At 38.1% G+C, this 72,089-nt stretch overlaps 2 protein-coding genes across 8 annotated transcripts; one reads left to right on the top strand and one right to left on the bottom strand.

The window, feature by feature from the left end:
* The first annotated feature begins 16,546 nt into the window (after nucleotides 1–16,546).
* Zbtb14 (zinc finger and BTB domain containing 14) lies at nucleotides 16,547–51,436 on the top strand. 7 transcript variants are annotated; one of them, XR_011704728.1, is made up of 7 exons: nucleotides 16,547–16,871; nucleotides 19,238–19,321; nucleotides 20,903–22,767; nucleotides 24,384–24,430; nucleotides 45,237–45,341; nucleotides 49,553–49,640; nucleotides 50,319–51,436. XR_011704728.1 is itself a non-coding variant. In XM_071602447.1 (3 exons), exons 2-3 carry the CDS (start codon nucleotides 19,319–19,321, stop codon nucleotides 22,244–22,246), a joined length of 1,347 nt encoding a protein of 448 aa, XP_071458548.1. In that variant the 5' UTR covers nucleotides 16,547–16,871; nucleotides 19,238–19,318; the 3' UTR covers nucleotides 22,247–27,059. The 7 variants fall into 7 exon arrangements, 3 of the variants coding, with proteins under 3 accessions (XP_071458548.1, XP_027798746.1, XP_027798745.1); XR_011704727.1 differs by lacking the exon at nucleotides 24,384–24,430; XR_011704730.1 differs by lacking the exon at nucleotides 45,237–45,341.
* Nucleotides 51,437–54,112: 2,676 nt separating this feature from the next.
* On the bottom strand, nucleotides 54,113–58,160 carry LOC114098695 (protein LDOC1-like). Its single transcript, XM_027942921.2, has one exon. It carries the CDS (start codon nucleotides 57,856–57,858, stop codon nucleotides 57,460–57,462), a length of 399 nt encoding a protein of 132 aa, XP_027798722.1. The 5' UTR covers nucleotides 57,859–58,160; the 3' UTR covers nucleotides 54,113–57,459.
* Nucleotides 58,161–72,089: the final 13,929 nt, after the last annotated feature.

Below are 72,089 nucleotides of genomic sequence, written 5' to 3'. Positions count from 1 at the left end.
GATATGGAGACAGACATTATGTCTAGAGAATTGTATTGAATCCATCTTAGTCTTGTTTTCCTCCTTATTATTTCTTTGGTCAGTGATGCAGTGCAATAAATACAAAATAAGTGACCTAAAAGCAGTCAGAGAATGGAATATGATCATATCAAAGGAATGGAATTTACATGTTGGATTATTTTACTGGCTTACATGCTAATGCATATAGCAGCTCATCATTAAAATCCTCATGGCAACTCAATGGAGTGAGTTCTAATTTATCTACTTGTCTGCTTGAGAGAGATTTTGAACATGCCTGAGGTCACACAGCTGGCAACAGAATTGTGGTTCAAACTTAGGTTAATAAAATTTCAAAGCTCGTGCTATTTTCATTGTCTGAAAGAAAAAGCAACATTAGACAGAAGGGCATCTTTATCAAATAGAATTGGTTAAAGAAGTGGAAGAAATCTAAGGTATTACAGGCACCAAATAAAAGATCTCTAAAATGGAAAATGCAGAAGACAACTAGGCCATGCATAAAAGGAAATGTAGTTGCAAAAAAAGAGAGCAGAAAGGAAGAGAGAGAGGGAGTAACCCAATTGCAGCCAGCTACTGCCTGAAGAGAGAGCCAGCTCACCTGTCTTCGTTCCATCCCCTAGGTCATGTTTTTTTTTTTTTTTTTTAAAGAAACAAATAAAAGGTCATTGGTATTTGTCTATTCCAGCAATGAAGTCCTTTGGTGAATTGTCAAATACATTATCTCTGTTTTCTAATCTTCTTTGTCTTTGTTTTGTTGGAGTACCCATGTTATAGAAGTGGGGCAATGATCAGAGTCAGAAGATTCCAGCATTAGCAGGGTCTCCTTTTATCTGTGTCATCCCGATGAGTCATTTAACCTTCTGAACAAGGTTATTTTTTTCCATTTCTTAAATACCCACTCTCCTAACCTGATAGTGTTTTGTCCCTATAGGAATCCCATGAAATGCACGTGTGAATGTTAATTATATAGATAAATAAATATCATGATGACTATTTCACAGACAAGCTACTGAGCATAATAAAAATTTGTTCTTCCAAGACTAGAAGTGTCTTAGGAAGATTTGGGGATCCAGAAAGCATTACAGATAATTTTGATTTGAGTTCAATCAGGCTGCTGTGGTGACTATAATGATTTTGGAAATACTTGATTAATGTCTGCTCTAGTCAGTGAGGAAATAAATCACTCCATGAGTCTCAATTGAATTTAACACCTCCACAATAAAAATGAGGAATTTCACAGGAAGCAATGATTTATTTGTGGCTAGAGTTATAGCGGTTCTGACCAAGTACCCAAGTTGACAGCGGAAAAAATATAAGCATCCAACAGTGGACTGTTCCAAGTGAAAACAACCAGGATATTAAAAAAAACAAAACAAAAAAAAAACAACAAAAAAAAAACATTTGGCAAGCAATTTGTGTGGGAGAAAATAATAGAAAAGGCAAAATGAACAAATGACAACTTTGCCATCAATGGGTGCCCTGTGGAGTCCCCAAAGCTAAGAGAATTTCCTGCTGTGATTTCAGATTCATCACCTTCGTGCTCCCCCACTTTGTGACTGCATGCAAATAAAGAGTAGTTGGCTTAATGTGACCAGATCAGGGAATTTATGAGTTGGGAATGAATAAATAAAAATGCTGAGTGGGAGACTAAATAATTGCTTCTATTTACTGTCTCTCTTCTCTTTACTTATATCAGAGTCATAAATAATGAAACCCAAACAGTATGCATGCATGCATATTACCTGAATGTGAAGTTCAAAATATAATCAGCATCCCACATGAAGATTTTTTTAAAAAACATTATGCATTCTTTTTTTTTAATATTTATTTATTTATTTTTTAGTTTTCAGCAGACACAACATCCTTGTTTGTATGTGGTGCTGAGGATCGAACCCGGGCCGCACGCAGGCCAGGCGAGCGCGCTACCGCTTGAGCCACATCCCAGCCCCTATGCATTCTTAATACTTTTATTTTTCTTTATTTTTGGTGCTGCTGAGGATCGAACCTAGTGCCTCATACATGCTAGGCAAGCACACTGCCACTGAGATACAGCCCCAGCCCTCACTTTCATAATCTTCATGCAATCATAGAAGATGCCTTGTCTTTCCTTTGCTCTTGTCAGCAGATCAAAATAGAAGAATCATTTCTGGTATAAATGTCAGGTATTAAAATATTTTCAACTTCTGGAGATTACTAGAATATCACAAACTATACGTGAATTTTTTTAAATGGTTATGCTGAGGGACACTTGAAAATGTTTGTCTTTGGGGAATAGAGGGTTGTTTGGGACCAAGAGGGAATATATTTTGCCATTAATTTATACCATTGTGCAATTTGCTTCCATTCAAATACAGGTAGAAAAAAAAAAGTCCTTCCCTTTGGGGAAAAAATGTGAAACTTTAGTAAATACAATTTCTTAAAAGTAGGAATGTTAAAACTTGTCCTTCTGTTGAAGATAAGTGACTGTTATAAACTATTATGTTTTATATTATCCACTACAAATATACCTATTACTTTCAAAGTCATAATATTTTCTCTCTTCTAAAACATTACTAGGACCCTATGTAATATTTAGTTTTGTACTTACTAATCTATTAGAGACTACTTTCCATTAAACTATCATTTGTTATATCATTTTTTGAAACACATAATCCCTTGCTCTTGTATTGTGGAGGGGAAATTTTACTGCCACCACTCCCAATACCCCACTTCACACCGTGAATACATAGAGATCTACTTAAGTGCAGGGATTGCATGTGTCTTGGTGGCTATCTCCCCAATCCCTTATGCATAGCAGGTGCTCACTATGCATTTGTAGTGTAAATGGCTGGACTGTAGCAGGAGCCTCTTTGCAATGTGCTGTGAAGGTCAAAGTGAAAGAATGGATGGAAGGAGGGGTTCTGTGTGTGAACCAACCGCCATAAAAGACCAATATTATTTCAGTTCCCCTTGGGAGAATCTCCTTCTCCATGACAACAGCAGAGCCTGAAAGAGGGTGACCAGGAGAGGAGGTTTGCTGCTGGATTTCAACAATTGTGTTGTTGCATGCCCTGTGTCAGCAGGACAGTGGCTCCCATCCAAGGAGGGCCAAAACGTGGGAGATTCAAAAACAGGGTGGTACCAATGTAAATGCAGAGCTGTGACAGACAAAAGAAATAGACCACTGTCAGCCAGAGGACCCTATGCTCTGTGGATTCTGACCTCATGGGGTGAGCATCAGGCACAGGGACTCCAAACAGCTGCAGGAGCCAGGTGGGCATATGACTCAGGCATCTCTACACCAGTTCCAGCCAGGAGCACCTCTGGATCCACCTGAACATCAGGAGTCTCATCTGCTCCCACCTGCTAGAGACATCAGAGACTGTTTTTCCTGGGACACTTCCTCCTGCCCTGTTCTTCTCTGTCCTTTCTTCCATGCTTTTGGGATGGCAGAGATGCTACTTGCTTTTGTATAATAAAATTGATGTTCAAAGATTTTTAAAAGTTGATTATCTCAGGAATTTTGTTATAGTAACAGCTGACTAACATACTAGGTGTTTAACATCTGACAAATAGTTTAATTTCTTTGTGTTTCACTTTCATCACTTTTAATTGAGGATACCTACACCTCATTGGGTATTGTGAAGATAAATGAGTTCATACACATGAAATGCTTAAGCAGCACTAATCCTAATCCATGTTGAGTATCATATAAGCATTTATTATCTGCTTTATTATTACTCTAAATAATCCAGCAAGCAGGCAGGAAGAACTACAGATTCCAAGTTTATTTCCATGTGCTACCACTAACTCTGAGTGCTAGTTTTGACTCCAGGTTTCTGTCTTTGCATCTGCAAAATAAGTGCATAGGCCACATGGAAGAGCTTCATGGTTTCATATACTGTAGCAATTAAGCTGGCCCTCCAATTCTTCCCTTCAAAATACAAATGTATGCCACTGTCACAATGATCAAATTATATAACGAATGTATAAGCCCCATACATGCAAAACAAGTGTCATGTTGGTTTTTGTCATCGCTGTAGGGTGTATTCAGTACTATATTAATGATGAAAGCATTTTAATATTAATTCCAAATCTGATAAGCCCCAACTACATTGCAAATATAAAATTAAGTGGGCATCAAAGAAAATAAGACAACTACAGAATTTTTTAATAAGATGGTTTGTCTGATGACCCAGGGTTTCTTCTTTTACCTCTCTTCTCACTACTCACCTTTGCTCCCTCTCAAACTTTTCTTCCTGTTCTCACTCAAGGAATCATGTGTTTCCAGAACTAGAAGCATCTTTATCATTCTTGATTTCCTTATAATTGAATACACTCCCACCCTTTCTGAAAATTAGATTTTTCATTTGTTTCCTTTTGTTCTAGTAATATTATTGACTTACTAAAGAGGGTAGATTTGGCTGAGCCATGGGAATATTTAATAGAGTGGTAATAAAATCTGTAAATGCTGGAGCTCTATGAAGAGTATATGACTGGTGGGGAACATGAGGTTAATGTGTGGCAGTTGATATATCGATTGGGTGGGCTTTCCTTACCTGTTTATCATTTGAGTGTAATTATAGGTCAAAATTTCAAAATAGAGGAATATTTACATAAAAAATTACAGTGGTCCTAGAAAATATATCATAGCATTTGAGAAGTCAAAAGGACCTTAAAACTAATCGAGGCAAAATTTGATTTAAACCATAATGAGATTATGTGACAAGAATATGCTTTGCCTCTGTGCTATTCTTTTCCAAATCCCATAACCCCAGTCTAATCATAAGAAGAACATCAGACAAGGCCAGATTTGGACAAAATTCTTGCAGGATGCTTGGTTGGCTTTTCTTGAGACTGTTGAAGGCATAAAAACCAAACAAGACTGAGAAGCTGTCATAGAATAAAGCAAGTGGGGAGATGAGACAAAGAAAGGCAGTGTAGTTCCCTGGGTTGAATCCTGGAGCACAAAAAGGATATTAATGGAAAAACCTGTGAAATCAAAGAAAGATAGATCCAAGTACTCACTGGATATTTTGGTCCCCACTGGAATCCTCTGGGCCCAGGACTGTGGGTCCTTCTGCCTTCCTTCCCTTTCCAAACTTTTGCACCTCCCTTCTTTCCCAAAGCACCTAGTTATGACTCTCGGATCAGCTAAGGATGCAGTCTGCCAGCCCCTTACCATCACTGCCACTCCACTCATCCTTGAGTACTCGCTCTTAAGTCATGCTACAGACTGCCCAGGCATTTATGAAATCACTGTTAAATTAATGTGTGTTGTGCATTTGATGTTCAACAAACATAAAGATAACAGCTCATTAAAAATTAGAAGAAAAAGCTGGGTGCTCATGTGTAATCCCAACAGGCTGAGTCAGGATGATTGCCACTTCGAAGCCAGCCTCAGCAATTTAGTGAGACCCTAAGGCAACTTAGTGGGACTCTGCCTCGAAATAAAAAATAAAAAGGGCTGAGAATATGGCTCAGTGGGTAAGCGCTCTGGGTTCAATCCCTGGTACCACAAAAGAGAAAAAGAAAAAAGACAAAAACCTCTCACATTGTCAACTGTCCTTTACAGATAGAAGCAGAGTGAAGGTGGAAGAAGTAGGTGTCTTTTTGGTACCCTAAATATCACCTTCTCCACAAATCCTTTTAAACAACTCCTCTTAAAATCTTTCATCCATATTTTTAGCCTTCCTCCCCTGCTTTATTCTCCTCCCTAGCTCTTATTAACAGGTTACAATATATATTTCAATTATTTATTTGTTTGTTGTTTGGTCCCAATCAGGAGTGTTTGTGGGTTTCGTCCACTGTGGTTATCAAAATGCCTAGTATGCTGGAACAAGTTAGATGTGGCCAGCTCTCTGTATCCACAGATTCCACATCAACCCAGTATGGATCAAAAATTTGTCAGTACAGATTGCATCTGTACTGACTGAACATATACAAAATTTTTCTTGTCATTATTTCCTGAACAATGCAATATAACAACTATCTTCATAGCATTTATATAGTACTAGGTAATATAAGTCATTGAGAGATTATTTAAAGCCTATGGGAAAATGTGTGTAGGTTATATGCAAATATCATGCCATTTTATTTAAGGGACCTGAGCAAATATGTGAGGATTCCTGGAAGCCATCTCCCTGTGGATACCAAGGGATACCTATACTCATAACTATGTATTGAATTAATTAGCCCTAGAGGTAGGAGTATCCTTTTTCTGATCATACAAATAAGTGAACTGAATCTTGACTGATGAAATAACTTCCAAGGAACATTGGCTGGTTGGTGGTGGCAGTAGGATTCATATTCCGTACCCAGAGACTAGGCAAATGGGCACTCATTATCCTACTCTGCTTTTCTTTTATGCCTTAAGTGGAATATTTGTCTCCTACCTGATTTTTTGAGTTAAATAAGAAACAAAAGAATATTATATTGACGGGCTCTTTTACTAGCCATTTGAGCAGATATTAAAGTGTTATTTAGATCATAAGAACCTGAAATCTGTTTTAACAATTCAACCTGAACATTGTAGAGGTACAGTAGGTTCTAAAGGCATGCTCAGTGTGCTCAAGGAATGACCAAGACAAAGTATTGCTGGGGGAATGGGGGTGGTATAGAGAGGTAAGATGTTCTCTGCAAAAGTCTATGAGAACAGATGTCAGTTGGAGAATTTTTTTTCGAGTTTTCACTGAATTACTTGTTATGCTGAGATTGAAGTCTCTATGGTTGAGAAAACAATATAGCTATTTGATTGCCCCAAAGAGGAAGCTATAATTTTAGCTCATCAGAACTAAGTATAAATGCATTGCAGGTTTTTTAAAAATAGTTTTAACAATATTTGACAGTATGATGGTAATTTTGATAAAATAAAGTATTAAATTCTGAACCAAACCGATGAGTTGATTCTACATGTAAAAGGTACAGTTAACAGTTTACTAAACAACAGAAATAACACAACACAAAATTTGCACATTATAGGCTTAGAAGATCAATGTGACGTAATCATTTTGGAGCTCAGAAAAATAAACTTGGTAGATAGCTCTATCTAGCATTTATAATAAGAAATGTAATTTGAATTCCAGTTTCAAAGTAAGAAACTGTCCTGAATTTGGACACTGCCCCAGAATAGGAGACGGGTAATTGACAGGCATCAGCTCACCTGATGGATGAAGAGCAACTCCATGTATTGAAAGTGTTCACATTAAAGAGAAGGAGAGAGAGAAAGAGATCAGAGCAGACTAATTTCAGCTTCAATAACCTGCCGACTCAAAGAGAATAAAATATTTTGAATATTAGTATAAAACACATGTCTCACTCTAGTGGATGAAATATTCTTTGTTCGAGGACAAAAGTCAAATCTCCAGAAAAGAAGACAACTCTCAAGTGTACCTCAGAGCTGCTTTGGTGTAAATCAAGTAGCTGAGCTTTGCCACTGGCAAACAGTAGAGAAAAGAAAGGCAACCAAAGTTATTCTGAAATTTTAAGAATACAGGATTATAGAAGATGTCGATATTTCTTGGTAATGTGGAAAGCTATATCCAGGAAGAGAGGGAGTCTCTTCCTTTATGCACTAAACTTCAAATGATGCAAAATGCTTCTATAGAGCATTTATTTCCAGAAAACAGATCACAGAATTTGAAAGAGGACCCATATTAGTGTTAAACTATATAAAAGCAGGCTTACAAGTGACAAAAGGACAGATCCACATAGCAAAATGCAGTGAGTGTGATTTAATGTTATTTTATTTCCAATTTATTTCATACCAGAGGGGAAGTTATACATTATAATGGAGATTATTGAAACAACTGGTGAAATTTGAATATGAACAGTAGTCTATCAATGTTAAAATACTTGATTTGGATCACTACACTGTGGTTATATAAGAGAATGTACCTTTTGTTTTGTTTTGTTTTGTTTTAGGAAATACTACTAAGATATTTAGGAAAAAATAGCATCATATCTGTAACTTACTCTTAGAGACTGGTTCAAAAAAATGTAAATGCATGTGTGTGAAGAGGGTAGGAGGAAAAGAGTAAATGATTAAGCAAATGGAGGGAAGCTGTTAGCAACTGGTAAATCTGGATAAAGGTAAAATGAATGTAAAATTATTTTTACAATATTCTTGCAAATGGTAAGTTAGAATTATGTAAAAACAAGAAGTTACCAAAAAAAACTAAAAATATTCTAATATAATTGGAAATAAAATAATATTAAATGAGACTTGATTTAATAACATTTATTTAAATATTTAAATACGAAATATTTTAATATGTTATTAAATATTAAATTGAATAGTATTATATAAAAACATGTAATAGAGAAACCCAAGAAATATAGAGAACTGAATTTTACACAAAAACACATCGGAAAGGGGAAAACAGTCCTTAGGAGGAAATTTTTAGCTTTAAAAATAAACACATTAGAAAACAAGAAAGTGTATCAAAAACCAGTATTGGGTTGAGCATTTCTGCCACTTGGTTCTAGATACAGGTATAGTCATGAACTGAATGAACGTGGCTGGAGTTCCAGGAAAGCAGAAAGAAACAGGGAAGTCAGAAAGAGGAAGGAGTCCAGGAAAAGTGACCTGATGAATTTGTTTTTGAACTGCTAGACTGACCTTTGAGCTGTATGTGTGGGTCTGATGTAAATCAACAAATAAAGCACTTTGAGAACTGAACTAACATATCAGGTCCTAGATGGGCCAATACATGGAACACATGCAAGATTGATTCAGATAGCTCTCCAAATACACCAAACCATAGCACACAGAAAATGTGTTTCAACTGGTGGCTACACCCCCACCTGGTTGTCTACTAAAGTAAAATGTCAATGCTTTCCATGGAATTTAAACAAGGCTCAGTCTTATAATATTGTTACTGAAAGCTCAGTCTAATCCCCATGCCAATCTAAGAATGAGATACAATTTTGAGAAAAAGGAAAAAAAAAAGTTTTAATGCTTTGCTAGCAAAGGAGAAACATGGGGGACTGCTGTCCCAGAGGCTATGATTCTACATATTAGGGTTAAAAGAGTTTTTTAGAAAAAGGTGATTCAAAGGCTGAATTCCACACGTTTCTCTGTCACTCAATTGTTAATTTAGGAGTTCCTCCTCATTTCTGAGATCTTCTGGTGTCATCTCCAAGTCAGAATTACTTCTTCCTGTGGTGGGTGTGTGCTCAAGGACAGATAACTCTGCCTAAGATGGAGAATAAAGGTAATCCTGTTTCCCCTGAGGTTGGGGAAAGGATGAGATTAGGGAGGAGCAGGGAGGGAGGAAGAGAAAGAAACAAGTCCATTTAAAAAATAAGTCAAGTGGCAGAGCACAAGGGTTCTATTCAAAGAATAAAGTGGACCACCATTACAATATTAAAAATGTCCAAGATGTGATCCAAAATTATTCATCATACAAAGACCAAGGAAATATCAACTCCCATGTTGTAACAGGGGTTCACTTGATGTTTTGACTATATCCCTTGTGGCTTTGAAACTTACATGCTTTTTCTTTTCCCCAATCTTCCCTAAAATTCTACCCCCCCCAAAAAAATTCTACACCCCTCCCCCGAATCTCTCCTCCATAATCTCATTTTCTCTGAATCACTTCTATAAAAGCCCCCTATTCCTGCGGATGGGCAGAACCACAGCTTTTGGGACAGGAGCCCCCTGTGTTTCTTCTTTGCTAGCAAAGCAATAAACCTTCTTTTTCCTTTTTCTCAAAACTATATCCTCATTATTGGATTGGCATCAGGGACAAGGACAGAGCTTTCGGCAACAATATGACAAAACAGCAGATGGCAACACCAAGATGATAAAGTTGGAATGAAGAAACAAAGACTTGGAAGAAGCTATTCTTAAAAAGTCTCCAAGAAATAATAATGGATCACTTAGACAAATCAAACATAGAAATTCTCAGCAAAGTAAGTAAATAAATAAATATGGAAATTTTAGAACTAAAAATACAACTGAAACCAACAAAACTTATTGGATAGGTAAGTGGCAGAATGGAGATAACAAAAGGACGAGTCAATAAATTGTAGATGGATCAGTAGAAATTATTAAATCTGAATAATCGAGAGAAAAAAGATTTAAAAGTTTTACGATCCTACAAGAGGTTTTTTTTTTTTTAATTTTTTTAGATATTGATGTACCTTTATCTTATTCATTTATTTATATGTGGTGCTTGTTATGTTCGAATTCGGGACCCCCAAAAGACCACCAGAGACCAAGATCCATGCAAACAGCAAAGAGGTGTTTATTGCGAGCTAGCTTGGTCCTCCACAGGCACACAACAACTGGTGACGCTGAGAGGCCCCCAGCCCAGGGTTTGCAGCAGTTTTATACATTCTTTGGAGAAGGCAGGGACTTCACATACATCATAGCATCTCTTAGCAAATCATCACATACCACGGGAAAATCAAATAACAATTCTAAAACATGATTAGCACATTCACTGGCGGGAACAAGTTGGGTAGGGGTGATTGGTTACTACAAGAGGGGGATTTATTTGAACTGATTGGCTTAAGCCAAGAGGGGTGTACGTGCTGAACTACATGGTTTCCCAACACGTTATCAACCACCATAAACTACTGGGAGGGTCATCTGGCATCCCAGGTATTTCCCTGTCTCATGCTGATTGGTGGCTGCTAGGGGGTTACTATGGGTCTCCACCTAGCCTGACTGAGTCAGGGACACCTAGAGCAGCAGATCTCTCCTGTTATTTGTAGATAAACCACTTAGTAGGTTGGGAATGTGCCTAGGAGTGCTCTATGGGTCTTTCCAAGGACAAAGGTGATGTCCCTTCCTTGGACAGGCTTTGCTCTGAGGTAGAGGCTGGTTTTTCAGTGCTGAGGATCGAACCCAGTGCCTCACACATGCTAGGCAAGTGCTCTACCACTGAGCCACGACTCCAGCCCCATTTTTTTTTTTATCCCCCTGTTCATGCCTTTAGAAACTCAGAAGAGAAGAGTGATATTGAAAACAATGTGAAGAAACAAAGGCTGGAAACTTCCCAAATCTAGAGAAAGATTCTAGAAGCTCAGTTCACTCCAAACAGTATAAACTCAATGAAACCCATAGTCAGAACAGCATAATCAAAATGCTAAAAACTAAAGACAAAGAAAAATCTCAAAAACATCCAGAGAAAATTATCTTCATGGAACTTTTTGTTGTGGTTGTTGTTATTTTGAAATAATATTAGATTTATAGAAGAGTGGTCAAATATTGTAATTAGAGAAGATTTACAGAATGTTCAGTTTCCTCTGATGTTAACTCAAAAAGACCAAGAGAATTCTCTGGATGACCAGGTTACAGAGAAAAAAAGGGGCAGTCATATCTGGACCCCTGCATAGATCGGATGCCCCACCAGTTGAGCACCCCTGGAGAGGATCCTCCATGTGGCCAACTCAATTCTGATGTAGTAATTCCTCCAGAAGTACCTGTTGACAGATGTTCGTCTTCTTGTGATTCAAGCTTCCCACTAAATGGCCCAGGCTTTCCCTTCAGAGGTCAAATCTTATTGAGGAGTCCTAGAGGACAGTTCCTGAGAAGGAGACATCCTATTCTCCTCTTCTGAAAGTGAGAACAAATCCCCCTAGGAATTCACTCTATTAAGGTGGCTTGGTACACCCAAAATTGCCAACAAGAAAAGTTTATACCAAGTGCTGGATTCAATCTTCTGTCCACACAACCAGAAAAAGAGGTGAACCACCTTCTAAATAGACATCACTTTCCAATGAAGATACTTCTGAAGTCAGAACAACAGCAAGATGTCTTTTTACCTTTCTGATACAGTGACTTTGATATTTTTCCTCTTTTATTGCTACTAAGAGAATGTTTCATGGCTCAAATGGAAATTTGATGAAATTATTTCTTAGGATAATGTTTTATAACCATAGATTATTTAAATGTGAATCATATAAATTGTTTCCATTTCATTCAATTTGCAGGAATTACAATTACTATAGTATTTTTGTTTTTAATACCAATAACACAATTCAAAAACATCACAATAACATTTTGATCTTTTTTCTAAAACAGGCTTGAATTTTTTTTCTCTTTTGAATATTAGTAAGTGGATATACGATGGCTCTAATGGAAATGTCATGGGATTATAATTCCTTAGGATAATATTTTATAGATGTATATTCCATACAAATTAATCTACTAGTAACCTCTTTCCTTTTTATTTGATTCCCAGATAGTATATAGCATTTTTATTGTTATTTAATAAGTCTCTTCTAATGATCCAGAAAAAGCTAAGGTAATTTAGATTTTTCTCTCTTTTCATTTCCACTGTGATAATCATGCAATTGTGAAAAAAGAAGTTTTGTCAATATTATACTTCTTAATATAGCATTTTATGTGAATTTCATTAGTAAACTGTTAGTTTTCTACTTTTAGGTAGTAAAGGATGGAGTTTAAAATGTTCCCCCATAACATGAACTGTGGAAGTTCTATGTAAATGGTCTCATTATTGAAGATATTTGAAACTCCAAATCTTTTTTTTTTAGAATTTCCAATTTCAGTGTATTAGACAACAGTGTTTAAAGGTGGGGAAACTGCAAGTCTTATCTGTGTGCCAAATGTTGAGTTTAGTCTGGTTAGGAAACTAATATATTTGCCCAAGTAAATTTTAGTTTAAAACAGAGATCCTTTGATGGTTTTTCTTGTGCTTAATAAAAAAACTCAGCCGGTTCCCTGTGAGGCCCTCTGCTGGGCCCTGCTGTTCTTATGGGCCCTTCTCATGTCCACTGTGTTCCAGTCACTTTGTCCTCTGAAGAGTCACGCACACCTATTTCCTTCCTTTGATCCTGTTCCCAGATCTGCCTGAAATGAATCCCTCCCTGCTTTGGCCTTCTCTCTCCCTCGCCCTACAGGTCTTAAATGTGTTTTGGAGTTTTCCCTGATTTCTCAATCAAAACTAGTTCTTCCTCTTCCTTTTTCATCATATGCAATGTTTTTAAAAGCACTTATCACGATGTACAATTGTATAATCATTATGTGATCCTTTGTTGAAATGAGCACATCTTTGTCTCTGTGTGGATCTATTTTTGTTCATTTGCCATACCCAGGGATTTCAGAGCAGTAGGGGATGGGTGCTTATGACATTGGGTGGGACATATTTCCTTCTGCAGGTGTACTGGGTTTTGCTCAATAACAATGCACAAAACATGACCTCCCAGTGACTCAAAAAACAAACCTTTATTTCTCGCTCATGGATCTGTGGATGAACTGTTGTCTGCCCCAATTTGGGGTGGGCTTAGGTAGGCTTTCAGGCTGGCTTCCTTCTCTCAGATCCGTTTGCCTTCAAGGGCCCAGGCTGAAGAGGAAGTGGTGACCTGTGTGTGTTCCTCTGGAGGCAGACCACACAGCCCAGGAGTGGAATACAGGCTGCTTCTCAAAGCCTCTACTCAGAACTGGCCCACTCTCATTTACCAGTGCTTCACCGTCAAAACAATCAGGAGGGTCCAGGGTAGGTGTGAAGGAGAAATCAACTCCATTCCTCTGTGAGAACCCCAAATGACCTGTCATTTCCAAGAATTTTTTTTTGGTGGCGGGGGGGGGGGGGGGGAGTTACTGGGGATTGAACTCAGGGTCACTCTGCCACTGAGCCACATCCCCTGCCCTATTTTGTATTTTATTTAGAGACAGGATCTCACTGAGTTGCTTAGCGCCTCACTTTTGCTGAGGCTGGCTTTGAACTTGCGATCCTCCTGCCTTAGCCTCCCGAGCCCCCAAGAATCTTTAGGGGGCTGCTTTGTACACACTCCAGGCCCTAGCACCTCACACTTCACACCACAGGCCCAGGCTTCACAATCCTCAGAAACAGGTTCCACTCAGGAGGCCATGGACATCCCTAGTGAGGGTCAACATGCTCTGAGTGTCCCCCAGCAGTTACTGGATCCTAACTATCACCTAGGATGACAGTCTATAGGAGAGGAAAAATGCTTATTTGAGGAAGGCTCTGATCCTGATTAACTCCCCTAAATTGGCACTTGTCAGCTGATGTTTCCTATGAACCTCATGAGTGTTGGGAGATACATGATTAAGTGTGGGAACACAGATGAGAGTCTGGGTCAGGCCCTTCTCTTTTGTTTTCCCACCTCTTGCTCCTCCTTCCTATGGAGTTGTATCTTTAATTTAGATTCATCCCCATGAACTTCATGACCAAGCAAGAAAAAGCCAGGCAGAGCCTGGGTGACACAAACATAAATGTAAGGAATAACTGATAAAAAATCAACATGTCAAGAGTGTGTCATTCTACCTTGACATTTTTCAGAATTATTCTAATTTCATCAGATTAATCATACGTGAGAAGACTTAACCTAGCCATAGGCAAAAAGATTGTCTTCACACAGTAAGCAGATAATAAACAAAAGCAGAATGAATAAAAATGTCCATGCGTGATATAAGGGGGGGCAGAAGTAATGAACATTTCTGAGAGCTAGCCATGTTCACAGACAGTAACTGCAATGTCAGGCTTGATTGCTTGATGACATAACCCTATACCATAACACACTGTTGTTATTCTCCCATAAATAGAAACAGAATTGAAGTGTACATGCTATGCAAACAAGAATCAAGCAAGTATTCACAGGGGATCAAGTATGATGAGATGAACTCTGGAGACAGATGTTCTGGGTCTGGGCCTGCCCCTCCCACTGGAATCAACCATCTGTGGATGCAGGTCCTTTTAACACTTTTGAGCTAATATTTGTGTTAGCACTTACCTGGGTATTATTACACTCAATCCTTGTAACTGCCTTATTACGTGCCTTTTTTTTCTTTTTAACATCTCCATTTCAGAGAATAAGAAATTGAGGTTTTAAAAAGTTAAACAGCTTAACCACTACTGGAATTGGATGTGCCTAACTCTAGAACCCCTCTATTCTATCATGTCTCCATCAACAGATTCACTAAACCCCATGCTCACATGCTATTGTGAGCACTGGAAAAGATGTGTATAAAAGCACCTTGGGAAATGTTAAACCAATGCGGTTGACATTACAAAATCAACCAAGGGCATACAGAATTTCCTTTAGAAAATATGGGCAACTTCAGGAAGCCCTCCGTGAAATACATGAGGATCTTCTCTCAGCATGGAAGCCAGGGAGAGAGCGGTCTGGCATTGGGAACTTTGGGTGGCTCTCCCACAATAGATTGCCCAATGCATGTGATCTTTCCCTCCGCTCTGCTAGGAAGGTTCCTCACAGTAGCTCTGGAGATAGGCATAACCCATTAGGAACTGAACAGCCCACCTTTAACCTTTTTTGGAAAAGACCATTCTATAAAATCTCTTTGACGTTTCCTTATATAAATAAAGCAGGCATGGCTCCATTTTGTCTAGAAGCTGATCTCTGATCAGCTTGCCCGTCCTGGCCTCTGCTTCTGAAACTACTTTCTGTGTTCTGTCGTTTTTCGCCATTTTATTTCTCTTAGCTTTTATTTCTCAGCCAGCCCGTACCACGGAGAAGAACCCCATTTCTATCTCCAGCCAGGGACATGGGCCGGAGGCAATCATAATATCATTTCTTTTTTACTTATGTACCCTGTTAACAAGCATTACCTTAATTTGCATACAAGCTCAAGAGGAAGGTACGCTCTAATTTCATATATTAAATTATGCATGTTTCTGCAATACGTTGTTAAATCGTGATAAAAGACCAACTCAAAGGCCATCTGCAGTGCTCCAATCCAACTTCCCGTTCTTAATGTGGACAGAAAACCTGGGAGCTGAATGGACTTCCCAGGTACTCAGGCCAGGCACAGGCCCAACCAGTAGTGGAGCTTTAACTTCTCCAGAACAGATTTAAGGACAGTGCCCTGAGCTGACCCCCAACTCTAATGGAGCTTCAAATGAAATCTAGTCCAGGGCCACGACTTCCTGGAAGGCTACCGCCTCCAGCCAGCATGACTTTTCTTTGAGAATACCCTGCTAAATGAGCGGGCTTGGCTTGATTCAGAAGTAATCCCTTTCTCTTGGGTGATTGGGTTCACCCCTTACACTTCAAATCAAAGATGGCACTTTTTTCATTCATTCTGCAAACAACCACTTATAAAAGATGCGGTAGCGACGCCAATCGAGTTCCTTTGCCCGCAAGCGCTCATCCACACACCGGCCAAAATGAATCAAGAGCAAAGTTGTCCAGGGATCCCACCCAGGAGCCTCGGCAAGCCCTGAAGCCAAAACGCTTGACCCGCGCGCGCACAGCGGCAGCAAAGGCCCACGCACATGCACACGCACGGGAGCGCTGGCTCCCGCGTCCCCGGCGAAGACGCAGGGCGCGGGCGGGAGCCCAGGAGTCTTAGCAGAAGGCGGGAGCTCCAGGCAGGGCGGGTGCTCGCGGGCTGCGCTCGTGCATACGCTTCTCAACAGCGAAGCCCCGCCCCTTCCCCGCCCACCCCTTCTCCCGCGCGCGGGCTCCGCGCGCTCCAAGTCGCGCGCGTGCGCGCGCGTGCGCAGGCCAGGGGCCTCCGGGGGCGGCCCCGTAGACACCACCGAAAGCGTCGGCAAGGTCCCGGATTAACCCTTTCTCTGCTCGCCCACTTGGAGGCCTCCTTGGGTTCCGTGCCTGCGCAAGCCGGCGGCGCGCCTTCCCCCCAGCCCGCACCGCGCATGCACGGGAAGGGGGGGGCGGTGGGGGTGTTCACGGCTGGCTAGACATTCTGTGCTCGTGCAAGGAGGAGGGCTGCTACCATCAGGGACGTGCACGACTTCCCCCACCCCGCCCCCTCCCCAAACTCCAAAAAAAAAAAAAAAAATCCAAAACACTGCCACCCACCGTGCCCCCGCGCCCCGCGTCCGTTCCGTCCCGGCCTGCGCGCTAAAGAACGCGGGGAGCCCACGGCGAGTGTCTGTGGCTGTGCCAGGCTGCAGGTAAGCGCGGGCCGGGGTGCGGAAGGGGCCGGGGCTATCCGCGAGGCGGGCGCGGGGACGCGGGGGCAGCGGGCGGCTGGCGCAGCGGGTCGGCCTTGAAGAAGCGCGTTCCCGCCGAGCTCTAGGGCACCAGCCAGCTCCAGGATGTGCGGCGCCGCTGGCGGCGCGGCGCGGTGCGAGCGGGGACGGGCGTGGGCCGGGGCTGGGCGTGGGGATGGGGCGCTCGGGGGCCGCGCAGGCCGGTGAGCGGGCTCGGGGAGCGGCCAGGCGGTGGCGGCCCCGCGCGCGCGCTCGGCGGCCGAGTTCATGGCCGCCCCCGCTCGCACCGCCGCAGTGCACCGCTGTGGGGGTGGGGATGGCCCGAGCCTGGCGCCAAGTGCAGCCCGCCCGGCGCCGCCCCTCGGAGCCGCGGGCCTCACCGCGCCGCCCCCAGCCGCCTGCGGAGGAGGGGGCTGGGACCCCCGCGCACGCACTCCCGGGTGCGCCCGCGGAGCTCGGGAAGCCGGCCGCGCGCCGCCCCCGCCCCCGGCCACGGGAGGGCGCGGGAGGGCCCGGCGCGAGCCGGCCGGGGAGTGCGCGGGGCGCGAGCTCCGGGCTCGCGGGCGGAGCGGGGCGCGGCGCGGAGCTGCGGAGCCGGCCGCACGCCCGCTCCCGAGCTGGTCGCGCCGCCGGGCCGCCGCGGCCCCTTCTTCCCGCGCTCAGAGCTCAGGCCGACAGCCTGCGCCCCTAGTCTGATTATGAAAGGGAAAGTGACGCTTTCACCAGGCAGCTCCGAGGCCGGGAGCTTTTGTTTGGGAAGGAATGCAAAAGGCTTTATTCACTCCCCCACGTCCCAGGCCTAAAGAGATGAGAGTGAGGGCTGGACACGCTTTGAAAGCGCCTCGGATCTTGCTCTTTATTCCCTGCTTCCTCCCCTTTCTGAAATCGTGCGGCAGCCATTGTCGCAGCTGCTCGGGGGTAGGGGTGGCGGCTGCGGCTGCTTATGTAAGTTTGGCTTTGCGGGAAGCCCCACTCCCTGCTCCATACGGGCGACTCTGGGTGCTCGCGATTTGGGGAGCATTTGCAAAGGGGCAGCTTTATTGTGGAGGTGTAGTTGGGGGCTACATCTTTTCTTGCACTTACCCACATAAATACTGGCAATGGCTGTCTTCCGGTTTGACTCATCTGAACTTAGCAATTGGAACATCTCTATAGAAAAAAAATGAGCCAGTGAACACATGGTCTCTCCTTTCAGGTCCTCAAGAGATCTTGAGGAGGGGGACAGCCAAATACACACTAGCCACAAAAGGAAAACATATGCGCACACACAGGACACACATGGACACTGTATGACCCGTGCACTTTTATTTTCTAAGCCCCAAGAGTTACATCACTAGGAATTGACAGGGTAGGAAACTTCTCCCTGGACTGCCCTCTCTCTGGGGGTGACTGTAGTCCCTGGGGACCCTAAAGAACAGGGAGCAAAATGGTCAAGTAAGAAGCATCCTTAGAAATAATTTTGCCCAGCCTTCACACTGCAGATGAGAAACACCTCCCCTAGTATTCTAGTTGGCTTAGTGTTTTCTATAGAGGGAACTTTGGTCTTCAGGTTAGAGGTTTGCATCAGTTTTTTTTTTTTTTTTTTTTTGTGGGACTGTATTACAGCTCAGTCCTGTGCTCCTACTATACCAGTTTATTTGGTCATGGTTTAGTAGAGGAAGAGTTTTGGTTTTTAAGATATTGGAGTGCAGGAAAGAGTTCTTCGGATAAGAGTTAAAAAGCTAAATTTCTTTGAGACTGTGGAGATAGAGATAAAATACTAGGATTTCACAAGTTCAATCTTAAAGACAAGTGTGCTCGATATCACACAGGTGTGTAAAGAAAACAGCTACTCTTTCCTCCCATGCTACATGTGTGCTTGTACAGCTTTGTCTGTTTTTTATATAAGTGCATGTATATGTTTGTACAAGCCTAGAGGAAAATGTAGAAGGTTGCATACCCAACTGGAAATGATGGGGGTAAGGGCTACTTATTGGAGTTTGCCATCTGTGTAGTGGTCCACATGTGTACAAGTGTGGACATGGCTTTGCTAATGAGGAGTAATCCCTTAACGGTTCTCCAACCCATCCTTCCTATTGCAGTGTACAGTCCCTCCATGTCCCTTGTGCCCAGTCCTCACCCATTCTAGTCCATATCTGTTCAGAACTGGGTCTGATACTCATCACCCACTTTGCTACTCCCAGTGTGAAGTGGGTCAAGAGGCACAAAAATTGGAGGGTTTTTTTTTTATTATTATTTTTTAACCCAATTCTTGACAGCATTCTTAGTTGAGAATTCAAAATAGAGAAAGATGTTACCTCACTCTTGTTTTATCTTTTTCTCTGTAGGTCTGGTGTGCCCCTGATCAGAGTTATTCTGATCTGAAGATTTTGGCGTTTAAGGCATTAAGATAATTGCCTGAGTTGTTCATGGTAATTATACCTTTGAATTTAAATCTTGAAAAAATCATTTTGTGTTCGCTATAAAATGCATATTTTCAATTCTGATTATATATAGCAGTCTGTTTCTCTGGGAAAATTGTGTTTTCCTCACATTTATATTATGTTGAATAAAAGTAAAACAATTTTTTTAAGAGAACAAATAGGACACCTTATTTTTAAAAGACTAGTTCTTTAACATGGTGACAGAGGTCCTTCATGCTAGTTCTAAGTTTCTTTTCTTGTAAAATAACTCAAAATTCTTAGCAAGAACAGGTCAAGTTTCCCTAATTCAAAAACCTGAAGTTCAAAATATTTTGAAAATCTGAAACTTTTTTGAGTGCTGATATGATGCCACAAGTGGAAAATACTACACCATGAAATTCTGTTTAAAATATTATTAAATTTATTATATAAAATTACTTTCAGCTGGGCATGGTAGTGTACACCTATAATCCCAGCAACTCTGGAGGCTGAGGCAGAGGATCATAAGTTCAAGCCCAGCTCAGCAACTTGGTGAGACCTTAAACAACTTAGACTCTGTCTTAAAAAATAAAAAGAGCTGGGGATGTAGTTAAAGATGCAGTGCCCTTGGATTCAATCCCCAGTACTCAAAAATAAATAAATAAAAATATCTTTAGGCTATACATATTAGTTATATGTGAAACAAATGAATTTCATGTTTAGATTTGGGTCATAACCTCAAGATATCTCATATTATATATATGCAAGAATTTAAAAAATCTGAAATCCAGAGCACTTCTGGTCCCAAGCACTTCAGGTAATAGATTCAACCTGTGCATCCAATATTGATGATACTTTTATTTGGATGGCAGTTAGTGACCAGTGGGAATGAAGCCACTCATCATTATTTTCCCAGAAGTCATCTGTTTCTCTTAGGTCACATTAAACCTTGACCCTCATTTAGGAGTGACATAAAACTGTTATGGAAAAACTAGAAGACAGCACTGAGTATTTTGGCAATGACATCCCTTTCTAGTTCTGTGTCAGTGGTTTTCTCTTCTGTATAGAAAACTTTACACTGAGAGCTCTTAAGTTATTTTAGAAACTCTTCTCTGTGTGTGGTATTAGAGTAGATTCTATAGACAGGTCTACAGGATTCTTGCCTCCAAACTGTTTCTTAAACCTTGAGGTTCACTTATGTTGTGATTACCTCTGGTTATCTAGAAGCATGGATTTTGAAGCTAAATTATCTGCATTTGAGTCCTAGCTCTTCACTAAATGGCTGTAGAATAAGTCAAGGTTATTTGGACATGAATTTAGTTAAAATATATAAAGTGCCTAGAATAATGCTTGGCATGTATTTTGTGAAGGTTGCTATTGATCTTGTAAGTAGACAAATATTTTGTACACTGAAGATAAACAGAAAACGGTACGGAAATCCCTCAGTTGGCATCAGTCTTTTCTGCCCTTATTCTTGGGCAATCCCTAACACTGACTTTCTGAAATTGCTAGGTTCCAAAAATCAGTCATAAAATGAAAATCTGCCTGTGTTTTCTCTATGAAGTATTATTCATGATTACTAAACTCCTTTTTTAAAAAATGTTTTCATAGGAGTTTTTCATCAGTATGTCTGAAACCATTAAATACAATGACGATGATCATAAAACTCTGTTTCTGAAAACACTAAATGAACAACGCCTGGAAGGAGAATTTTGTGATATTGCTATTGTGGTTGAAGATGTGAAATTCAGAGCACACAGATGTGTTCTTGCCGCCTGCAGCACCTACTTTAAAAAGCTTTTCAAGAAGCTTGAGGTAGATAGCTCTTCAGTAATAGAGATAGATTTTCTTCGTTCTGATATATTTGAAGAGGTCCTGAACTACATGTACACAGCAAAGATCTCCGTGAAAAAGGAAGATGTTAACTTAATGATGTCATCAGGTCAGATTCTTGGTATCAGATTTTTGGATAAACTCTGTTCTCAGAAGCGAGATGTATCTAGTCCTGATGAAAATAATGGCCAATCAAAGAGTAAATATTGCCTCAAAATAAATCGCCCCATTGGAGATACTGCTGACACTCAGGATGATGATGTGGAAGAAATCGGGGATCAGGATGACAGTCCTTCAGATGACACAGTAGAAGGCACCCCCCCAAGTCAAGAGGACGGCAAGTCACCTACGACTACACTCAGGGTTCAGGAAGCGATTTTGAAAGAGCTGGGGAGCGAGGAAGTTCGAAAAGTAAATTGCTACGGTCAGGAAGTAGAATCCATGGAGACCCCAGAGTCCAAAGATTTGGGGTCCCAGACCCCTCAAGCCTTAACATTTAATGATGGAATGAGTGAGGTAAAAGATGAACAGACACCAGGCTGGACTGCCACCAGTGACATGAAGTTTGAGTATTTACTTTATGGTCACCACCGGGAGCAGATTGCCTGCCAAGCATGTGGTAAGACATTTTCTGATGAAGGCAGATTGAGGAAGCATGAGAAACTTCACACCGCAGACCGGCCATTTGTATGTGAAATGTGTACAAAAGGGTTCACCACCCAGGCCCACCTGAAGGAACACCTAAAAATCCACACTGGGTATAAGCCCTACAGTTGTGAGGTGTGTGGAAAATCATTCATTCGTGCCCCAGACTTAAAGAAGCATGAGAGAGTTCACAGTAACGAAAGACCATTCGCATGTCACATGTGTGACAAAGCCTTCAAACACAAGTCCCACCTTAAGGACCATGAAAGGAGGCACAGAGGCGAAAAGCCCTTTGTGTGTGGCTCCTGCACCAAGGCCTTTGCCAAGGCATCGGATCTGAAGAGACATGAGAACAATATGCACAGCGAGAGGAAGCAGGTTACCCCCAGTGCCATCCAGAGCGAGACTGAACAGTTGCAGGCCGCAGCCATGGCTGCAGAAGCCGAGCAGCAGTTGGAGACAATAGCCTGTAGCTAGAGGTGGCAGGACCCGAGTGCTGCGCCTGGGAAGCCGAGACTGGGACTACATTGATCGTGATCAGCGAATGCCAGTTATTATGTTTTCATGGAAATGAATGGAGCAATGTACTTGCTGGACATAAGGCAGTGATTGGTTAGGTGTTTTTAGAACTTTGTCAAGGAAATTACGTTCCTAAGTTCTGACCAAACCGTTTCAGTGTCTTGTCTAGTCTATTGTTGCCAGTAAGCTCCCCTCCCTTTCTTTTTTATGATTTTAATTTGAGAACTCCTATGTCCAGTTTAGAGGTGAGAGACTTCTGTTCTATTTTTAATCCTCTACACTCGCGTTGTGAGTGCACTGCACAGAGTAATAATCGAGTAAATTGATTTCTTAATCGTCATAGTCACACGTGACTTATGGTCAAAACAGCAGTTTGAATAACTTAATAAACGTTCTTCATACAGACCCAGAAAATGCTGGTGGGTGATTGACCAAGAACACTGCGCAAGTGTGAAACCAAGTTCTGGAAATGCAGAATGGTATTAGATTTATATTTGTTTTATTCACTTTTTCTGTCACTGTTTTACATTATTTTTGTGCACAGGTAATAATTGCTTTGCTGAAGTGTTTCTTCATCCATTTCGATTGCCCCATATCTACCCCAAAAGCTGTAGTCATACGTACTACATCATCCTGTGAACCCACAGGATGCTGGTGCTTAGGGCTGGGTTCACAGGTTCCTCTTTTGGGGGCATTGTCCTTCTGCAACAAGTGGGGGTTTGTGGAGTAGACCAGTGGTGAGAGGAGTGAAAGCTCTCAGAGACAAGGTTTTCATATGTGCAACAATTCCAAGACTTATTAGATCAAAATAATTCTTAATTGATTTTGAAATTGGATTTATATTTAGGTTCAAAATTAGGACAAGAAACATTTGTGTGGCTTAATGGAATGTCATCCAGCTTTTAGGCTCTCTGTGGCACATGATTTATCCATAAAAGAGATGCAATATGCTTGCTTAAATTAATAAATTTAAAAATCTTCTAAGTGTGTAAATAGTAGTGTTGGTCTTATGTATTTCAAGTAAAAGCAGATGGCTGCACCTTTTTTTGCACATTGGATTAAAGTAACTTCCATGAGCAACAAACATCAGACTGTTTTTAACCAATATTAAAGATTGTGAGACCAAATGTTTGTTATTGAAGTATATTTCATCACTGGTTACAGTTTAAATAGGAATTGATTGCCTTTTATTAGCTGTAAATCAGAATTATAAATTCTGTTTCAGATTTGGTGTACTAAATGTTCTTTTAACCATTTCGTTAGGAATATATTGAAATGCCAACAATAGTTTGAATTATGTTCTGTAAGAAAGTATTAGTCAATTATTTTAGAATATGTACAATTGTAGAAAATGACAACTGTTAAAATTCATATTTGGTTGCTAGAATTTTTTTTAAGTACATTAAAGTAAATTCATTTAATAGCTTGTTACATTAACACCTGTAATGACTATTGTGGGAGAAACTTTATTTTTTAAATTGGTGTATATGTTCTGCCCGAGATTGTAGGATGAAGATGCTACTTTAAAAGAAATTATTTATTGGTAAAAATGTTTAATTTAGTTTAAAATTAATTTAATTTCTTTTCTTGAAAGTTGTTTATTCTGTACTAAAAGTAGTCCTGTCACTGTGTTTATATGCTGTTAGTAGAAGGGGAACTGACTGCTGTTCCAAGGCTGTTTTAACCAAAGCAAAGGAAAAATAATTTAACATCTTGTTGATAGCTACTTCAACAAACCATATTTTGGGCCTTCATTTTTGTATATAAAAGAAAGTATACTTCTATCATTCCTGTTTTCATTTTTTTCATAGCAATCTTTCACACACCCAGGTTTCTTCCAAAATATGCTTTCTATACTCTTAATCACGGTTTTATAGAATTGCAGGTTTAACATGGGATTGACACCCATTGAAACCACAGAATCATGGCAGTACCCCCAAAAGAGAAAGTTTAATTTTCAGATCTTTATTTGTATTGTGCAGGTATTTGTCATTTGGCCTATTTTGCATGAGAAATATATTTCTGTTACAATTTCTACCACTGGTATTGGGTTCCTGTATGTATTTGGGTGCATGTTTTCTTTGTGTTCTTTTAGTGGCAGCAGAGTCATAACCTGACAGCTGTTCTGCGTGCTGAGACCTGGTCAGTAACTGCCTTTCTTCACATCCTTCTGGCTGTAATAGTCTCCTGGATAGTGAAACCATCATGTTAGATTCTTCAAGGGTATCTCTAATATACTAGGGAGTTAATTCTGAAATATGCTCACCCTGCATCTGCTACATACACGAGAGGAAGGGAAATTCTAAATGTCAATATTACTCCCTTTTCACTGCTACTTTTTCTGTTTGTATAAAGAGAATGTCCATAAACTTGATGTTAACTTTTGTACTCAACTTGCATTGTACTGGTACTGATGAAGAAAGAGGATTTGGGGAAGTTTAACTGAAGGGCAATGTGTTAGCTTTCTGTTACTATAGAAACATCTGAGATGTTCAACTGATGAGAAGTTTTGTTTTGGCGGTTTCAATCCATGATCAGTTGGCCCAGTTGTTTTGGGCCCATGGTGCCATATCAAAAGAACATATGGTAGAACAAAGCTGCTTATCTCTGGCCAGAAAGCTAGGAAGAGGAAGATGCCCTTCAAGGGCATGCCCCCAAAGACCTGAAGACCTCACACTAGGTCCCATGCAAAGTTCCACCATGACCCAATAATGTCATGAGCTGAGGTCCAAGCCTCCAACAGAAGCGCTTTTGGAGAACATTTAAAACCCAAACTGCAGCAGGTAATTTGCCTCTGTTAACTTGCTCATTAATTTAAAGTGTTTGGAAATTACGGAAGTGCTATCAAATGAACTTGACACTAACTTCTGTTTTGTTGGAGGAAAAGATTGAAATGAGAGAAAATGATGTAAGTGTATGTAGTTTCCAATTAAATGGATTATACTGTAACTCAGTCATTTGGAACCTGGAATTCATTCTCTTGTAGTAGCATTGTCAGTGATGATAACTGCTGTGAACAGACTGTAAGTGTAGTTGAACTAGAATTATAAGCACTGTAGTATTGAGTTTTGAATAGTAAAAGTCAGGGAACCATGACTTCCCAAAAGGAGAATGGAGAAGTGTCATTTTCCTCTCAAGTCTGTCTTGATTATTGTATATTCCCTTATAACTGGGAACTTTCTCCCCCCATGAAGTTATTCAAAATAGGGTTTTAGTCTTGCATCTGCATGACTTAAGGTTTTAATCCTGCATCTAAAGATAATAATGAGTCAACATCTCCTGAGCATCCTGCATGAGCCACTGGGCAGGATCCTGGTGATACAAAGGCAGAAGAGACTTGACTGCTGGCTAACAGCGTATATGTACCCCTTCTCATTCTTGTCCTATGTATCCTTTAAAAACTGACAGTGGCCTCTGCCCTTCAACTGTTAGTTATGGTTCCCTTCAGGGTTACCATTCTGATCTCATCTCAAGGACCCTAGATGTAATTTATCTGAGTTGTAACACATTTCAGCTGTTGAATATTTTCACGATATTTTTGAGATTCTCAGTTACCAATATTCATTCATTTGACTTTTTCAAGTGTAACAAGGAGGAAGTGTGGATTAATGGAAAGATTTTTCTAGTCGAACTTGGGTTTTGATCATTTGTACTTATCAGTTAATGTATAGACATAGACAAGTTTTCATTGTCCTGAGCCTTGATTTCATCTTCTCTAAAGTAGATACAGGGGTTTTTAACCTCATCTGCTGTGAGGATAGAAATACAAATCGTTTAGCCCAGCATATGCCGCTCTAGGTGCTCCATAAATGTTCCCTGCTGTTCTTAATTCTCTTTGCCTTTGGCATCTGTCAGCTCTACAATCACTGGCCCTGAATTGTAGACTCAACTTTTTAAAATCGTCTTAACTGAAAACGTCTACAGAAGCTGTTTATCTTAGCATTTCTGTAAGCTTCCACCCATTTACAGCTTTGTTCTAAAATATGTGTATTCATCTTAGTCTTTCATCATTTATCCATTTTTAAGTAGGTCATTGGAATGTAGTCAAGAGTTAACACCGGCCTCTGGATGGTTTCCTGCTTTTCTTGGGGAACATGTTGGCAGAGCCAGCATTGCAATTTTGAGAGCCATCTTTTGAGTCTCATACATGGAGTCATGCATTTAGAAAATATTTTTATATTATGCTTTTCTAAATGATGTATTTCAGGCTACACCCAGACTTTGCCTTTCTGGTTTGTATAAATTCCAGGATAGTCTGTTGCTTTCTCCAAAGTGCTTAGACTACTACCCTAGAATTCTTTTTTTTCCTTTTGGTTTCAGAATAACAGTTCGCTACAACACTTTGCTTTTAAGAGGATAGTTCCATTAATTTTTACACAAAAGTGTATAGAGTAAGGTTAAAGTGTGTGAGTTAACAAATTCTCATAGAATGCCTTGTACTTGTCTGGCCTTGGACTGGGTGCTGGGAATGCAACAGTGAACAAGAACAACTCCATTCCTGCCCTCCTGGAGCTTATTGTCCTGGAAAGAACACTTACCTTTCTGAATTTTACAAATGTTTACAAATAATTATTGATCATAAATGTGCAGAATACTTATTTTTTAAAATATGTGGTATTTTAGTCCAGTTAAAGGAACACATCTTAGAAAGTAATTAAGGGTGTTTCATACATTGTCATGAGATTTAGTGGTACCAAAATACACCATTCTCAAGTGGAATTTTTGAATGTGTACTGAGAAAATATATTTATTAAATATTTCCATAAAATGATTCTTAGTTTTCTTCATTGATACTAAATTTCAGGAAGAAGAATGGTAATGGGAGACTAAGGTTTATTTCTTTTAAAATAGTGGAACTTGGCATCAAGAAAGATACTGATGCAAGTAAAAAATAGAGGAGTGAAAAATGATAGATAACCTGGGGTGCCAGCAGCTTTGACCAGAGCATTCGTAACTCAGAAAATTTGAAGGGAAGATGCATCAAGAGCGAGTCTGCTCGCCAGTGGCTGAGGGCAAAGAGTCAGTTTGTGCCCACTGCCAGTCAAAGATAGCAATGTGTTTAGGTTGGCATAGCAAATAAGCTCATGGGAATCTGAAAAGGTGGACATCTGGGCTGCCTGTCAGTTTGACAGAGTTCTATGAAAGCGCCCTATGCTATACTTGGAACATAGTCCTTTTTTATTTTCAGTAAGGACAGACATGGGTGATTCTTTAAGGTCACTGCTGCCTTTTGTTTGCTTTCACTTCTCACTTTGAACCTGTCACTGGAGATAGTCAAGAGGATCAATTTTGATCAAACCTAGTATGTGTGTGTTGAACATTTACCAGGCATCAGGCACTGTATACACAATCTCTTTTTATGTTTTGTGACAACTCAGAGGTAGTCATTAGTGATAAAGACACCAAGTTCAAAATTGGAAATCCTGCCCAATGTAGAGCCCTTCCCAGAGCCAGGACAGGAGAACAGGTCCATCTCTGCCCCCAGAGCCTGTGCCCTTAGTCACCCTTGTTCAGCCTCACACTAGAAAATGAGTATCTGAGTGTGTGTTCTGAGTGACCTCTGTCTGATGTTGGGCAGGAAGTACAAAGGGATGGAGAGAGAGAGAGACGTTTATGCAAACAGCTGCCCCTAGGTTTCTGTTCTGAATTGGTCCTAATATTTTGATTTCTACAAGAATATCTCATGTAAGAAACTAGATAGTAAACCAATTTTGTTTTACCTTGCTTCAGATCAAGACCCTGTCCCCAAATACGAAAATCTGCAGATATAATGTCATGGATGATTGCAGTGTAATAGCAAAGTTACTAGTTAATTTCATATGTTCCATTATACAGTGAGCCCAGGTGACCCCAAAAGGCCCAAGGCCAAAAGAAACTGTGAAAATGGTCACCCATGTTGAGCGGTTTCCTGTTCCTCTTGTCTTTGACTTCTTTCTATCCCTGGAAGGTGTTAGGAAACTTGGATTCAGGTTTCACCTCCACTGCTAGCAAGCTTCATTACTAGTTGGCCTGGTTGCATAATCTTTCTAAATTTCATCTGCCAAAATGCAAATGGTGATTCCCTGCCCAGATTACACCACTGTTGCTTATTCTAAAAGATAAACTCACCTTTCTTCCAAAAGTCATAGGTGAGAAATTTGACTTTAAAATCAGATATAATCAATTTAAAATATTACTGAACTCAAATAGAATGACAGAAGTGTAATATTTGGAGAACCTAATCACAGTTCAATCTTGGGCTATTTATATTTAATTAAATGAAGGGTATGTATAGGTGCTGTTCCTTCTTTTTTAAAAAAAAAATTTTTTTAGTTGTAGTTGGAGACAATACATTTATTTTATTTTATGTGGTGCTGAGGAAAGAACCCAGGTCCCTGCATGTGCTAGACGAGCGCTCTACCACTGAGCCATAACCCCAGCCCCTATCTACTGTTCCTTTTAAGTCTGGAAATGTTTTGGCTATTCTGTTCTTTCTGTCACTTTCCAGCCAGTATGAAACAGGAAATATTAACCCAATTGGAAGGCTACTGGATCAGTACTCATTCATGTAAATAAGATTTTGTTTAATAGTCTAGATACCCTATCGTAAACTGTGGGGCTGAGAAAAAGAATGAAAAACAGTAGAGGTGAATTAATTTTAGGTACTATATAATTAATCATATTTTTCCAAATATCTGTGAGTTATGTGAAAGTGGTACATTAGTAGTTTAATTAGTCCACAATGTGATGAGGTAAGGGATGACTTTAAAACTCCCGAGTTCCTAAATTTGTTGTTTTTTAATGTTTTAACCATGTATGACTATTTACTTGTTACCATCCAGTATCTATTCTACCCTTGTTCCATAGCAACTGAATTTGTAGTTAGGGAGTGTATTCCTGAATCTAAAATTTTGGGCAAGATACTAGATTACTTCTTGAATTTCACTTTTCTCATTTGTAAGACGGGACAATAGTCTTGAGAATTAAATGAGATAATCTGTGGAAAGTTCTTACGCATGGTGATACGGTTTGATCGTGTCCCACATCCAATACCCTTTATGAGGTGTTAAGTGTGTTAGCTTTCCTTTACTCTGATAAAATACCTGAAGTAACCTACTAAAACAGATGAAAGGTTTATTTTGGCTCACAATTTTGGAATAGTCAGTCCATGGTCCCTTGTCCCTATTGCTTTGGGTATGTGGCAGCACAGTGCATCATGACAGGAGGGTTCTGTGGAGAGGCCTGTTCACCTCATGGCAACCAGAAGCAAAGAGAAGAAGAGCTAGAGTAATGGTACCCACTTAAGCATGGCCCCAGTGACCTAACTTCCTTCACTAGGCACCACTTCCTAAAGGATCTATCACTTCCTAATGGTACATGGACTGGGGATCAGGCCTTTACCATATGGGCATTTGAGGGACATTTCATAACCAACTAAAGGGTAAAAATCCTACTATGATGTCTCTAGGTGTGTGTATGGCACGGAGGTCTTTAAAATGTGATTAGATTGAGATAAGGTCATTAGGGTGAGCCCCAGTTGACTGAAGGTTGAATTCTGGTGGCAGAATCTCTGTCTCTGCCTCTGTCTCTTTCTCTGTGTCTGTTGCTGTGTGATACTTTGTGCCATCCTGGGACTCTGCCTGTAAGACATTACGAGATGCAGACCCTCAACTTTGAACATCCAGAAACAAGATAAAAAATATGCCTACTGATAATTTTGTCCATAATATTGCTATTGCCCACAGAAAACAGACTGATACACATGGCAGACACTAATTTCACTGTTATTTTCAACCAATGAAAAGATGGAACATCTGGATTTCAAGTCTTTTCTTAGCCTTTAACTTGCCATATGAACTATGAGCAACTGATTTCATCTCCCTGATCCATATCTTTGGCTTGAAGGAAGGGATTTTATTAGAGGGTCTTCAAGGTTATTTCAGGATTTAAGCCTATTATTCTGTAATTATTTAGTTAGTTGGGTTAATAACTTTAAGGCATTTTTAATTTAATGACTTGAAGTTTTCTTGCCTTCTAACTTCTAAAGAATGATCACAGATCCAGATTTCCTAGTACTCCAGAACTTTGGCAGTTCCAGAACTGCCAAATGGAAAGAATATAGATGATTCCACACTGTTACAGCTCCTAGCAAAACAATTCAAACTACACTAAGTAAATCTGGGCGTTCCTGTTCCTATTTTAAGGTCATTCTCAGCTTTTGGAGATGCATTCAAAAGAAGTGTAAATCATTTTTTAAGTTAAGTAATTTATCCTAATCAGTTATACATGACAGCGGAATGCTCTTTAATTCATTGTACACAAATGGAGCACAATTTTTTACATCTCTGGTTGTACAAAAATTGTGGTCACACCATTCGTGCAATCATACATGTACGTAGGGTAATGATGACCTTCTCATTCCACCATGTTTCCTATCCCCAAGCCCCCTCCCCTTTAGCCCCAATCCAAAATTCCTCTACTCATCCCATGCCACCCCGCCCTTATGGATTAGCATCCACTTATCAGAGAAAACTTTTGGCCTTTGGTTATTTGGGATTGGCTAACTTCACTTAGCATAATATTCTCTAACTCCATCCATTTACCTGCAAATGCCATAATTTTATTCTCTTTTATTGCTGAGTAATATTCCATTGTGTATATACACCACAGTTTTTCTTAATCTATTCATTAAAGGGCATCTAGGTTAGAAGAAGTATAAAAAGTATTGAAACATAATGTGGATCTTCACTGAAACTTTCTTGAGTATTGTCAGCAGGGGAATAAAGTACAAAACAGCACTTAAAAATCTGTGTTTACACTGGGCACGGTGGTGCTTGCCTATAATTCCAGCAATTCTGGAGGCTGAGGCAGAAGGATCACGAGTTCAAAGCCAGCCTCTGCAAAAGCGACGCGGCAAGCAACTCAGTGAGACCCTGTCTCTAAATAAAATACAAAATAGGGCTGGGAATGTAGATCAAGAGGGTTAGTGCCCCTGAGTTCAAAAAAAAATCCCAAATCTCTGTTTATCTTGCTCCTCTCTCTTTGAGCAGCTTCTTCTCTTCCTTCCCCAGCCTGAATCTAAAGTCTTCTCCTTTTTCCCCCATGCAAATATTTTCACTGTTGTCTTCTTTGATCTTTTCTTCTGTCACCCCTTTCCACATGAAGAAATTGTCTCTATGGTCAGAATCTGCCATTTGCTCTGTGCCTCTTTTTGGATTTAATAAGACCTGAGGTCTTGGAAAACATTCCAGAGCTGGAAGGTATTACACATCAGTCACATGAATAGAGTTCTGGTCTTCCTATGTACCACTCTCCCCCACGACCTGCTCCTCACCTTACCTCCTCCCCCACTAAAGAGAAAGGGAATAACTGCTGCTTAATGCTTTACATTATTATTTTAGGTCAAATCCCATTGCCTCAAAATAAAATAGGTCACTCCTTGGAGTTCAGTTTTATCTTACTCTTACAGAGGATGAATAGAAAGATAGAAAGATGGGAAAATTCTTTGAAAAAAGCACTCTATGAAAAATAATTATAATGTTTATCTTGAGGAAAATAAGTTTACTAGGAATTGGAGACTAACTCCTTATGTGGCAAAGATTAAACTCCTTCAATTTCAGCTATTTTAGTTACCAAATATGGTGATTCCCTCTATTTCTGTAAGTAAAAGCAGATATTGCTTTTCCTTAATTTTTTAGGTTTAAACTTCAATCTGTTGACTTATTCCTATGGCCATCTTTTCCTCCTATATATCTCCTACATATCACATTTGTATTCTTTTTTATGTTTCTAATATAGTTTTATTAAATCAAAATTTATGGTTTACATTGTTGTGATTACATAAATATATTCCAACTAGCTACCTAGCATACTATCATTTTTTTTTTCTTGCTAGCAAAATTGTTTCCCTACAGCTAGTAATTTTTGTTTGTTGAAGTTTCTCTGTGAACAGCACTGATGCTACCTTAAATTCTCCTCCTAAATCTCTCCAGTCATTATGTTAGAAGGGTGCAATATTCTCTTGCAACTTTTTGAAGGAACTCTTATCTGAGAGGATCCTGGGCACTGAAGTTACTCAGGGCTTTCCTTTGCTTGATCCTAGCGCTCTATTCCTGAGTTGTGTTCCCATTTCTGGTCCCAGGCTGTTTTTGACTCACTCCCTTGCTTTGGTGGAGAAGCACATCCTCCATCTGAAGACGGAATGAAAGCTGCACTTTTTCAGGTCCTTTTAAGCCTGGCACTTATTTGATGGTTTCACTGGGGATAGAATTCTAGATTGGAAAATAATCTATCAGGAAATGAAGAATGTCATGTTTCTGTACCATGAGGGCTTCCTGGGAACTTTTAATGGCACCTGGATTAAGAAACTATCCATAACTGCATGGTATAGAGCCTTATCTCTGTAGGCGTTTGAATTTCAAAGACAAAATGAACCACACAGCCCCAGAACCAGTCATTTACATCCCAAAGGATTGTTAATGACTATAGAACAATGGTTTTACTGTGTCTCTCATGTAGGAAAGAGGCAGTTGGTGACCTGTCCCTCTCCAGATTCATAGTTCAGGAAGACTTACAGTGTGCAAGATGGCATGTTGCTGTTATCACATAAAGGACATTGGGCATAGTTATTGCTATAAATAATAATATCTTTGATCACTCCTCTAAAAATCTCACGTCTTCTTTCAGGATGAAAATTTAAATAAATGTAGGTATTAAATATGTATAATCTATCTGAGCACAGTGGTGCACACCTGTAATCCCAGAGGTTCCAGAGGCTGAAACAGGAGAATCACGAGTTCAAAGCCAGCCTCAACAATGGCAAGGTGCTAAGCAACTCAGTGAGACCCTGTCTCTAAATAAAATACAAAATAGGACTGGGGATGTGACTCAAGTGGTCGAGTGCCTCTGAGTTCAATTCTTCGTACCAAAAAAATAAATAAATAAATAAAAATGTATGATCTGTTGGGCACAGTGGCACTTGCCTGTAATCCAATCAGACTCAGGAGTCTGAAACAGGAGGATAGCAAATTCAAGGCCAACCTCAGAAGCTTAGCAAGACCCTGTCTCAAAATAAAAAGGACTGGGGATGTAGCTCAACTGTTAAGCACCCCTTGGTTTAAGCCCCAGTGCCAAGTTTTTTAAATGTATAATCTATCTTCAAATTTTTGAAAATATCTTGAGAAGTCTGAAGACATTCTGATTTCTCAAACTTTATCTGTAACCTATAAATGGTTCTTTCTTTAAAGCTTGAAGAAAACCAGATGTGGTGGTCCCAGTTACTGTGGAGACAGAAGCAAGAAGATTTCCAGAATCCCCATGAATTTGGGGCCAGGCTGAGCAACATAGAGACCCCATCTCTTAAAAATAAAATTGCAATACATGGGATGGGAAAAGATAAACAAAAAAATAATTAAGTAAAAAAATTTGAGGAATATTCTTACTTCTCATCTTCCCCACATTCTGAAATATGTTTCTTGGTTTGGGTTTTTACACCAGAAACTGGTGATTCCTTTCAATCTGGAAAACATGTTCCTAAGTTTTATAACGTTTTCTTGAATTATTTCATTTATGACTTCCTCGTTTTTGTTTTCCCTTTCTCCGGTTTTCCTAGACTGGTCCTCTGAATATTTTATTACTTACTTTATTATCCTCTATGCATATTTGTTCATGCACACAATATAACCATATAATTTGGCCAATATCATTCCCCAGGATTTCCCCTTCCCTTCCCTCTTCTCCTCCTTCCCCCTGATCTCTTTATTCTACTGATCTCTCTTTGATTTTCATGCAATTCCCCCCCCCCAATATTTCTTTTCTTTTTTTTCTCTCTGTCTCTAGCTTCCACATATGAGAGAAAACATATGACCCTTGACTTTCTAAATCTGGCTTATTTTGCTTAATATAACGTTCTCAAGTTCTATCCATTTTCCTATAAATGATATAATTTCATTCTTTTTATGGCTGAATAAAACTCCATTGTGTATGTGTACCACATTTTCTTTACCCATTCATGTGTTGATGGACACCTAGTCTAGTTCTGTAGTTTGGCTATTGTGAATTGTGCTACTATAATATAAACATGGGTATGCATGTAACACCATAGTACATTGACTTCTTTAAGATCAATACTGAAGAGTGGTATAGCTGAGTCATATGGTGGATCCATTCCTAATCTTTTGAGGAAACTCCCTACTGATTTCCACAGTGGTTCTACTATTTACAATTCCACCAACAGTTTGAAAGTGTTCCTTTTTCTCCACATCCTCTCCAGCATTTATTGTTTATGTTTTGATGGCTGTCATTTTAACAAATGAGATGAAATCTCAGTGTAGTTTTGATTTGCCCATTTATTAATTGAGTTGTTGGGGGTATGTGTTAAGTTTTTTGAGTTCTTTATGTATTCTGGATCCTCTGTCAGAAGAGTAGCTTGCAGAGATTTTCTCTTATTTTGAAGGTTCTCTCTTCACATTATTAATTGCTTCATTTGCTGTACAAAGCTTTTTAATTTGATGTCATACCATTTATTAAATATTGGCATTATTTCCTGAGCTTTAGGGGTCCTATTGAAAAAGTTATTTCCTGTGCCTATATGTTAGAGTATTGGCCCTTCATTTTTTTTCTAGGAGTTACATAGTTTCTGGTCTAATTCTGAGGTCTTTGATCCATTTGACTTTTGTGAGAGATAAGGACCTAGTCTCCTTCTTCTACATATGGATAACCAGTTTTCTCAGCACCATTTGATAAAAAGACTCTTTCCTCCAATATATGTTTTTGGCACCTTTGTCCAAAATTTGAGTTTGTCTCTGTGTTCTTCTATACTGTACCAGTGGTCTGTCTATTTTTATACCAGTACCATACAGTTTTTGTTACTGTAGCTCTGTAGTATAATTTGATGTTGGGAATTGTGACATATTCAGCCTTACTTTTTTGGCTTAGAATTGCTATACTGGGTATTTTAGTCTTTCAAATGAATATTAGAACCGTTTTTTTCCCCCCTAGTTCTTTGGTATTTTGATGGGAATTGCATTGAATCTATATAATGCTTTTGGTCATGTGGCCATTTTAGCAATATTAATTCTGCCTATCTAGTAATAGGAGAAGTCTTTCCATCTAGTGTCTTCTTCAATTTCTTCAGTGTTCTCAATAGTTTTCATTATATAGTTCTTCATCTCCTTGATAAGAGGATATTTTATTTTATTTTACTATTTTTGAGGCTGTTGTGAATGGGATTGCTTTCCTGATTTCATTCTTAGCAGATTCATTGTTGGAAATTTGTTGATTTTTATATGTTAATTTTACAGGCTGCTACTTTGCTGAATTTGTTTATAAGCTTCAGCAGTCTTCTGGGGGAGTTTTCTGGGTCTTCTAAGCATAGCATTATATCATCTGCAAACAGTGATGGTTATAAAGGAGGGGAGAAAATAGAAAAAAAAACAAAGGGAGAAAGAGGGAACAAGAAGATTTGGCTGTTTGTGGAGAAAAAGAAATGAATGAAATTACACACAAACAAATAAAAACAAATCAAAACCCTAACCCTCAAAGGACAAGGAAAAACTATTGTAAAAAAATAAAATGAGGCTGGGGTTGTGGCTCAGTGGTAGAGTGCTTGCCTCACATGTGTGAAGCACTGGGTTTGATTCTCAGCACCACATGTAAATAAATGAATAAAATAAAGGTTCGTCAACACTAAAAAATATTTAAAAAAATAAATGACAAAAAAGGAAAAGCATACATATATGAGCACATCAAGAACACCACAAAAAAAAAAAAGGAAAAGAAAAAAGATTCTTAGTGAAAAATGAAAGAATTTCTTAGAGGAAACAATCAATGAGAATAGATGGTCACTGCCTATTCCTGACTGTTCTCCTTTCTATTTCTTCCTTGTGAGGGGGTCAGGGAGGTGCTTTGTGCATGTGAAGATGGGAGGAGGGCTGTGTTTTGTCTAACCTTTCTTCTTTTTGTGTTGCTAACTGAAATACCATCTGGAGTGGCCCGAAATTGAAGCTGATTGAAATAGCTCTCAGTTTCCCTTCTTACCAGTAGAAGGTAGAACAGAATGGGACATACTGCGGTTTGGAATTTTGTCTAGACAGACCAGATGGATGCACTCCCAGGGTGAGACTGCTCTGAAGAGAGTTCTGATGGCTGGGAGAGTTCTGATTAGTTAGATCTAATCAGGCCTTAGGGACTTATCTTTAAGTGGCATCTGCTCTGGAGAGATTAGATCAATACACCCTTAGGGCCAGGCAGATGCTGATCTCTGCTGGTAGCCTGGATCTCAGGAAACTTCCAAGAATTCTACTCACAGCCAACTTTCAACACACTCTGCATTGCACTGGCCCTTCCTGGGCTCAGTCCCTAGGTGTATTCACACCTGCCTGTTCAGTTTCCCAAGCCTCTTCAGCAGGTCCCATGAGCCACCAGTCTCAAAGAGAGAGCATGCTGCACTCTCTTCTATATTTATGACCTGAATTCCCCTGTGTACCATCTTCTCTGTGCGGGTTTCACTCATGTTCTTCCAGGTACACCCTAGCCACGTGGTAGTTGCTTGTTGGGACAGTACGCAATGTCTGCTGTGATCTGGCTCCACAGCAGCAGCCGCAGCCCTGGCCTCCTAAGATGACTCCTGCCTCAGCTCTCCATCTCCGGTCAAGAAACACAGAGCACTTTTCAGACACTAGATCTCTGTGCAGCTTCTGGGTCAGCTAAGTTCAGGCTGCTTCTCTGATCTACAGTTTTCTTCTGGGCCAAATTTGTCCTTCGCATTTCTCTCTGTGTTATCCCTGCCCTCCACGGTGAACCAGCAGCGTTTGACACTGCCACCACTGACTTGTACTCTTTCTTGCTCTTTATTCAATGCAGCTGAAATTCTGCACGTCCAATATTGAATTTCAGGAAATTCCTTCTTTTACTCACCTTGTTGACAAGCCGTTCTCCTGCTGCCTGAATCCCTAGCCACAGAGCAACGGCAAATGCAGCCTTCCTCAAATCTGCCATTTCCAATTTCTCATTTTCTCATTTTTTAAAAATAGATGTATGAAGTTGAATTCTTTTAGGGCCTCGCACATGTGAGGCGACTGCTCTACCACTGAGCTACAGCCCCAGCCCCATTATTTAATTTTTATCTAAATCATTTGGCATTGGTTATTGATTGACTATCCTTTTGATTTTTCATGAGCTCTGTTTATTTATTTTTAACAACTTCTATCTTCTCCTTTTTTATGACATCCTGTTCTGTTTTATGGTTGTAAAATCTTATTTTTCCAAATGTACTCATGGCCATTTGTTTTTTGAATGTTCTTCTGTTTTCATCAATCATCTATTTCTTCCAAATTATTTTTTTTCTATTTATTTGTTAGTTGTTTGCCTTGGTGTTTATCTTCATATTAGAGGGTTGTTTGGGGATGACTGGTAATATTTGTTTGTCATTGAATTTCTAAAGGTGGACTTGAGAGCTGATGGAAATTCCTGAGCCTGTGGAAGGGTCTTGTAATTGTGGGTTTAAATCTCTAGTGATCTGTCTAGGACACTTGGTTAACACCTAGGTGTGAGCATCTTTAGGTCCTTCTTAATATGATCAAATGCTGCAAAGACTATTTTCAAATCTCCTGTTTTGGGGAGAATTTCTTTCGGACAGGATCTTGGAATCTGAAGAAGAAAGCTGAGAAATATCATCTCTCCACACTGTGCACTTTGTTACTGTAGCTCTGGTTTTTACATCTCCCTTTAGCTGACCACAAATCCAGAGACCTACTTTACACCTTCTGGAAGATATTTTTGGAAAAACCCCTTTATTGTTATTGAATAGCAGTTTTGGGTAGTAAAGTAGGTAAAATATCTCTCTATATTCATGAGTCACTTATAGCCAGAAGTCCTAATAACTATTTCAATATGAAATTTCTTAAGAATCTATAAAATCTTAGTATTGGCAGAAATCTCTCAGGCCTGTCTATCAGTTGTAACCCATAGAGTCAACCAGTAAATCTGAAGTTTGAATGCCTTCCCTTTAAACTAGAATAACATGAGAACTTCCAAATTCTGAGCTGAGTTGTAAATCTACAGTCTGTCAACTTTGGAAACAAATCAACACATGACTGTAGTATTGAATTTGCTGACATGAGATTCAAAGGAGTTGCAAGCACTAATGATATTTCATTCCCAAATATAAATATCTTAGTAGGATCTTCTCAATTAAATATTTATCTTATTGGAAACAATAATTTACGTACATATGGCTCTGTGGTACATGTTAGGAATTCGTGTGAGAATACTTACCTCACGTAGCAATAATCTGGTGGGAGTAAAGAATTGCCATTTCATGCAAAGGGGGTAAGGGTGGTGTGTGTCAGGGGGTGAGGAATGTACCATGAGGCAAGAGCACCAAATTCAAATTTAGGGAAAGCTCTTGGAGAGAAATTCTGCTATATATTATGTCATATATGATCGCCATGTTAATTTCCACTAGACATCTCCAATACAACATTCAAAACCACGTTTCTGTCTTGATCCTCAAATCTCTTCCCCACACATCTTTCCTGTCTCAGTTAATGGAAGCCCCACCATCCAGTTGTTGAGGATGTTAAGCTTATTCTTTCTTTGGCATCACATACCCATTTCACATATGAGCTGTGGTTCAGCCTTCAAAATGTCTCCAGAGTCTGACCTCCTTGGCTCTAAGCTACCATTGTCTCTTGTCAAGATGTAACAATGGCTAGCTGTGGGCAGAGGCACACACCTATAATCCCAGCAACTCAGGAGGCTGAGGCAAGAGGATCACAAATTCGAGGCCAGCCTCAGTGACTTAATAAGACCTTATCTCAAAGTACAAAAATAAAAAGGTCTGGGAATGTAGCTCAGTGGTAAAGTGCCGAGTTTTTTTAAAAAAAGAAAAAAAAAACCAAAACATTGCAGTGGCTTTCTAACAGGGATCCCTCTTTCTGTTCCTGCCCCACAGCTTTGCAGTTTATTCTGCACATATAGCCAGAGGGAATTTTTTCTAAATGTAAAATCCAATGTCCCTTCTATCACACTCTCTGGACTCTTTTAAGTCACTACTCCAATGTCACCTTATCAAGGAGGCCATCTTTGATCATCTTACTCAGTACCACCCAGGCTACCTCCACGTGGGGATTCATCAGCCATTACACTCATCACCATATGACATAGAAAATTTTATTATTGAAAATGTTTAATTTTTTTGTGTATAAAGCCACCCTGTGACTAAATCTTTGTGTACATCTCTGTGCACAAAATTCATACACTAATATTATTTCTTTAAAATAGAGAACTTAAATTCATTGTAAGGCAATAATTATTTTCTAGATGTTTGGAATTTTTTGACCAATATTTTATGTTTTATGTTTGTCTCACTAACACATAGTATAATAACTTAACCATTCAGTTTTTTCAAGACATCCAACTGAATATTTTTTTGGAGGGAGTGCCAGGGATTGAACCCAGAGGTACCTGACCACTGATTCACAACCCCAGCTAGGTTTTATATTTTATTTTAAGACAGAGTCTCACCAACTTGCTTAAGGCCTTAATAAGTTGCTGAGGCTGGCTTTGAACTTGTGATCCTTTTGCCTCAGCCTCCCAAGTTTCTGGGATCCTAGGTGTGAGCCATCGAGCCCAGCTCAGAATTTTTTGTTTTAAGTGTTCTGTCTCTTTCTTCTCGCAATTGCTTATCAATATTTGAAATATTTGGGCTGGGGTTGTGGTTCAGTGGTAGAGTGCTTGCCTAGAACGTGCGAGATGCTGGGTTTGATCCTCAGCACCACATAAAAATAAATAAATTAATTAAGGTATTGTGTCCAACTACAACTAAAAGAATTTTTTTAATGTTCAAAATATTTAATTAAATTTCATGTTTAAATTCAGAAGTACAACTGGCATACTATGTGTGCAGTAGGGATAGAGAAACACAAGAAGCTCTTGGCAGACAAACCTTCAATGGATAGAGGCAGAAATATGTGAATATTCTAGAAAGAAGCCCACCAGCCAAGAGTCTGCAGTGGGCTGTAGGCATTGCACAGGGAATATAGAGTGTTGTTTCTCATCATTACAATATTCATGTTGTGTGGGAGTAATTTATTTTCAGCCAAACACATCATAATTCCGTTTTAATTCATGGTGTTCATTTGAATTTTGTTGGTTTTGAAATCTGGTTTGTATTTAATTTGCAGCTACATTAGTTAGAGAAGAGTTATGAGCATAAGTTGGTTTAATTTGTCTATGTTTAAGTGGGATTCTAATAAAAAGAATTGAAATTAGCATCAGGGAGAGGGGGAGTGGTTTTTAAAATTTTACCTAGGGGTTTATATATTATTCAAACACATATACATAAGCATACATGAACTAGGAAAGAACTGGTGAGAACTAATGTAGAAGTAACATACACCCATTCTCAACATACTCCTGTATTTACATTTTCTGTTCCACTCCTATCTTTCACCTTCTGGCTCCCTTGCTCAAATGAACACTCGGTCTTATCAGGGCTTTAAGCTCTAAGTACTGGGGAGAAATAGTGTTAAGTATTTTTGCAAGAAACTTTAGAAATAAACCAATCCCAAAGTCTTGCTCAGTAAAGGGAGAAGCCTAAACAGTTCATACATCTCATGTAGTCACTGACAGCTCCAGAACCAAGCCTTTTCCACTCCAGTGCTCTTTTCCACCAACATTGCATTTTTCTGGTATCTATTTATAGAAATAACTCTGTTGAGAATCATTAAATTATGTTAAAAATGAATCTAATATCAATCCACCCTAAAAAATTCCTGCAAAAGCTAAATTGATATATGTCCTTGAAAGAAGGATGAGATAGAAAGTAAAAGACAGGCAATGTGTCCGCTAACAAAATCCTTTCATTGCCAATTAATAGAAATGAATGTTAGCACTTGCCTTGGATCCTAAAGTCTTTTCATTACAGGATGATTTTTAGATCAAATGTTCATGTTCGCATTAGGAGCAAAACCAATAAAGAGATACTGAAATTTAGTTTTATGTAGGATAATTTTGGAAGCACTATTGTTATTTGTAGTTTAAATGCATTTTTTTGAGTAACTTGGGCTCTGAAGCAGGAGGACCGCAACTTGCTAGGCCCTAAGCAACCTAGCAAGACACTCTCAAATTTTAAAACTTGAAAAAAAGTGGGGGCTGGGGTGGTGGATCAGTGGTAGAGCACTTGCCTAGCATGTGTGAGGCCCTGGGTTCAATTCTCAGCACCATATATAAATAAATAAGATGAATGTCTATTGACAACTAAAAATATATATTAAAAGAAAAAAATATTTTAAAAATGGGAAGACACTAGGGATGTAACTCAGTGGTAAAGTGCTCTGGGGTTTAATCCTCAGTACAAAAAAAAGTTTTTGACTAACTTTTAGTTAGCTTCCCTCTCCCCAGTATAATGCATTCTCTACGATGTTTCCAGATTTATATGCTTTTAAAAGGTTTATTACAATTACCTTCCAAAACATAAACCTAATTCCATTCTTCTCTTCCGCACACACTGTTCATTTGGAAATGAACTGCCTCTGTCTCAGTGTCCCCTTTAGATAATTTGTGTCATAATCAGGCTGATGGAGGCCACCATCAGAGATTCTGTTCTGTTGGTCTGCGTTGGGATCTAAAACTCTGTATTTGTAGAAAATACAAGTTATTATTTCACGTACTTCAATTATTAAACTACTGATCTCTGAAATAATTTCCAGCATGGAAGCAAGGATGTCGGTGGTCAGATGATATCGGACTTATAACGAGAAGTACAGCCAGAGACTAAATCTTGAGAGTCAGTCTGAGGGAGGCCACGCTTAGGAAAGTTACTTTCCTAAAAATGGCCTTTGCTATTATTTGGAAGGGAAGTGAGTATAAAAATGGTGTCATCTATGTTAGTCCATTGCCTGATGCTATAATAAAATGCCTGAGACCGAGATACTTGATAAAGAGTTTTATTTAGCTCACAGTTTTAGAGAACAAAAGTCCAGGATCAGGCAGCCCCATTTGTTTGGCTTCATGGCAGCTGGCATTACAACAGTGAGAATGTGTGCAGAGGATATCACATGGTGAGAAATGTGAAATATCTGATATTAGGAAATCAGAATGATTCAGGGTCCAGGCTCACTCTTTTTATAACAATCTACTCTTGGGGGAAATAACTTATTCCACGAATGAGCATTAATCCCTTCTAAGAGGAGTGCCCCCAGTTACCTCATTACTTCCCAGTAGCCACTTTTAAGTTCACAGAAAAAAAATGAGTAGAACATAAATAGATTTCTCATATACCCCTTCCCCACACACCTGATATACCCTCCCTATTATCAACATCCCAATAATCTATTACAATTAGTTAAGCCACATTGACACATCATGATCACTCAAAGTACATAGCTTATGATAGAGTTTACTCCTGGTGGTATAAGTTTTATGGGTTTAGATAATTTATAATGACAGGTGTCTATCACTATAGTTACAATACAGAGAAGTTACTTTCCTAAAACTCCTCCTGCACCCCACCTATTAACCCCTTCCTCCTCCCTAACCCTGGCAATCACCGATCATTTTATTATTTCCATAGTTTTTGTTTTTTCTATAACATTATGTGGTTGGAATCATATAGTATATCCTTTTTCTACTGACTTATTTCACTTAGTAATATGCATTTAAGTTTCCTTCATGTCTTTTCATGACTTGATATGATAGCACATTTCTTTTTAGTGTTGAAAATTACATGTCTGGCTGTACCACAATGTATTTATCCATTTAACTACTAGGGGACATCTTGGTTGCTTCTAAGTTTTGGCACTTCTGAATAAAGCTGCTATAAACATCCATGTGCAGGTTTTGTGAGGACATATTTTTATCTCCTTTGGGTAAATAGAAAGGAGGACTACGACGGCTTGCCATATGGTAAGAGTATGTTCAGTGTGAAGAGACTAGTGTCAGTAGGTGGCTGTACCATTTTCATCTCCACCAGCCATGAGTTCCTGTTGCTACACATCCTCATCAGCATTTGGTGTTGTCAGTGTTCTGGATTGGGGCCATTCAAATAGGTGTGGAGTGTATCTCTTTGTTCTACTTTGCAATTCCCTGATGACAGATGATGCTTATTTGTCATCTATATATCTCCTTTGGTGAAGTGGTTGTTAAGATTTTTGGACCATTTTAAAATCAAGTTGTTTGTTTCCTTACTGTTGAGTTTTCAGAGTTCTTTGTGTATTTTGGATAATAGTTCTTTATCATTTGTTTTGTTTTTTATAGTGATTTTCTCCTACTCTTCTAATCTCCCAGCCTGTGGCTTCTATCTTTATTCTCTTGACACTGTCTTTTGCAATGCAAAACATTTTAATTTCAGTGAGGTCCTATTTAGCAATTCTTTCTTTCTGCTGTAGGTATTGTTTATGTCTTCCCTTATTAAGCTTTTTCATTTCATTCTTTTTCTCTTTTCTGCTTTTTATTCTTTATTCTGTCTTTATACATGTTCTCTATTTATCACTTCCACCTGTTTTACTGTTGAAGAAACTAGAACTTCTACTCATATCTTAAGTGATTAATATTAAGCATTTAACATGATCTAAAAGTTACAAATACAAATTGGGGGATCTTTTTTATTCTCAATATAGTAAGGACTTTAGTCCCCTTCTCCCATCAAGTTATTTTTCTTTAAAGTTTTGAATTTATCTTTTTAAAAACACACAAAGGCTCTCTTTTTAAATAATCCATAGTTAATTCAGTTTAGCAAAATAATTTACTAATGTTTCATATTGTCACTGTTTATCGATCCCATTACTTTCTTCACTGTTCATTTTCTTTTTTGTTAATACACATCATTAATAGTTTTTGTGGTGAGTGTTGGTGAATGGTAATCCTTTTAATCTTTAAACTAGTGCCATTAGTTCTTTCTTTGGAATAACAGTTTAGCAAGGAATTATTCCTATTACTATTCTTTTAAGTTACTTCCTTCAAAACTTTGCAGACAAAGTACCTATGGTACCTCTTGGCACCTATGGTGGCTGATGAGAAGTTTGTTATTTCTTTACATGTAATTTGTTCTGAGCCTCTGTTAGGTTTTAAGAATTGCTTTTCATTCTTAATATTCTATTGTGGATGCTTTATTTTTCTTGCCTCTGGAGTGTGCTTGAACTTCCGTCAGATATGGAGGTCCTGGCTATTCAACCTATTTTTTACATTTCATAAGTACTTTTTCCAGTATTATCATTCTTATTTTTCTTAACTCTATCTCTGTGAGTGACATTCTTGGTGAATTACTGAGAATTCTTCCAACTAATTTCATCTTCATTCACGTCCAGACTACCATTTATATCATCATCTGCATTAGTTCAATTTTTCACGTGTATTCTTTTTCTATTGCTGTGTAAAAAATTACTACAAATGAATAGTCTATTTCAATGCACATTTATTATTACAATTTTGGAGTATTAGGAGCATAGCTTACCTGATTAGGTCAGGCCCTCTAAGGATAATTTCCCTTAGGTTTAATCCATAGTCAATTGGTTTGGGGCCTTAATTACATCTATATTGTCCTTTCACTGCTTCCATATAATGCGATCTAATCACAAGCATGATGTCTTATTATAGTCACAGTTCCTGCCCACACTCAAAGGGTAGGGATTATATTGGTCATATATACCAGGGGTGGGAACCTTAGTGATTATCAAAAATTGTGACTACCATGTTTTGCTTCAATTTTCCCCCCAATAAGCTGTATATATATATATATATATATATATATATATATATATATATATATATATATCACATACACATATATATGTATATATAACTTTTGAAATAAATGTGAGATATGTACCTATCATATGGTGTCATGATATATGTATCATGATATATATCATGACACTATAATTAAAGTATATGACATATGTATAAATATACAAATATATATAATTACATTAAGATTTTAAAAAGATTAACCTTTTTATCATTCCTCCAGGTTTTATTGCAAACAAAACTCCTATGATATTTGTATGCCATGCCGGGACTCATGCTTTCATTTTTCTTGCATAAATTCTTATGAGTGGGTTGGCTGTAGTGTATGGTAAGTGTGTGTTTAACTTTTTAAAAACTGTCAAATTGTTTTCTAAAGTTGTATCATTTACATTCCAACCAACATTGCATGAGCATACTAATTGCTCTGTATCTATGCCAGTACTAAGCATGGTCAATCGTTTTAAGTTTTGCCATTGTGATATTGTATGTAGTGCTTTTAATTTGCAGTTCCTTAAGACTAATGATTTTGAGCATCTCCTTATGTTCTTTTTTGTTGTCTGTATATCATCCTTCCTTGGCAAAAAGTCAGTTAAAATCGGTTGCCTTGTTGTTTATGAGAATTGTGTTTGTTGTTTATTCAAATTTATTTAGTTTTAAGAGTTCCTCATAATATGCTGTCACAACTTTTTGGCTTCTCCGTTTCTCTTCCCTTATTCTGGGATTCCCATTACACAGATGTTAGTCTGCTTCATGCTGTTTCCCAGTTTAACTTACTTTTTCCAGCATTTCCCCCTGGTTTCATTTTGTGTCCTCAAGTTCACTCACTGGTTTTTTAGTTTCTAGTCTGTAGGTGATTCTACTTACTGGAATTTTCCCAGCTCAGATATCATAATTTTTCTCTCTAGAATTTGGATTTGGGTTTTTGGTATATTTTTTCTTTGTTTCCTTATCATGTTTAAGTTTTTCTCCAGTTTTGTGAACACATGGAGTAGAATTATAGTAGGTTTTTAAACATTTTGTCTACTGGTACTGTCATCTCTTTTTATTTTAATATTTATTTTTTAGTTGTAGTTGGACTCAATACCTTTCTTTTATTTGATTATTTTTATGTGGTGCTGAGGATTGAACCCAAGACCTTACATATGAAAGGCGAGAGCTCTACCACTGAGCCCCAGCCCCAGCCCCTTGGTGTCATTTCTAAGTCTGTTTCTTAAAAGAAATGGTGTTTTTCTTCTTCTTCTTCTTCTTGTGATGAGCCATATTTTCCTGCTTCTTTGGATTAGTTTTTTGGGTATGGAAGGTTTGGTTTAATACATTTTGGATTTACCTTGTTCAATAAGAGATTCCTATATTTCTTAATCCATGTTGACCTTTGCTCTGAGATGTAGTTAATTTCTTTAAAAACAGTTTGATCTTGTTGGTCTGGGATGCAGTTAATTTCTTAAAAAATGTTTGTTCTTTTTAGGCTTGACTTAGAGCTTTGGTAGGCAGACCAGGCAGGACAGCCATTATTGTAGGGATATTGTTGCCCCTCTAAGAGGGAGTAGCCTTCTGTGGATCCTCCTCTGTGCCCACAGGTCAGGAGCTCTTTACACCTTTACTATCCCTAGCCTTCAGTGAGATCTAAGGATTGTTCTGCTTGCTTCTGTTTGCCTCCACCATTTCTTCACTCACAAGACTCAGCTAAAGTATTCAGGGGATCGCTCTGGGCTTACTCTCTGCATAGCTCTATCCTTTCCCTTCTCTGCCCCATGAATAACAGCTACCTTGGCCTCTGCTGATTCTTAACTCAGGGGACAGCCAGGCTTTGCTTGGGCTTTCCCTCCCTGCTCTGCCACTGGAAACTCTCACCTGCTGTAAGCTAGGGCAATCATAGGGATCACTTTGTATTTTATCTCTGAGATTGCTGTTCTGTATTTTGTTGAATGTTCCTCATTTTGGCTTGTCTGATGTTTTCCTTATAGTTACTCTGAGACTGTGCATTTGGGGGAGGTGCTAGTTAGCCTTTTGTCACTGTGCCCAAAATACCCAATGAGAACAACTTAAAGGAGGAAAATTTTAATTTGGCCCATGGCTTCAGAGGTTCAGTTCATGGTAGGCCATCTTCGTGGCTCTGAGCCCAAGGCAAGGCAGGACATCATGGCACAAGGGCATGGCAGAGGAACACTGCTCATTTCATGGTGAAGAAGCAGGGAGCTGGGAAGGGGCCATAGAGAAGATGACCCCTTCTAGGGCATGCCCCCAGTGACCCACCTCCTCCTGCCATGCCCCACCAGCCTACAGTTACTAGTCCATTCACACTAGGATGGAGCTGAGTACAGCGCTCATAATCCAATCATTTCACCTCCTAACATTCCTGTATTAACACCGGAGATTTGGGGGGACAGCTCATATCCAAACCACAATGGGGGAGGAAGACCACAGAGGTGAAATGCCATTCTCATCACATAGTATCAAGGACACAGGTTACCATCACAGCTCATCACTGATAATGATAACCTGGTGAGGGGATGCTGGCCAGGTTTCCCCACTGTGGTTACATTCCTCTCAATGTTTGTACATAGTACACTTTGGAACTGAGTCACCAAGCACAATCAACACACAAAGGACAGGGAAAGAAGCTCTAATCCTTTGAAGGTGGAGAGTCCACATATTATTTGAAAATTTTTTATATAGATTTGTTTATTCTCAGTTTTTATTCACTTATTACTCAATGATTTATTGATATGAATATGGACTCATGGGTATTTATTATGTTCTGTGGATTATGACCCAACACTCAAATTTCTCTAGCTTTGTCCATTGCAAACTTTTTCAGGACAGCTTCCATGTGTCTTTGACATGCTGCATCTTTTGATAACTTACTTACTGTGTTAGTACTTCCTTACTTTTTGGAAGTATAACATGTTCCAGGCTTATGTTGTCTATTCTCTGCTCCATCCCTAGAATCAATCATTTCTCCAAGGAACTATGGTTCCCTTATTCAGTAGCAATGTTAGACAGCAAGATCTGGGTCCTGGAAGTCCATCAGCTCTTTAAAAGCAAATTTATTGAATTATGGGATCCTACATAAAAATTCATAATGACTTCCTGTGGTTATACAAATTTTAATGTATAATGATGATCACCATTAGAATATCTAAAATGGCATTATGAAAAGAAATATTTTAAAGTAATGAGATTAAGCAATTGAGGATATATGCACTTAATTATAAATTAATTCAATAATAGGGTTGCTTCCCAAATATCTGATAATCAATTTTAATTAGTTGCATAGTTGATTTTGAAATAAAAACTAGACTTTTAAAGTAAATGATACTTAAACATTAACTGATTTTAATTGAAAATAATAAAGTATTTGAGTTTTATAGTTACATTAAATGAGAGTCATTATAGAACAGGGTATTTTTAAGTTAAGAATGATTGATTTGAAACCCCAAATTAACTTCTGTTCTCATTAAATAATGTGCTTCAAACCTGTTTTGCTTTTATCATTTTTTTTTTTTTTTTTTTGGTACCAGGGATTGAACTCAGGGGCACTCAACCACTTGAGCCACCTTCCCAGCCCTATTTTCTATTTTATTTAGAGACAGGGTCTCACTGAGTTGCTTAGTGCCTCGCCATTGCTGAGGCTGGCTTCCAGCCTCACGATCCTATTGTCTCAGCCTCCCAAGCCGCTGGGATTACAGGCATGCACCACCACACCAGGCTTCTTTTACCATTTTTTCATATCTTGTTCTACATCCTTTGGTGCTATCTATGGTCACAAGCCTCCTTTATACTTTTGATACATTAATAATTAGTTCTAGCCCCACACTAGGCCAGTGCCCTGACTGTCCAAATTCCACAAGGAAGATACAAATAGAGAATTTATCAGGAAATCCAAAGCAGAAAGGGAACATTGGCTAATATTGCCCAGCATCTGGTACAATTTATCTCTAAAAAAGAGATGTGTTTGAATATGTTTATCCTCACTCAGATTTCTTTAGCATGGCCTCACTTACTTTCAGACATTGTTTTTGTCCCCACTAAGTGCCTTGATATCCTGGTCAGTCACTTCTCCCCATTCTCTCTTTTGATGCTTCAGAACCATTAGTATTGGTCTTCGTTTTCAGCCCTTTACTAGAGTTCAGTCTGACTGTACTTAATATATCTTCTTTTATTGCACTGGGTTCTTTGGTTATTTGTCAAGTTTTCCTAACAAGTGAAGTTACTTGAAGCTTATTTATAAAATTCACCTTTTTATCAACCCCAGTTCTTAGTATTCTTAGACTTCTATTAGCTGTACTATTACTTCTAATAATTACTGGATACTTATTGAACATAACTGATATACAAATAGATGACAGTAGGGCAAAAGTAAATATTAAATTCAATATTTGAGTTAGAAATCATGGTTCTTATTATTGTAATAGTTCCATGTTTTTTTGTTTATTTATTTTTTTTTTACTTTAAGGTGTCTAAGGCATCTTTTACTTTCTGAAATTAAATATTGATTTAAAATATTTTCATTTTTTGACTTGTGTATTATTTTTTCAGGACTGCATAACAAAGCCCCAAACTCGGCAATTTAAAACAACAGAAATAAGATTCTCTCACCATTCTGGAGGCTGAAACCAAGGTGCCGGTAAGGCAATGTTTCCAGAATCTGTGCATGCCTGTCTTAGTTTCTGGTGGTGGCTGGCAACATTTGGCTTCCTTGGCTTGAAACTACATCACCCAGTCCCTGCCTCTGAGGTCACGTGGCTTTATTTCCTGTGTGTCTCTGAGTCTCTCTGCATCCTCTCCTCCTCTCACAAGGACACAAGTCAGATTGGATTTAGAACTAATTTGATATGACTTCATCTTAACTAACTACTTCTGCAAAGATCCCATATTTCATGCAAGGTCACATTCTCAGTTGCTGAATGGACAAGAGTTTTGCTGTGACACTATTCATCAAGTAAGGACCTCTATTACCACTTCTCTTTTTTCCCTTCTGCTTATCTATCTCCTTTTCTTTTTACAACTTTAATCAGTGGCAAGATAAGCAAAGAACTGGTTGCATTCTTATTTGCTCTTGATGACCTTTTACAAATCATGCCTTGTTACATTTTTTTCAGCACTCAGAAGATGTAAAATCATCAATAACTCATGGCAATACATTATTTATTTTAAACATGCTTATTAGTCAAGCTTCATGTCTTTTTTTTGGGCTTTTAGCTTGTCTTCTTTAATTATCCTGCTTTTTGTGCTTGCTTGAATTTTAAAGATCAGTCAATGCATTTTTCATGACTTTAAATACATTTTTTGTTTCATTTTCAAGAAGATTTTTTAAGATGGAAAATGCCTCTATCAACCTATTCTTTTCTCATCTTTAAAACAACTGGAAATCCTACTTGTTTTAATTTTTGATGCAGACACTTATGGTCACCTAACAAAGAGCTGCCTTTGAACAACAGAGTCCAGTGAGAGAAATGTGAGATGTACACAATATATCATCAAAATGACAATGCTATTCCTGTATCAAGGTGAAGAATGAGTCTGTTACTAATATTCAATATTCCCTTATTTGTCTCTAATATTCCAGGCTAAAAATAGACATCCGAGTCTCTCCAGGTAAACCAAATGAACTATTTGTGTAAACTTTTAAAGAAGTAGACAAGACCAATGTGAGCAATGGACTGGCAGGGAGTTAGTTAGGACAGATGTGGTTGAAGCTATTGGCACAGTGCCACACTCAAGAGTGACAACACAGAGGACCAGCTGTGCAAGGACCCAGAAAGCGTGTCCCCCAACCATACCCACCAGGAAAAGGAAGTCTAGAAGAACTACTCCCTTCATCCCTTCCTCCTCCCTCACATCCTTGGACTGACAAACACCTTCTCATCTGAAGGCATCCTCATTAATTTTCCCCATCTGTATTGTATCAACTTGATAATGCTCGTCAGTTATCTATTGCTGCATAAAAAATCATCTCAAAGCTTCCTGGCTTAAAATAAAAGATAAATGCATGATTTCACTATTCCTGTGGGCCAGGAATTCAGGAGCAGTTTAGCTGGCTGTTTTTGGCCCAGGGTCCTTCGTGAGATTCAGTTAGAATATTGGCTTGGAACTACAGTCATCTGAAAGCTTGACTAGACCTGGTGTCAATACTTCTAGGATGACTGATGCTGCTAGTACAATACAACTGAAACACGATGTCATGTTTCCAGCAGGTACAATACACAAAACCTTAGGAGGACAGACCACAGAAAAGATGCAGTAAAATAATCAGGAAGTCATGAATTTTAAGTATTTTCTTTTGTTTTAATATAATTTCATTTTAATTTTAATATAATTTTATTTAATTATGAGTGTGTAATTTAATTTCAAACAATGTCTGTCTTACAATCAGCTTGCCAAATTCCTAAAAATTCACCAATAAACTCAAATGGGCTGGTATGAGTTGCCTCCTACCCATCACTGCTCCTGCCACATTCCTTGACCTTAGGCTTAGCCATGTGACTTGCTGTGGGCAATGGGGATTAATAAACATGACACTAGAGAAGTGCTTGCAGGTTATTCTTTATTTTTTTGCTCCTCTCTTTTAAATATGGAAACATTTCTGGGCTGGTCTGTTGAAGGATGAGACAGTGAAGCAGAACTGAGTGGTCCACTTGTCTCAGTCAAGGTCACCTGGACTAGTAGTCCAGCAGAAGACCCTAGAAATGCAGAAGCCCAGCCAAGATCAGAGAGAGTCCAGCCAAGACTAGACGAACCAATCACATGACCCACAGATTCATGAGTTAAATAAACTCTTAGGTCCTGCCCCCTCCCCAACAGGTAATTATGTGAAGGAGGTAATCTCAGAGATTATCTTCTTGTGGTCACTATTGATAACCACTTCAGTTTGGGGATAGGAACACTTACATTCTTCAGTCTTTCAAGGCTTAGATACAGGGATTTTAGTCAAATCAGACTGCAAGTTAGAGAGTAAGCTTCCTTAGCATAGCCATGATTCCTTTCAACTCTACTTGTAGACTTAACCTAGCCTCAGTTTGTCTTTTTAAGAGTGGTCAAAAGGGAGACAGTGAACACTAATATTTTATATTTTTCTTACAATTTTTGCCAATCCTATGTTCCTATCATGAGTCTTCCAAGATATGGCACATGTGAAATTGTGATTCATTGTTTTGCCACCACACGATCATGACTAGCCTTCTAGTTTCTAATTACAAAGCCTGTACCCCCTACTGTTTGTCCCCATTAAGCCAATGCTGCATTTTTAGATTAATACTTAAATATGTAACTTCTGATCTTTTCTCTCTCACACACACAGTGTATGTGCACAGCTTAGAAGTAGGGAGTTCAGAGCTAATATTCTAGTTCCATATTTTCAGAATCCACCTCTCAAGGCCATCAGCCCTAGGGGTGGCTCCATACATGTTCTTGGGCCACTGGACTTGGGCTGAATTGAATCACCAGCTTTCCTGTTCTCTGGCTTGCAAACAGCAGGCCATAAGGGCCTTTGTAATAATGCTAGCCAGCTCCAATAATAAATCTCTTTTCTGTTTCTTGGGATAACCCTAATACTCTGTCCTAGGGACAAGATTCTCGTTATTTCGATGCCTGTGTCCTCTAATTGTAAACATTTCTCCCAACTCTTTCGTGGGGTGTATAGTCCAGGTAGAATCCTTATTCAGTTGTTGGATTCCCTTTCCCTACCCTTACCTTAGTTGACTTTTGGTTTGGATTGCATTTTATATGAACTAAGTTAAGGTTTACAAAAAAACTTTCAAGTATGTCTTTCAATGAGGAAAGGACTGACCCAAGGACCCAATGTATGATTTAGCTGATGCTATAAGGCAGAATTCTTTTTGATAGTTATTATTATTTTGATAGTTTTTCATGCTCTTCTAAAACAGGAAACATATATAGGAAGAATCTGAGTCCAGTATTAATAAAGAGGACTGGGAGTATTTCTGGAAACAATGTATTTCTGTCTTAGCTCAAGGGAAATTCATACTGAGGCACTGACAGAAACTGTCCATAGTGTAATATAAACAATAAACAACAACAAAACAATGCAAAACAAAACCCACTTAAGTATGCCAGAAATTAAAGAGACTCCTTTAATCCTCAGCTGTTAAAAATTTATGCACCTTTTAGAATGGACTATTGTATAGACGATTTGTGTTAAATTTTTTTCTGAGAAAGTGATTACCAGGAAAAAACATAAATTTAATAATAAATATGCCTGTCAAGCTACCTTCATTTGCTCCTGTAGAATTTCTAGAACAGGAGATTTGATAGATGCCCAGTGTACCTGTTTTACATAAATAAATGGTGAAGTATACACAGATCAAATAGAAACATAAGCCAGGTGATGGTGCAATTGGTTGTATGCAATTGGTGGTTGAAATTGTACTTAAGCTCAGCAATCTGGTTTCTGCCTATTTTCCAATCCTTCCCCATTACTCTGCTCCAACTACAATGACCTATGTATTTGCAGTTACCTATACATACCATAGTCTCATAATTCTGGGTGTTTGTAAACACTATTTCTTTGCCTGTACCACCATGTTTTTCTCCTTCACCTCGTTCCTACTCATCCTTTGGATGACAGTTTTGCCGACTTTCCTAAGAAGCCACATCTGAACCCCAACACTCTTCCTATCTCCCTACTGCAGCATAATATATCATAGTGGCCTTTCTTTGCCCAGTAGTAAGCTACTAGAGTGAGGATGGTCTTGTTCATAGTTGTAGCCCCAACACTTAGCACAGTACATGATATTCAGCAGTTCAATGACTAATAAAGTAAACTGAATGCTACAATAACCATCCCAATCCCTTTCCAGAACTAATGATTTGGAAAGCAGAAAACAAATTTAAGTCAGTTTTACAGATGACATAAAGTGGGATAATATAATCAAAATTCGAAAAAGCAAATATTCAAAAAGAATTCAACAGGCTGGAAACCAATGAGGTAAATTCTAGAGAGAAATGTAAAGTTCTGCATTTGTTCACACTGTTCAGTGGGTTTCAAAGTGTAGCCTAAACTAATGTTGGAAAAATATAATTAAAAACAAAACCTCTTGCCAACCCAAGAAAACCTTTATACAAAGACAGAAGAGAAAGTTTTTAAAAAATTGTTTTTTATTGAATAAGCATTAGACTAGAATGTTATACACATTACAAGCAATTCACTGATTGCCAAGACAGAAATCTCCCCCTTTTATATAGCTGAACAGATATAGTCGATTACATACTTCTCAAATGATATAGCTAGTTTCTAAGAGGACTCATTAGCACCATTTGTCACAAAGTTCATTCTAAATTCACTTGGTAATTTTGATGACCATCTGTGTTTGTTAATTGTTCAAGGGAAAAATAGATTTCTTGTGTCTTTATGACAGGAGGTAGAGTTGCAATTTGGAGCCAGGTGTCCTTCAAAGTTAGGCTTCTATCTGTCCAAGAAACCAGGAGCCAGGGGTACTTTTTCTTGTTTAAATTTCAACAGGATGGATACCAGGTTCTTGAGGAAGCATTCCTGGGTTGTAAAACTGGCAAGAGGCTAATTTAGCTTTCAGAAGGATTTACATACATTTCAAACAAGTGCAGACTTTTTTTTTTTTTTTTTTTAGAAGTTTTACACATACCTGTAATCCCAGCAACTCTGGAGACTAAAGTGGGAGGATCTTGAGTTCAAGGCCATCATAGGTTTAAAAGAAAAAAATTACTCTCAGTTGGGGGACATAATTCACTGGTAGAGCATTTGTCTACTTGTAATGTCTAATGAGTTCAATTCTCAGAAGCACAGAAGAAAAAAATAAGGCTTAAAAGGAAGTGTGCCTGTGTGTGCACACCTGTTTGCTCATTGGTGGCAGGGCAAGGGTAGGGGAGATACAGCTTTCTTTTTGCACTGGGGAGAATTAAGTAGTTTTCTTTTTCTTTTTTTAAATATATTTAGTTATATACGGATGCAATATCTTTGTTATTTATTTTTATGTGGTGCTGAGGATAGTACCCAGTGCCTCACAAATGCGAGGCAAGCGCTTTGCCACTGAGCCACAACCCCGGCCCTTAAGTATTTTCTTATTTCTAATTTATATTTATCCTTATGTGATTATCAGCATCACTAAGCAAATTTAGTTAGAGGTACAAATTCTCAGATACCAGTTGAGCAACTGGGGTTTTAGATAAGTTCCCACATGAAGCTAATGTTGCCTAAATATTGAGAATTACTGGAAAGGACTGTTAGTAGCAGGCCATGTGAAAAGAAAAGACAAAGGATTTGGTATTTTGCCAAAGTGTATACTGTACAAACCACTCTCAATTTTGGTGTTTTAAAATTATATATTATTTCTTGGTAAAGCAACATTATTTGCAACGCTCTAGCTTCTTGTTTCATTTGTACAAAATTATCCTATTCAAATAATAAAGTTTGTGCAAAATGGAAAAAAAAAAGGATTTAATTTTACTTGAATTAATGGTTATCTCTAGTTTGTGTAAGTAGTCATCTGCTCTGCCAGCATGTTACCTTCAATTAATTGTCAAGAAATTAAGGTATCTATAATAAAAATGTTATGAGCCTGTTTAGCCAACAGTCAAATCTCAATGACTTGCACAGAAAGGGAATAAAAACAAGTTTTGAAAAATAAATGTGCTTGTTTAGCTTTAGAGTTAATTCTCTAATTTAATCTATTAAGAATTGCCTGAATATTACTTGATTAATAAACCAAGAAAAGCTAGAAAAATCAAAGTCCAGAAAATTGTGCAGTTTTCTTAGATGGACTTCAGTTCACCTAGTTCTCTTATGGGGACCAAATCTTCTATCAGTTTCCCAATTTTGAATGTAAACTGGAAATCCCTGAAGATATGCTTAAAGACAAATTGCAGTGGAAACTGCAAGAATCAGGGCAGGGAGAGAAGAGAGTACTTCGGTGCATGAGTTCATGTGAGTAGTTGGGGAGTGAGTCCTGTTCCCTGTTGGCAGGGGCCAGAGCCTGCCACAACCTCATAGAAGGCAGCTTTGGAGACCCAGTTGAATTTTTAGGCATGGGGCCAAAAAGTTTGAGAAAAGTCTTAGTAACTCAAATTTGGTACATTCTTGAAAGCAGCCCTAAATAATGTTCATGGATTTGTCATTTTATGATCTACACAGTCTTATGGAAATGTCTTCTTGAATTCCTCATTAGAAATCTTATTACATTGAGCCTACCTTCTTCATCCATAGTCTATCCATCGAGGGCCATTTTGCAAGATTTGGTTAAAGACAAGATACAGTATAATTAATGCTATGGATTTTCCTCCCTAAAGGCTTTCAAGAAACCTTTTGCTTAAGAAGAGTAAACAAATCCCCCCCCCTTTTTTTTACCTTCTTTGGCTTCATTAAAGGGAATCACAAAATTTCAAACCAAACTTTAAAGATCAAGTAATGTCTTTAATGAAGAGAAACTACAGCTCCAAATGTAAAATGATTTTTACTCAAAAATAGGGAGCTAATACTCTTCCATATAGCATAAGGGAATAAAACCAAGTGGACATAACTCAAAGACTCCACCATACATACCTATTATTATTAATATTATTTTGCTAGGAATCATACACAGCTTCTACAGAAATACAACAAAATTGCCCAAGATTGGTTTTCTTTCTAGCTTTCTAAGTTGTGTGCATTAAAAAAAAAAAGTGAACACAAAATAGTCATAAAACAAGAATCAAATATGCACAAGAAGCATTAACAAGACATTAGCCTATGCATGGGAATTCTTTTTTTCCCTCAGAACACAATGATGTTCCTGAAGACAAAAATCTTGTTTAATCATTTTTGTTTCTTCTGTAAAACCAAGTACTGTCTTAGGCCTTACGCATTCGTTAAGATTATGTGTGTGTGTGTGTGTGTATGAGATATATATATATATATATATATATATATATATATATATATATATATATATATAGCAGGGGACAGAGGGATAGTTTTTAAGTAAATACTAGTCCAGTGCCTGGATTTCTTGGACCAAAAGGCACCATCTGCAAGGCTTCTGTGAAATAAAATGTGTAAAAACTATATAGTTCCAGACATACATGTTAAAAATCGGTCACCAGGCACACTAACCCTTAGAAGTTGCCTCTTTGGCCTCAGCTATCCCAATCAGTGTGTGGACCCTTCTTGGCTGTTTTTCAAAGCGGTCAGAAGCAGTCTTCAGAGAGGACGACTTGAGTCTGGAATGTCTATTTAAATTCTTACAGATCAAATAACGTCTTTAATGAACAGCAAACCTGGGTTGTAACTGGGTTGCTGGGAAACGCAAAGGCATCGGGGCTAGCCAGAACATTTGGCGCCCAAGTTTCAGACAAGGCCAGGATCCCAGAGCTACTTGTCAAACAAAGCCAAGCAGGCCCAGGTTCGTGGTGCGAGCAAGGCTAGCCCCGGGCCGCAGCTGTCCCTCCAACATGGGGAGTCCCGGCCGGACCGTTTCCTACCCATTGCGACCAAAGGCCCGCTTCAGCGCGTCCACGAAACGCTCATACTGACCCAGGATGGGGCTCTCCCTCTCGATGTAGGGGACCACCCACTCCTCCGCCGGCCCAGAGAGGCGGCTGATTACAAATGCCACCTTTAGGGTGTCATTCGAAAATCTGGTTTCGAAGAAGTTCACGTACGATGCTGCTTGGATCAGAAAGTCGGGGAGCCGAGCGGGGTCGCCGTTAAACGTCTCGGGAAAAACCACCGGGCAGGTGGGCGGACGCACCTGGGCCAGCAGGTTGGCTTTCTCGCACAGCAGGCGCCGCACCTGGTCCATGAGCTCGTTGTTTTCCCTGCGCAGAGCATGGTTCTGGGTCAGCAGATCCTGCATCATGACTGCCAAAGCGTCCATCCCAGGAAAGCCTCGGTAGGCCTCACTCCCTGCCGGGCTCCGACCCCGCCGCGGCGTCGCCGGAAGTGAGTCCTCGGGGTGTGTGTCCTGCCGGCAGCACGGACCGCACTCCGCGGAATCAGAGGGCCTAGGCTTTAGGACGGCGAGGAAAGGTCTCCGGGGCTAGTGGAGGGGGAAGTGGGAATCGAGGACGCTGGAAGCGGCGCACGGGAGCAAGAGGAGGAAATCTGGGGAACCGGGGAACGAATCCTTTGGCCCTAGGGCCGCGCTCGGCGGAAGAATCTGACTGCGTGGCGGCGTACTCTTACTTCCGGCATTCTCCGGAAGCGGGGCGGGTCCGCAGATGCTTAAAGGGAAAGGCAGTCACACGGTGGAGTGAGGCTGCGGTTTCCCGCTTGCGCCCGGTGATACGTAGTAGTCATAATATTTATGGCATTCGTTCGTTGCTCTGAGGTTTTATTTGTTTTTCCCAAGGCCTCCCAGCAAAAGAGGGAAATTCCAGCGAAGCCCTCTGTGCTTACGTAGACTATTCCCAGGGCTCCCATTCTGACTGGGGGGACTCCAGAAAGATTGCGCAGAAGCACAAGGAGCTGCTGTCATTTACAGAGTGCCCCTTCCGTGCCCATCTCATTTAAACGTCCCGATTCTATGAAGTTAATGCTGATTTTCCAAGTCAAAAAAGCTGCTCTGTAGTATATAACTGTGCTGGGGATGAAAAGTCAGTGGAACGTTGGGAGAGTGCCAGGTCTTTCAAGATGAACTTTGGCTTCAAGTGGTGGGCAGGGACTGCAGATGGGGAAGAAAACACATTCAGCTGAACGCTGTCCGTGTTTATATTAATAAAAAGAACGTAATGGCATTTGGTCCAGTCCAGCCACCACTGCAGACGCTGGCAGTGAGCACTGGCTCTGCTGTCATAAGGCTTGTCTGACTTTCTTCCCTCCCAGCCAGTCTCAAAATTTTCCATCAGTGTGATGAGTTAGGTAAAGAAACTTTAAAGTATGTGTAGGGGGTGTCTGCACTCAGAAATTTAAACGACAACCAGCTGGAATTTTGCTGGACAGACTACCAAGAACCAACTCTCAGGTGTTCAGGACTCTAGTTCTTTGTCTTCCTGTATTCAAACAGGAGATACTCAAAAGTTGACCTTGTGGACCGTCTCTTGCCAGAAATACCCATGGTGGAATTTTGGGAAGAAAATTATTGGAGGGGATATTAATGTGTAGTTCAGGGGCTCAGAAATGCAAATAGTATTTCTTGAAAAGTAATAAAATTTACTTTAAAGATGATTTTTAGCTTTTGAGAGATGAAAACTTTCTGCTAGAATTTTTTTTGACATTTATGTGCATATGGCCGTTTTAATTCTGGCTTTTAATTAATTATTTTTTCCACACAATACGTTTGTTTGTTTGTTTGTTTGTTTATTTATATGTGGAGCCGAGGATCAAAGCCAGTACGTCACACTTGTGAAGCAAGCACTCTACTACTGAGCCACAACTCCCGCCCTGGCTTTTAATTTATTTACTTGACATTTTACAGAGCCTACTTTTTATTAATAAAATAATATATTTTCTGGTGAAACTGCAGGTCATGAATTGGGTTAAGGCAATTTACAAAGCATACTACTAACATAAGAAAAATTTGTATATTAAGAAAGTAGACATCCCTTTAAGAGTCAGCCCTAAAGGGGATCTTGAAAATCAGGAAAGATGATTGAAGAATTTAATAAGATTGCATTTCAGATCTCAGGCTTACTCTGAAGACCTTTTAGTGTTTGTCTATTCTTTAATAGCTAGAAATTATTCTCTTTGCTGAGGGAAAGGATAACATATCATTTGTATTCAATTCTTTTTTTTAATAAAGGAAGACCATTCACTGTATCCGTATAATTTATAGAACTTATCTGGACTATAGGTAGTATTAAAATGTTATTTGAAATTTAAAAGCCAAAATGAACTTTTACTTTGTCCTTAGTGTGAAATATGTAATTATGAACCCACATATAAATTTGGAAATCATACTTAGAATACTCAGAGTGTGCTTGCCACTAATATTGGTCACATAAATTCTTTGGCACATGGGGCCGGCGTTGTAGCTCAGGGGTAGAGCGCTTGCCTAGCACATGTGAGGCACTGGGTTCCATCCTGAACACCACATAAAAATATGCGTCCATCTACAACTAAAAAAATAAAAAATCCTTTGTACTAACTATATATTGTAAATTTTTTTTTTTAATAAAACAATGTTGCAGGCTGGGTTGTGGCTCAGCGGTAGAGAGCTTGCCTAGTACATGCAAGGCCCTGGGTTTGATCCTCAGCACCACATAAAAATAAATAAGTAAAATAAAGGTATTGTGTCCAACTACAATTAAAAAGATGTTGCCAAATATATGATAGATGCTCAATAAAGATATAATGTATGTTTTCAAGTTATGAAGCACAATAATAAAGCAAACACTCCTGAATGTATGACTCATATTAACACCTTGATTGTTGAATTTATCATGTTACTCTCCATCATCCTGTAAAGTTAACCACTAACCTGAACTTTGTGTTAATCATTATCATTTCTGGCTTTTGAAAAAGTATAATTTTGTATATATATATTTACATATGTTCTTTTAAAAAGTATAGTTTGTGTGTATGTATATATGAGAATATATAATACATTAGTATAGCTTATTTCTGAGCTTTAAAAATAGTACAATTATTTTAGACTTCTCTTGCAACTTGCTGCATTAATTCAAGACTATGTTTCTAAGATTCCATGAAGTTGTGTCATGTAGCATTAGTTTTTTTCCTTTTTTTTTTTCCTGTGCTAGGGATTGAACCCAGGGGCATTTAACAACTGAGCAACATTCCTAGCCCCTTTTTATATTTTATTTAGAGACAGGGTCTCACTGAATTGCTTGAGGCCTTGCTAAGTTGCTGAGACTGGCTTTGAATTCGTGATCCTCCTGCCTCCTCTTCCCTAGCTGCTGGGATTACAGGCATGGGCCACCATGCCCAGACTCTCTCTTTCTTTCTTTCCTCCATTCTTTCTTTCTCTCTCTCTCTCTCTCTCTCTCTCTCTCTCTTTCTTTCTTTCGCATAAGATACCACTGTGAGCGCTGGGGTTGAGGCTCAGTGGTAGAGCGCTCACTTGGCATATGTGAAGCGGTGGGTTAGATCCTCAGCACCACATAATAATAAATAATTTAAATAAAGGTATTGTGTCCATCTACAACTAAAAATATTTTTTTAAAAGATTCCACAGTGAATATAATTTAGTTTTTGTGCTTTTTTTCTTGATAATAGACATTTGGATCATCTCCAGCTTTTGGCTGTTACAAACAATGTTACGATTGTTCTGTGTGTGTCTCCTGGTGTACATATTAAGAATTTCCATAGAGGATATATTTTGGAGTGAAATTGATAGATTAGAAAATCTATTAATATTAAACTTTATAAGATAATGCTACATTGTTTTCTAAAAAGGTTGTATACTTTTATTAATACCTGGTATTTTCAGAACTGTTCAATTTGCCAATGTAGTAGGAGTAAAATAGTATTTAATTGGTTATTTTCAGTTCATTTTCTTCATTACTAGTGTGGTTATAAACTTTTCATGTTTCTTTTTTTTGTGTGTGTGTGTGTGTGTGTATGTCAGGCTTGTTCATGCATTTTACCTGTTTTGGGCAGGTCTTTGTTGTTTTTATCAGTTTGCAATAGTTCTTTATATAACCTGGACAAGAAATTTTGTTTAGGGACACATAGATTGAATGTATGTTTTCTAAAATTGTGATTTGCCTTCTTAATTTCTGTGTCTTAGCTGTATTTATCCATCTTATTTGTGCTCAGCACTTTTAAATGTTTAAACAAACAAATAAACAAAAACTCTCCCAGTCAGTCCCAAAGTCAGAAAAATATTCCTCATTTTTTTCAAAGTTTGAAGGTTTTGCCTTTTGATTTTAGGTCTTTGCTGTATTTGGAATTCTATTTTGTGAGAGAGGGACCTAATTATTTTATCTTTATGATTGGTGATTTTTTCCAACAATATTTATTAATGTCTCTCCTGATTTGCTATGCCATCTTTCTCATAATGTCAGGTTTTAGGTATGAGCGTATGTAATTCTGGGCTTTCTATTCTTCCCTATTTGCCTGTATTTCCACAAATACTTAACAGTCTTAATTTGTGGAGTTTTATAATAAGTGTTTGTATCTGGAGGATGGGCCCTCTTCTGTCTTGTTTGTCTCCTTCAGGAATGCCTTGGCTATAATTGAGTCTTTGCTCTTTACATGCTCTTTCAAATCAGCTTGTTGAATCCCTGTAAGCCTAATTATCTTACTCTCTTGGCTTTGTCTAAAATATCTTTGACTTCAGGGCTGGGGTTTCACAGCAAAGTGGTTTGTTTAATATATTTGTGCTTTCTGTATTTGTGAACTCATGATGTTTCTTCTGAGATTTCCCAGCTATTAAACGAACATTGCTCCTCTTCATTCTCTCCTGTTGGGACTCACATTAACAGTATGTCAGATCTTCTTTTCACAGCCTTTTTTTCCTCTTCATTTTGCATAATTACCAGAAACTTTTCTCTTTCTCTGCTGCTTTTGGGTAAATTCTTTGAGCTATCATTCATCTCACTAATTTTCTTCCCAATTTCTGTTTAACCCATCTATTCTTAATTTTCAATATTTTTATTTTCATTTTTAAAAGTATATTTAGTCATTTTTAAAAAAAGTCTGCCGATTTCAATAATATTTTTTTCTGATACATTTTTTATTATATTTTTTCATTGTGTTAAACATTTCAAATTTAATTATTTTATATGGTATATCTGGTAATTTTAAATACTTGGAAGTCTGTATCTATTGTTTACTGTTTCTGATGGCTCTCATAATGCCTTGTTTTTGTGTGTATCATGAGTACCTATATAAATGGATTTTTAAATCTAAACCTTCCTCTAATATGGGAGATATAAGCCATAACAGTTACCATCCTTAGTTTCTTGGCCCAAGTCACGGTTGTTAAGTGGGAGAACCCAGAATTAAATTTGAGGTGGTTTCAAAAGCTATTTTTTCAATTATACCAGTGTTTTCCACACTTCAGTCATATGAATAGCACCTTCATAATTTTTGACATGCAAGTATTACATTAAAATTGGTTCAATAAATGAGTAAAGGTATTAATATATTTAAAGCCCTTAGAGCACTGCCTAGCACTATTCAATAAATGTCAGCTATTATTATTTTTAATTTTATTCTTTAAATTGATTTTATATTTTAAACTTACTTACCTACTTTACCCCTTTCTGGAGTAATTATTTGATTTTGTAGTTGTGGTATGTAGCATATTTAAATACAATTTAAGGCACACACCTATTAAAAATTTTTATCCATATATGTTTCAAAACTTTTGTATCTGTGTTAACTATAATACACTGATAAAAAAATTTTACAGGCACTCAATAAACTTTTTGAATTAATGTTTCTTTAGTTCTGTTTCTAAATTAAAGTTCAATTAATAGCTAAATGATCATCTGAGTTCTATTCCCTTGTCTGTGTGACTTTGAGCAATTTACCTTCTTTATACTTGACTTTTGTTCCCTAAGTTGAAGACAGTGATGAATGTTATAGTTATCATGTTGCTTAACAACTGGGATACATTCTGAGAAATGCATTGTTAGGTGATATTGTCTTATATGGTATATATCATCATATATGCAGTACATCATCCATCTAAACATCATTATGAAGCACATGACTGTATTAAATTTAAAGGATAAATGGATATAAAACTTTTAACATAGTTTATGATAAATAGGAAATATATAAAACTTTTAACATAGTGTCTGATATATAATAATGCTGCTAAATATGTTAAGCAGGAATTTAGAATTTGGATAATCCTCATGGAATCTAATAATCTACACCAGGTTATTGTATTAAAGAACTCTCTTTTTTGGTGCATAGTTTTAAAAAATTCTGGTGACATTTACATAAGATTCATCATCTTAAAGTGAATAATTCTGTGGTATTTATAACATTTGAAATTTGTGCATTTTTATTATATCCAAATAAACCTACCAATTATGGATTTGCACACCTTTCCTCCCTCCTCTTTCTCCCAGTGGCGACTAGTTTGTGTTATGTATATATGGATTTTCTTTTTCTAATATATTTTGTGTTAATGGAAACATATAGTATGTAATCTTTTGTATCTGACTTCCTTTTGAGTGAGGTTACAAGGTTCACATCTTATGGCATGTATCTGTACTTCATTTTTTGATGGGTATTATATTATATTATAAATACATACCATAATTAGTTTATCCATTCTTTAATTGATGGATATTTAGGCAGTTTATGTCTTGTGGCTTTTGTAAATAATGCTGCTATGAACATATGCATACATATACTTTTTTGAGTATTTTTAATTCTTTATGGATTAAAAGGAGTGAAATTGCTTAGTTTTGTGGTAAGTTTGCATTTATTGTTTGAAGAACCATCAAATTATTTTTCATAGTAGGTGAACCATTCTACATTCTACCAGCAATGTACAAGTGTTTTAATTTCTCCACATCTTCCCCAACACTTGTTATTTTTTATTAAGGTCAAAACAAACAAACTATAGTCTTTCAAGTGGGTGACATGTTACATCACTATGAGTTTGATTTACATTCCTCTAATGACAAATTATGCTAGATATCTTTTCATGTATGTGCTTTCTGGCAATTTATACATTTTCTTTGGAGAGATTCCCTATTCAGATTCTTTGCCAATTTTTTTATTGAATTGTCTTTTTGTTGTTGATTTATTAGAGATTGTGTTAGTTAATTTTCTGTTGTCATCACAAAATATCTGAGAAAAGCACATTAAAGGAGGAAAGATTTATTTTGGGTCACGATTTCAGAGGGTTCAGCCTATTGTCAGTTATCTCCATTGTTTCTGGACCTGTGGTATATATCATGGCTAAAGAAGGTGGTGGCACAAAATTGTTCACTTAATGGAAGCTGTTAAGGAGAAAGAGAGAGAAAGGGAGGGATAGAGAGGGACAGAGGGAGGATGGGGTTGGGGACAACATATAGCCTTTAAGATCATGCCCTCAAGGACTCACACCCTCCAACTAGGCCCTACCTCCTAAATTTCCACCATGTCTCAATAGTACATTACATTATGAATTTATCACTCAATTAATCCATTGATGAGGTCAGAGCCCTCATGGTCCAATCAACTTTCAGAGGATCCACCTGTGAACATTGTTGCCTAGGGACAAAGTCTTCAATACCTGAACTTTTAGGGGACATTTCAGATCTAAACCATAACAGTTCTTTTTATATTCTCAATTCTAGACTCTTATCAGATATATAATTTGAAAAATATTTTCTCTTATTTTGTATGTTGTCTCTTCACTTTATTGATAATGCCCTTTGCACAGAAGTTTTAAATTTTGATGAAGACCAATATTTTTGTTGCTTTTGCTTTCAGAGTTATAGCTAAGGATCCATAGTCAAATCCAACATCCTAAACTTTACTCTTGTGTTTTCTTCTAAGACTTCTATTGTTTTAGTTCTTGTATTTATATTGTTGATCTGTTTTGAGTTTTGTATGTGGTATATATTTTTTCATGTAAATATCCAGTTGCCTTATCATTTGTTGAAGAGAATGTTATTTCTCCATTGAGTCATCTTGACACATTTGTCAAGATCAATTGGTCATAGATATATGGTTTTATTTCCAGACTTTCAATCTTATTCTGTTGATCTTCAACTTGCATGCTGGTAACACACATTTTTACTACTGTAACTTTTGAAATCACAAAGTAATTTCTTCTTTTCAAATATTGTATTGGCTATTTTGGGACACTTGGAATTCAACATGAACTTCAGGATTAACTTTTCTATTTCTGCTTTAAAAAGCTGTTGGAATTTTGATAGGGATTGCATTGTATCTATGGATCACTTTGAAGAATCATCTTAACAATATTAAGTCTTCTAATCCAGAGCATAGGATGGCTTCCATTTATAAAGATTTTTAATTTCTTTCAGCATTGTTTTATAGTTTTCAGTGTGCTATAATCTTTTTTAAACTTATTCCTATGAATTTGATTGTTTTGAATATATTTTTCCTTAATTTCCTTTTCAGATTGTTAATTGCTAGTATATAGAAGTACAACTGACTTTCTCAGTTGACCTAACTTTGCTAATTAACTATGATAGGTTTTTTGGTATGTGTGGATTCTTTGAGATTTTCAATATGCCATGTGCAAATACAAATAGTTTTACTTCTTTATTTTTAGTTTGTATGCCTTTTATTTCTTTTTCTTGCCTAATTGCTTTGGCTACATCTTCTAGTACAGTGTTATATAGAATAACAGCAATAGCATGTTTTATTTCTGATCTTTAGGTAAAACATTAGTGTTACATTACTAAATATCATGATAACTGTGGGTTTTTTTATATATGCTCTTTTTCAGCCTGAGGAAATATTTTCCTATTCCTACTTTATTGAACATTTTTTAAAACAACCATTAAAATGTTGGATTTCTGCATCAGTTGAGTTGATCTTGTGATTATTCTCCACTTCATTCTATTAATGATGTATTATATGGATTTTCATATGATGAACTGCCCTTGTATTCCTGGGATAAATCCCACTGCTCATGATATATAATTCTTTTAATATGCTGCTGGATTCAGTTTGTTAATATTTCATCAAGGGCTTTTTTTTACATCTGTATACATAAAAGACATTGACCTACAGTCTTGTGTTATCTTTGTCTATTTATTTATTTCTCATGAAATAAGGTAAGAAGTGTAAGCCTCTTTCTATTTTGGGGAAGAGTTTGAGAGGACTTGTGTTAATTCTTATAATGTTTGGTAGAATTTGCTAGTGAAGACTTCTGGTCCTGGATTTTTCTTTTGTGGGGAGGTTGTGTTCTACTCTTTAAAACACTGATTTGCTCTATTTACTTGTCGGTCCATTCAGATTTTCTATTTATTCTTGAGTCAGCTTTGGTCATTTGCATGCTTCTAGGAATTTGTCCATTTAACCTAATCTAATTTGTTGGTGTAATTATTCATAGTATTCTTTTATAATTCTTTTGATTTCTGTAAGAGCCACACTTATGTCTCCCTTTTTATTTCTGATTGTAATTATTTGTGTTTCTTTTTATTTCTCTCTTAGTCTAACTAAAGATTGTTACTCTTGTTGATTTTTCCTAAGAACAAACATTTGGTTTCATTGATTCTATTTTTTTCCTTTTCTCTATATTTAATTTATCTCTGCTCCAATTTTTCCCCCTTTATTCTGATTTGGGTTATTTGCTCTTGTCCATCTACTTCCTTAATGTTAGTTGTAGATTACGTTGTTCTCTCTTCTCTCCAAATCCCTAATGTAGCAATATTTGAAGGCAAGTTCATTAGGGAGATCATTAAGGTTAAATGAGGTCATAAGGGTAGGGCCCTTATATGAGAGAGCTGATGTCCTGATTAGAAGAGGAAGAGACAGCAGAGAGCTTTGTTGCGCTATGTGTATGAAAGCACACAAGGGGAGGCCATGTGAGGACACAGAGAAAAGGCAGCTCTCTGCAAGCCAGGAAGATAGGTCTCATCGGAACCAAACCTGATGGCATCTTGCTGGGACTTCAGGCTTCCAGAACTATGAGAAAAGAAATTTCTGTTGTTTAAGCCACCTAGTCTAGAGTATTATGTTATGGCAACCCAAGCAGACAAATATAATGTGTGGAGTTAGATATTAAGTTCTCTCTTTATTTGTAACAGGCACTTCCTGTTATGCATCATACTCTGAGTACTGTTTTCCCTACATCACATAGGGTTTGACTGCATATGTCTATTGTAATAAATTTAACATGCTCTAGTACATGTAACTTCTCCCTGTCCAAGGCAAATGTGTACTATCATTCCATATATTTTCTCATAAGCCTTTGAAAACACCAGGAGAAGGTGGCAGATCCACAAGAAGAACAAAAGTCATGTGCCTGCTTCTTACAAGTTATAACATTTTTGGTAGAAAATATTTGAAAGATAATATCCAATAGGAACATACCCATCAATTTTACTCTTGACTGAAGATTTTGAAATAAAAGAGAAATATATTAGGTTCTCTAGAGAAACAGTGACAGTGGGATGGGTATATATAAGAGCTGATGTTGCAGACCTGAGGTGGAGGCTAAAAACTCAGAATTTCTATGTTTGCAGTCAAATAGCAGAGCTCTTTATTTAGGAAGACTCAAGTTTTGCTCTTGAAATCTTTGATAAGGCTAACTTATGTTATGGAGAGTAATCTGCTTTGCTTAAAGTCATTTAATTGTAAATGTTAATCATATTTTTAAAAATTTCCTCTGCAGTAACACATACAACAGTGTTTGGCCAAACAAATGGTCACCAACAGTCTTGCCAAATTGACTCATAAAATTAAGCATGTAGAAATTTGATCATTTTAGAATAATATTTGAAGATATTATAAAAAGAGATGGCCTAAACAGAAATGGGCATTTGTGAGAACTCATCTAAATGTCAGTTTTGATTTGACTCATGATTCTTTTAAAAAACAATTCAGAACAGCAAGATTTCAAAATAGTTACTTTCTTTAGGCATGTGAAGGTATAGCCATGGCCCTATCTGTAAGGCATTAATCAGAATATATTTGAAACCACCAAATCAGTTGTGACAAAGGATGGAAAAATTATTAAATAAATATTGTCCAAGATGTTCCCTTTATCTCTTGCTCACTCTGGGAGATCAAATTCTGAGTAAGGAAGCTTCATGTCACATTAAAATGACACATGAGCTGGGTGCAGTGGCCCATGCCTGGAATCCCAGTGACTCAGGAGGCTGATACAGGAGGATTCCAAGTTTGAGACTAAACTCAGCAACTCAGTGAGGCCCTAAGGACTTAGGGAGACCCTGTCTAAAAACAAACAAACAAACAAACAAACATAAAGGGTTGGCAATGTGGCTTACTGTTTAAGTGACCCTGGGTTAAATCCTGGTACAAAAAAAAAAAAAAAAAAAAAAAAAAAGAAAAAGAAAAGAGAGACTCATGAATTATAAACTTGATGAATAGATAACCTCTGGGATTGAAGTCGTACTTTTAAATCAGTGTGTATTTTCTTGCAGATATCCTTGATTGTCAGCTCTCCTGCCTCCTGGAATGTACTTTGTCTTGATGTGGATTCTATTCTAAGGTAATGGCCACTTTTGATAGTTTGTCAGCATGTCTGGAGCCCTCAACTCTATTCACCAATCTTATGGATTTATTAGGGGCATCAAGTGAATCGTGTGTATGAAAAGCATTTCAGATGGGATAAAAAGTAGGTTGATGACATGCAGTTAAGTTAAACCTGGATGCTGGATAAATGTTTGGTCAATGTTTTTACCAAAGAAATTATAAAATGTTGTCAGAGAATTCATCAGAAGTCACTTGTAGATTTCAAAATATCACTCAATATTTAGATGAATTTTGATATTTTAGGTGATAAAGATGATTTTATTGAATTTTAGAGCTTTCAATTTGGAAAGCAAAGCATTAAAGAATTCATTGAATTCAAGTTTTAATAGCAGGGGGTGGCAGTACTATGTATTACTGAATGATCACTTTTACATGAGTAAGTAGTACTTAGAAACACAGACTTCTAAGACCAACTTTTATAGTTTGTTGTACATAATACTGATGGGAAATTTTTTTGAGAAAGTCTTTTTTTTTAATCTTCTGGCTCTTCTTTCTGTCTGCCTTCTTTTATATGTTAATATTTCTTATCCCATAGCTTCATGTGCTCTTGCTCTGTATCTTCTTATAGTCTATCCATCAGGACCAGGGCCTTTATTACTTGCCTTCCCCAAACTTTCAGATCTTTGTGTCTAGCTCTCTACTGATTCTGGATCACTATTTGGATGTGTCAAAAGAATCTTAAACAAAAATGGCCTACTCTGAACTCTTGCCTTTACCTCTGTCTGCATCAGCTTCTTCTCTGAATCTCCTTCTTGGCTAATGGCATCATCTCTGCAGTTAAGTTAAACCTGGATGCTGGATAAATCCCCAAGTGTTGGTGGCTCAATATGACAGAGGTTTTTTTCTTCCTACTAATGTGAAGTCTAAACAATGGAGATATGGGTGCTGCTTTCAGGGACCCAACCCAGGCTGACAGAGCCTTCCTTTATCACTCTGAGCTGGATATTTAGCTGATAGGGAAGGAATAGAAGATAGACTGGGGGATATTTTAATTGATCAAGACTGGAAGTGATGCTCACGATTTCCACTCATGTTCCTTTTACTATCATACAATCAGTCACATTGCCTCACCTAACTGTAAGGAGTTGGCACATGCTATCTGGCTATGTGCTCAGAAGTGAGATGGAATGGTTTTGATGGGACTATATCTTCCATAATTCACTTTTACTTTCAAATTTTTTATAGTATATATATTAATCTATATGCAAATCATTTCACACTAACAAGAAATGAGACCTTAATCTTATATAATAACAGAAAACAGCAGCAAATGTTTTACAATCATGGAAACTACTTAACATGTGAATATGGACACATTGCCAACATTGTTACAAGAACTTTGTTTAGTAGATTTTACTTTCAAATTAAAAACCTTTTCATCTTAAAGATTTCCTTCATTTTAGTGACCACATTCAATCTTTTCCCTTAGGTTTATCCTTTACATTTTATTCTTACTGGACCTTGACATTTCTGCGGGACTTTGGAATCATTCTCAAATGTCACTATTGATTGTGACCATTAGAATCCATCCTTCATGTTGCCAATCTTGTATTTGTGTAATGTCTAACTAAAGGTATCACTGCAATGCTTAAGCATGCTTCAGTAGCCTCAGAAAGAAATAAAAACTGTGATAAAGTATCAAAGACCTTAAAATTCTGGTCCCAGAATTCCACCCAATGAGCAGATGCCCAGTCACCAGATTATATATTTCACAAGATAATTATCCAGGGCTATGTGTCCATGACTTAGAAATCTTGGCACTTAATAAGCATTCAAAAAACACTGGATGAACTAATTATAGTTTTTTTTGTGTGTGCACATATCTGTTTGTCATATTGGATTATATACAAATTGAGGATGGAGATTATACCTATTTGTTTCTGAATTACCTCTCTGTGGCACATGGTACATACTAAATTGTTGGTAAATTGAGTAAAAGCCACCTTAAAACATGAGATAAAATCAATGGAGGGTGGTTAGCTTAAGATGTAGCAAGATATTTTTCAGGAAAAAAGCATTAGACATATTACATGAAAATAACATTTTTTATTAATAAAAATTTATTTATTAATAAAAATATTTATGACAGTTAATTATATCCAGGATTGTCCTAGGCACTAGGGCCCCAATGATGAATGAAAACAGATGTAATGACTGTTATTCTAGAGCTCATGACCCATGTACTGCATACTGAGAGAGATTATGACAAGAGTTCCCAACCTATACCTGTAGCATCAGAGTAGTGGTGCTTATGGAAAAGACACTTAAGTTGAGATCTGAAGGACGTGAAGGCATCAAACAGGTGGAAGGGAGGGTGGAGATGGGTGATTTTTACAAAGGCAATAGACATAGTTGTCAGAGGGAGTGTGACATGCTTGAAGATCAAAAACAGACCGGTGTGTCTTAGATGGCAGAACATGAGAGGGGAATAGTACAAAAGAAGGCTGGAGAAGCCTGGTGGGGGGAAGGCAATGCAGGTGCCTGTAAACCATGCCATGAGTTCTGGTCTTCATCTGAAGAGTAATAGCAAGCCATTGAAGCTTTAATGAATGGTTACATGATTAATTATTTATTTCAAAAATGTCACATTGGCAATAGTGAGGACTGCTTGGGGTCAGAACAGATCTGGAGAGACCAGTTTAAAAGGTTATTACAATTGCCCCCCACTCCCCCGACCAAATGCTGGTAGCTTGGATTAGAAGAGTAATAGGTGAGAAGAGAGAAGTAGATTGCTTTGGGAGTTGTATAATGGGTCAAATGTACAAATGCAGTGATGAGGTAAAAGAAAAGCTTGGTGGCTTCATTTACTGGGGGACGGTACACTGAAAGAGAATCATGGTGTCATCTTGGAAATGTTGACTTAGTCAACACAATAACTGTAACCCTCCTTAATCCCAATTGCAAACACCATCTTCCTATCAGTTCTTAAGTTTCCAGCTCACTTGCTCTGAGACCCACTGCAAATGTGACTTTGCTGGCCAGCACCTGGAATCCACTGGT

This window comes from Marmota flaviventris, chromosome 16 (assembly GCF_047511675.1).
Source record: "Marmota flaviventris isolate mMarFla1 chromosome 16, mMarFla1.hap1, whole genome shotgun sequence".
Taxonomy (NCBI): Eukaryota; Metazoa; Chordata; class Mammalia; order Rodentia; family Sciuridae; genus Marmota; species Marmota flaviventris.
The sequence above is the reverse complement of the archived record's forward strand: the minus strand, read 5'-3'. Positions and strand labels throughout refer to the sequence as shown.

What these genes read in the sequence shown, in the direction of transcription:
- LOC114098695 (XM_027942921.2), bottom strand. Translation starts at nt 57,858, where the DNA reads ATGGACGCTTTGGCAGTCATGATGCAGGATCTGCTGACCCAGAACCAT.